Source organism: Zonotrichia leucophrys, chromosome 4 (genome assembly GCF_028769735.1).
Source record: "Zonotrichia leucophrys gambelii isolate GWCS_2022_RI chromosome 4, RI_Zleu_2.0, whole genome shotgun sequence".
Lineage (NCBI taxonomy): Eukaryota > Metazoa > Chordata > Aves > Passeriformes > Passerellidae > Zonotrichia > Zonotrichia leucophrys.
Genome location: NC_088173.1, coordinates 17,428,456 through 17,500,544, shown reverse-complemented (window position 1 = coordinate 17,500,544; position 72,089 = coordinate 17,428,456). Strand labels below are relative to the sequence as shown.

The window sequence follows — 72,089 nt, the reverse complement described above, 5'->3', positions numbered from 1 at the left end:
ACTATAAAAGGTCAGCAATACCCCACTCCTCTTTTTTCTTTCTTTGAGTTGTGGATTGGGCATAATTAGAAGATACTTTTAACAATATGTTAGCTGATCTCAGCTTAAGAACCAGAAGTTTCCTTTCCTTAGGGTCAGTTTCTTTGTGCTCCCAGAGAAAGGAGAGGATCATGGGCTGAACAAAGGCTGTTTATAGGTGACACTTCAAGTGAATTTACAAGCTTGTTTGAAGACTTCAATGAGTTCTTGTCTACAAGAGCTCCTTGTGTGGCTGGTCGTCCACTTGTCAGATATGTGTATTTTTAAGCTGATTGATGCAAATCTAAGAAAATATTGGTTTCATGGGGTTTTGCTACTCTTTGTCTCGATAACGTATGCAACATTTCCAGTATTTAATTTATTATTATATTCATCACTGGTACAGTAACTTTGATGAATAATTTTTTGCCTTGGTTAGAACCAGCATCCCTAGATGTTGTATATTTCCATAACCACAAGACCTGAGCAACCAGGGGGACTAAACAAAAATAGAAGTAGCGGGAAGGATATGTAAAAGATCTTCTTGCATTGTGTTTATGTAGAGAGGTACAAGAAAAAGTAGTTACACCACAAACACTTTAGACTTTATTTAAATATTTGGAAACAAAATGATATACCTATGTTTATTGCATCCTTTTACCTGTTTTTGTTAGGTAGGTAAAGTATGACTCTGTTATGTCACCTTCAGGTCCTCCCTAGAATTAACTGTTCTTGTAAAGAATAAAAAGTGTATGCACCATCTGATGGCAGGAAAACAATGATTTCAAATTTTAAACCAGATTTTCTAAAAATGCATTTTTAGTCATATTTTTAGGGGAAAGTCTGCAGATGTCAGGCAGTGTTCATGTGCAGATCTGTGAATATATTTCTATTTTGCTAAGAGTTTAATTTTGCTTCTTAATATTCCAAAGCTGTAGGCAAAAATATTAATAAAAAATATATATTTCTATGCAAAATAAATGGCATTGTAAACAGAACAGGCTGAGCTTTCAAAATCCAGATTTGGACTCAATTTTTGCAATAGTTGATAATTTATTTTCCTTTATCCCCTTCAGAGATTAATTTAGTGTGTGAAATTTTGGCACAATTGACACCTGAGCTTGTCACATCATTTTCCCTGACTAGGGTGTTTGGATTTGTGCTCTGATGAACTTGTTCTGTAAGAAATTATAAGAATGTTTCCTGGCAGGCTGAGTTTTTCCACAGAGCATTTATTTTCTTGGAGATAATTTGCTGTGTCTGTTAGGACTCATTTAAGAAAATCCTCCAGCATCAGAGTACCTAAAGAGCAGTTACTTTTCAGCTCTTTTCCTTTAGAATTTAATTCAAGCTGGATTTTAATTTTATTACCCTTTCCTTCCCTGTATGGCAATCCCCTGGGGAAATGCTGGCATCCAGGGATTAACAAACAGCACAACCCCAAGGTCCCACTGCTGCAAAGCGAAGGGAGATGCAGCAGAGGGGAGAGAGTGAGAGCTGGGGAGCAGAGGGGCTTGGAGGGACAGAAATCTCATCAGCCCCCTCTACATTTCTTTCCATGTCTTGTGGCACTACACATACAGATTACCCCCCTCCTCCTTGAAGCAGGGAGGAGGAAAAAGGAGCTAAATCAAGAGCACCAGTGGCCATCACCGAACAGAAAGCAGCACTGGTCCTGCCCCTGCAGCCCTGGTACTGCAGGGTATCAGTTTCAGTGCTCAGTTGAACCACTGTGATAATGGCAAGGAAGAGTTCACTGCAGGAGGTTTTGTTGTCCATACAGAAACAAATCTTAAAAATTATATACAAGAGCAACATTGAAGAGGAGCTAAAATTGAAAAATCTAGGCTTCTAACACCAAAAATCTAACGCCAAATTCATACACATATTTTTTGCAGTCTGGACTCTGCAGTCCTAATTCTGTTATAGTGTGCGTGAGCATTAAGATGTGACTTTTAGTTTTGCTAACTCACAAGTTTTGAAAATTACTAGTGTGACATTTTTAGTATAGTAGTGAGGTCCACATATACAAACAAGGAACTTTCCAGCACAGACACGCTTGTGCTGAATTTGAAACAATTCTGTCTTAATTTAAGATGCTTTTTGAAATGTAACTTCAGAACTAATTTGAAGGCTAATTTTCTTCTTAATTCCCCTGTAAGGATCACCAAGATTTTAGAACTTGAGAAAAAAAGTATGTGATACAATCAGAAGATAAGCCAATAGTAGTTTAAGCCCATTAATGCTATTCAAATTGAGAAAATAATAATTTCAGCCCTCTGACTTCTATAGTGATGGCAGAGTGAAAAATTTATTAAGCATAACTGAAATGATCACAAGATTTTCAATAATGCTGAAATCATAATTGAAAACATTTCTTTTACCATATGACATATTCAATAATGATCTTGGGAGAAAATATGAAAATAAGTAGGAGAAATTAACATAATACAGGGATAAATCACTTATTTCCTACTAATCCCACAGAAAATTGTACTGAAATCGTAGGGGGTTCAATGATCAGTATGAAATTTTGTTTGCTTCTTTTCGAGTCAACACTTTCTTAGCTGCAGTTGTCAGCTCTTGGAGAGCACAAAAACTGCGAGGAGGAGTAATTTAAGTAATTTATTCGAGGGGTTTCTATTGCCACCTAGTGGCTCCCGCGCCCTTCCCCTGCCCCGTGCGCTATCCCGGCTCCCAAAAACCTTCTGAGCTGTCAGGAGCAAATGCTTTCGTTAGCTGACAGGAGAGAGAGGCGCAGTTCTTTAAACTTCTTAGACATAACAAAAAGGAAAGCTTGAATTTAAATTTCCTCATTATATGGACAAAAAAAAAAAAAAAGAAGAAAAAAAACTTCTTTGAGTAACTAAGATATCCCCCAGCTGACATAAATTATGAACCATACAGTAACTCAGTAATGAACACTGCTTTGAAAAAGAGAAGTTTATACAAGTGTGCTTTTTGTTGTTGCTGTTGTTTGAAACAGATTATATAGATTTCATTTGATTCAGTCTTGACTGAGTTTTAGTCTCCTGAAGGTCTCACTGATTTCTGTTGAATTGATACATTTTTATCTCCGGAGCAAAACCTACTTATACTCTTCTATAAAGAAGTAGAACTCCATGTTGGTCCTGACAGGGAACATTGAGATAAACTGTAAGAAACATAAAGTCTTCAGTTTTCTTTACTTTTTGTTGATAATGGTAAATGCAAAAAATTTTATGGGCTTTCACCCCTGCATGCTGACATCTGAGAGTTAAAATAGAAATGAGTAAGAGTCTTAATACCTCATACTTATGCCACCATAAAATCTGTGGTTTCCCTGAAGCCAGTGGAGGTATTCATGTCTATGGAGGTAAGACTTGCTGTAAATTAAATGAGATTGAAACCCACAAACCTGAATAAAGTCCAGAAGCTTTTCATTGTACCTGGTCTCATGTGGATAGTACAGTACTGTAATGTAGATTATAATACATAACACCTGTATGTAAGAGCTCCTTGTATCAGAGTTTCACTTCTCCATGAAACAGTTTTTCAAAATATACTTCCTCTTGTATTAAAAACTTTCCTCCATAAAAATTTGCAATTTTTTAAAATTCCAGTATAGACTAAAAAATGTGATTTTATTTCTTGAAAGTTCTATTTTAATGACAAATAAAAATCGTGGGGATTAATTTTTTCCTTCACTGTTTCAACAGAAAGTGTGTTCTGAGTGATAACCACTCCTCCTTTTAAAATAAACCACACACTTTTGCCTTGGCAGACACTCAGCTCTAGAAGACTTATCTGCTTGTAAAGTTTTCCTTTGCATACGTGGTCACTCAGTTTAAACACATTTTAAAAGTATGGAGCAAACTACAGAATGGAAAAAAGTGTGAAGGCTTTGATATATATTCTATTTTTACTCCGTGAATACGCTGCTAACTCTCTCCTTTCTGGTGAATGATTCATCCCTCTGGACTTGGTATGTCTTTCAGTCACAAGAGCTGCCCATCTCAAACTTTGACTTCCTACAAATGGGGACTTTTGTGAATATTTTTAATGCACAAATTGGCTGGGAACAGGACTGCTAGGAGCCTGACATGAAACTTGGAGACACGCATTAATTTTCACACTCAGGCACAGCCTTCCTCTGTAACCTTGACTAGTTCACTCAGATTTTCAACACCTTTAAAGCATTTAAGAGGTACTTTTAATAAAATGCTCTTCTGCCTCAGCTGCCCACCTATAAAATAGCCTGCTCCACCGTGGCACCTGCATTCCCTGTCTTGTGCTTTTTTGTGGAGGGAATTTAGGAAGAGCAAAGCACTTACCTGGCTTTTGTCTCTGCAAATCCCTCTGAAAGACTGAAACTTCTTGGAGGTTCAGTCTGTCCTCCCACAAGAGGATCTACCTCAGTTAAGCCGAGGAGGCCCCGTGCTGGGTTTAGGCTTTGAGTCACTGCCACGTTTCAAGCAGTAAAATAGAACAGGAAACCAATGTGAGTGGTCATTCTTCAAACTGAGTATGGCTTATTCACACTGAAACTTCTAATTGCAGAATGAGCAATTGCAATGATTCTACCCTAAAAAACGAGCACAGCCGATGGAAGAGACAGTACACCTCAGGGAGAATTGCAGGGCTCTCTGCCAATCCTGCACCCATGCTTGCTAGGCAGCTGCAGGACAGGAGCTGAGCTGGTATCCCTGGGAACAGTAGCAACTCCAGCAATTCCTCAGGGAAAGTAGAGCCAGTAAGTCATCAGTGGGTTGCAATTCCAGGTTTCTTACTTAAATGCAATTGATCTATTTACCTAGATATATGTGTATTTACATAAACATTTAAATCAGGAAACGGTTGTTGAAATTCCTGGTTCACAGGGAAAATTTTCAGTGTTGTCTTGCATTATTTCTTCAAGTGTTTCAAATTTTATCACTTCAGTACAATTTAGTAAGAAAATACATTTAATATCAGATTTTTGCATATTGATCCCTTTTTTTAATTCACTCTAGAGGCATTTTTTTCTCCTGAATGTCCTGCTTATGCTAATGCAATAACCATCTTTGAAGTACACACTAAGTGGTTTGTTTATATCATATTTCAGTTATTTTTCTGAGTAAATTTAAACTCTGGCGTTTTTTGTTTGGTTGGTTGCCTGGTTTTTGGGGAGGGTTTCTGATTATTTTCTTTTTTAATGGGAAACATAGGTTCCAAAGGCTAGGGTATTTTTTCTCAATTAACACAAGAAAAATCCTTTTCCAAGCCTTTAAACTCATCTGTTGTGCTTCAATATGGTGAAAAGTAAAAATGCCTTAGTTTTAGGAGTGGTGGCAGCCAACTGAACAATTTCCCTGGTTAAAGACAGGAATCAATGGGAATGTGAAGTTGTTGCTACAGCTCAGTCATGTGTTACGTCTCCCAAGTGCTCTGTGCTGCCAGATTAAACTGTGTTTTACAGGCTTAGGCCCTTGTGCCAGGTAACTGGTATCCTGCTCCCACAGAGCAGTCCCAGTCCAGACAAATGTAAACTTTCCATGTGCAAGCATTGCAATGGCTCTGTTTAAGCCACAGAAGCCTAAGAAAGATTTCTGTGAGGACATAACCTAGAAAAGCTCGACAGCTCCCTGATGGGGTGAGAAGGTCACAGGGAAACTCTGGTCACTTGGATGCCTGAGATTGTAAATATCTTTCTGAAACGTTAGGATGTTTTGTGTGTCTGCAGCGAGTGAGCAAAAAGGAGAATGAGGCATGTGGGAAAAGATTGAACAGTCTGAGATACTGAGAAGTAAGTGCTTCTAGCTGCTCTCCAACAGGCTCAGTGATTGATGATGGGTTTTTGTGAGTCTCTGGGTTGCAGTGGGCATAGAGACTCAGCACCACAGCCCTCTGGGGTGAGCTCAGGCAAGTTCGGGGGTTGTGCCTCTCTGCACAGCAACATGATTGGGTCCTCTGCAGGTCCGCACCAGACACCCCTTCTGCAGTAACCATACCGTGCTGTGTGCGGCAAATATTTTCTTAATGGTTGAGGATATTCTAGAAAATGAGAAAAACTATTTTACTTAACAAAAATAGACATGATCATGGAATTTTTCTTCTCTTCCATTGTTTTAGAAGTTAAAATTAAAATTAATACTCCAGCAGCTTCTAAGATGCATGGGCTACCAAATGGCAGAGAGTAGTTTATCTCCTAGGTAGCTCTGGGGAGCACAGTCCTTCTGCAGTTCATTTGGGTTCTGCCTGTTATAGCCCCTGCTCAAAAGAGATATCAAGAGGAAGAGGAAGATCTGCTGCCTCAGCATTGTGAAATCTGCTCATTGTCCTCACTATGACCCAGGGAATGGACAAATGATTGTTATCAGACTTCAGGCCTCCACCACCACACCTTCTCTCAGTACTGATGTAAAAGGACACGTAGTCTCCAGCAAAGTGCATAATCTAAGTGAGGTAGGCAGGTGAGTAACTCCCTTCCTCCTTGGTGAGGCAAAGCATGTGTTTAAATCTTATGAAAGCCTGTTGGACTTAAACACATACTTAAAGTTTGGTGAAGCTGAAAGGCAGAGGTGGAGCTGAAATGCAGGAGTGGAAAATGAAACTGAAGAAATGCAAGTCTGCCTGCTGGTTTAACAAAAAGCTGGCTGTACACTCTGTGTGTGTGGATTCTAGCTGCAGTATTTTACTTACACAGATGTCCTGATACAGGTAGCTAATATCTGTAAGAGGATTGTCATAGATATTTGCAAGTAGATCAGGATTTAGTTAGATCCTTATTGCCTTCATTACCCAGGTGATTTGCCAAAGTTACATGCTAGGCACAAGACTGTGTATTTGCTTCTACAAATTTTGGGCCCCCTACAAGTACTTGACAGAGAGGGAGAAATGTTGGTCTATTCTGAAGATAGTTTGCATTTGGAATACATATTTTTAGGAAAATTTATCTGCAGGTAAATAAACTTTGCTAAGAAAAGCTCTCAAGCACTAAGTTTTAGAAGGAAAGCGAAATCCCACACTGAGAGATGTGTTATGGATTTTTTAAAAATTATATTTTCTTAGGTGAAAAAAGTATGTCTCACCAAAAATCCCCAAAACCAACACCACCACTGATTTTTCACTAGTTGATGATTCTGAAACCTGCTCTGGGAACAGCAAGTCAAGTTGCTGAAGTGGGGGGGGGAAGCACCATTGCTATCAGGCCCCCTGCGTTCTGTACTGCTTTGCTCTCTGATGACACACAGTTCATTTCCTGACCTCTGGAGAGATGACAGGGATAAAAAAAGAAAGGAAGAAAGCAACTCTTAATGCTAAGGAGCGAACATGGAGTTCAACTTGAAATATAGGGAAGAGAGTCTTTCAAAAGTTGTAGCTGTATTTAGCATCAGAGTTCATGAGATCCACATGTCCCATCTTCTTTTTCTACAAATCCCAGAGGGGAAAAAAACCATTTATTCTGATAGCTTGGAAGGAAAAAAAAATGTCTGTTCATCAATTTCCCCGTTTTTTAAGAGATAACCACTGACTCTACCCGTATGTTATCTTTATCCTGAGGCAGCAAATTTATCATAATTTATTCTGGTATATTCTAAATTTACCATGTTGATTACCACTGTATAAACAACGTCTGGCATTTGCCTCAGCCAAAGAATTGAGGCTGGCGCTGATTTGGAGTAGAGATCTGTGGAAGAGCTTCAATTTACTGAAGTGGCTGTAATATCAGTACAAACACCAGAGATAGATAGCTAAGGATATGGTGGTTTTAAAAGGAAAAAAAGTAAGGATTCTTCTCCTGTGTGATGCTAATGAGCCACTTACTGAAATGAATCTGTTTGGAGAGGGAAGTCTGAATGACACAAGGTTAGAAAACATTAGAAAGTGGTCTGCAGGAACAGCTGACTGGACTCCTCATGGAAAAGCTGCTCCTAATTCTTCTTAGGTATCAGGGGGTAAGTGTTGAGAAAATCTTTATGTAATTACTGCATACAAATATGAGCAACATGAAAGGATTCTCAGAAGATTGGACTGAAACCAGTCCTAATCTCTGGGGACTAAAAAAAGAACTTGAAGGAGGACCAAAAATAGGGGAGAGACTGTCTCAACTAGAGATAAGTTTCTATTTACAGTAAGAAAAAAAAGAATGATTTGATCAATTGGTCAAACTGCATATTTACTGAAAAATACCTGAAACCCCCCCATGCAAGCAAGAAGATGAAGCAAATTTTATGTCCTTTTCCTCATAGGATTACAATGTATTTCCTTCAAAATTCTTCAATCATAATTATAATTCCCACAGTAAATTCTGATATTAAAATCAATTTATGAACCAAACTTTTAAAAAACTTGATAAGCTCTTTCATAAAATAGCAAATTCAGGATTTAATTTCTACTTAAATCATTGAAATCACATTTTTCTGTTGACGTGTGCATCACACTTATTCTAGAACACTACTTTGGCATTAAGATTTTGGATGAACTGCACCTGACTTTAATGAGGCTGAAACAGCCTTATTTACCTCCTTGGCCAACTCTTTCTTGTGGTCTTCTTTTCTTCATGTGAGAAATACTTGGTCAAATGATATGTCTTCTTTTCTTACAAAAAAACAAAAAAGCCCCAAAACCGGAAAAAATAAAAACCCAAAACACAACAGCAATAGAGAAAACAACCAAAAATATCCACCCCAAAACAAATGAAAAAACCAACTGAAAACCCCACATGAACTTGTCATTTTGGAGTTCTATCTTGTGTGTTGGGTGATTAAAATGAAAAATTAGCTCCTGTTATGTGTGGAGTGCGCACTGTCATGATCTGTGTAAACATGAGAGCTTTTAGGCAAGAAGTGTGTGTATGAGCTTAGCAAATCCTTCTTTGGAAGCATCTTAGAAAGTCTGTCTCTAATATTCTGTGGTTTTGTTTGGAATTCTTTATCTTTGCTTAATACCGTTAAGAAAATTCAGACTTAAACAATGTTTCTGATTTTCTGAGTTAAGCTGGAGAGATAATTTCAAATTGTTTTCCTTCAACTTGGCACTTTCTACTTTTCCTGCTGTACTCTGGTCTTCTTCCCTTAAAGAGTTTGATTAAATTTAGTATCAAAATAGGATTCATTGCTAAGGAACAGCAAAGACAATGGCTGAGGTTATTTACAGCAACATTAATAAATGTACTTTCCTCTGTTTTCAAAGAGAGTACATCTCAATGGGAAAGGAGATTATAAATGTGACTTCTAACACAAGGGTGTGGTGTCAGAATTAGATCACAATTGCCTTAGATCACAATTGCCCTGAGTTTACATGTAACTTCAATCACTTCCTAAACTCATGACATTGGTTGCCTTGTGGATGAAACTGGATGGGACAAAATCTTGCAGGACTAAATATTAGAATGCATTTTTCATGCATTTTTCAGCACTCAGTTTTGTCATTTCAGCCTCCATTCGGCATCTTTGATTTATGCTACGCACACGGAAGCAACAGAGGTGTATCTTCTAAATAAGAACAGCAGGAAAATATGGGGATCATGTCTAAATAAAAATAAAATTCACCACAATTCTGAAGTGTCTTTTGTGCTAGTTATCACATGAGTAGCAAACTCAAAGGTTGAGTTTGCTATTCATGCACAAGCATGCACTGACCTTTCAGCATGTCACCAGGCCTGTAACATCACATGCTTGTAGGTGGGCACTCTCTTTCAACATTTTGCTTTTTTGGGATCTATAAACTATGGTGGTTTCCACACTGAATCCAAAGAAAGTTTCTATTTTTTATCTTTCCTCTTTAAAAGGTTTGCATTCTGATATGGAGCATCCTGCATGACACAACAGCAGTATGGAATCTGATTTTTAGGGATTTTTTCAGTACTGTAAACTGGGAAATGGGATTATTACAAGAATAGCTGAAATTGTACTTTTCCTTTTTTTTTTTACTCTGAATTATTTAGTGGTGTGCTAAAGGAAAGTCCTAAAACCCTACATTGCAGGCCAATTCAGCCTCTGACCTCTATGCCTATACAAGGTAGGAAAGAAAACAAGAATTTTAAGACTCCACATGAGCACTGGGTGACTCCTTGGCCCCTCTAGCACAGATTTAAACATTTGCAGCAGGGCAGAAGCCATTTGGGACAGCCAAAGGCAGCTGTGGGATATGTCAATCAGTCCGTGTAAGTTTCTAGGGCAGTTTTACCAAACTCTGTGCATGAACAGTATGATTGTGATTTTTGATCTGTGTATTTGAAACATGAATAAAAATGGGGGTACATCTCTGCAAAAATAGTTGCTTTATCCAGTCGAATAAAAATTAAATAATTTTTGCTTTAAGGTAACAACACCCAGCACCCAGCAAGTATTGCAATGTTTGTTATTCCACCATATACTGTGATTCTTTTTGCCCTTCTTTACTCCTGAATCTTCAGCTCAGTTTTCTGTAAAGTCAGCAGACGCTGGGTAGACTTCTTCTGTCAGTCCTTTTTTGTGTTCTGTTCTGAATGGCTTGTCCATGGTTATAATTCTAAGTACATTTTTATAGGAATTGATTTTATGGAGCATTTTGAAATGTCAAATTTCTCCTAATGCCATCATGATTTCCTGGGGCTTGAAGACAGCGACATTTGCTCCTGCTCGATACCTTTTGAATAACACTCTTCCTAAATACTGCATTAACCAAGGGAAAATACAATTCTACCTTCTAAATGGCTTGAAGGGCTTTTTGGCTGGAAGACAGAGATTGTGTCTATGCTAATGTATTCTTAAGAGTGCATTACTGTGAAATAAAATATTTTGTTGATAGTACAGAACAAACACAATTTACCAGGAAAAGAAAGCTGTGCTAGTCCATTCTGTGATACAGGAGTTCCTTCTGTGGTTTTAGCAGGTAAACCATGTTAGATCAGTTTGGAAAGCTGGGTTGGGATATTTTTCCTAGGGCGGATGGGAAGATTTAGAAGCTGAACAGAGAAGCTCTTTGAGAACAACTGAAGCCATAGCTCGATGAAAAATATTGAGGAGTGTTTGCCAGCCCATATGTTGAATGAAATATACTGCAGAACACGATGTTACACAAAGAACTCCTCAACACATTTTTTAACTTGGGAGCAAAATGGATGTTCAAAGAATGGCTTGCTTTCTTCACACAGTGTACAAGCCACCATCCTCTGATGCCGTGTAGTGAAAATGGTGGAGGTGCTAATACCAGCATTTTGGGGAAGAAATTGTTACTGGAGCCAAGGAGCATTGTCTCTGTTTGTAACTAGAATTATGAGATCAAGAGCTCAGGGAAATGTCACAGCTGTCTCCTAGGAGACTGCTTTACAAGATTCCAAAAAGGCATGGAGCTGATTTGGGCAACCAAACACTAATCTTGGTACTTTTAGTATGAATGGAATAGGGAGAAACCTGCAGATGCCATAAATAGAATTGGCAGTCAAACAGCCTACATTTCCTGTGAAAATTGCTCTTTATGTGAATGTTGGTTTCCCCACACCTGTTTTGCATTGATGACAGTTTTTTGGAAGTTTTTCTTTAAATTTGGTTGCTGAAGTTTAATCAGCTGAACTTCTCAACTGACTCAGCAGGGTGGGCCCAGGATCTTGAAGGTAAGAACTTGTTTTCCCAGAATAATATCACTGTGTCTGTTTAGTTTTATCCATATATTGGAAGCTGTTTCCACTATCATGAGTCTAACCAAAAAAAGAAAAGAGAAAAATTATCTAAGTCTGTTTATATTTTCAACATTTAATTTAAACAAGATATTATGATGTCCTTGAATCTAAAGGAAATTTTTGCTGCTTTGACACTGCAAAATGTGATGCTGTAAACTAACTGGATCTTTTCCAGCTCTACCTTGTGTGCCTGGGTTGGCCTAGAACCAGATTTTAATGTTACTATTGGGAGTACATTTTCAAAGTAATAAACAATTAAACAGTAGCAATGTGGTGGTAAGTAAATTTCTTTACTGTTAAACTTCAGTTGGCTCAGGTTTCTGTTTCCAGTGATTTTACAAGCAAACACTAAATTCCTTCTTTATTCTTTCCTTGGATGACTTACAACCAAAACAGAGCAGGAAAAGTTTAGTATCATAATTTTATAAAATAGAGTATATTTTATTAATTATTTAATTCTGTGATTCTCTGGCAATTACCCAGAACCAGACTTTTTCAATCAATGGTCTCTCTACTACTATTTTTATCATTGAATTATAGACCAAGGCTACATAGTATAAGTTATATTAGTTTGATTGCCATGGACTGCAAGAGTCATGAAGGAAATAATATATGTGAATGAGAAGAAAGCTTTGAGGGAATTTTTTAAGTACCATTCAGTACTGACTTTCATATTCTTGTAGATGTGGAATAGGAAAAAGTATGTGAAAACCTATCCCCATCCTATAGTTTTGTGCATTCTTAGAGACTTATTTTCAAATGTGTTAGACACATTCAACGCAGATTTTCTCTGTCCTGGAATTCAAATGGAATGTTCTATGCTTCCCAACATATAAAAATGTCTATAGTGGTGTTCTGTGTGGGTGCTCCATGGTGTCTGTGCTCAAAAAATATCTGAATGTCAGTCATGTGGTGTGCTAAGTTTAATGATAACTTAATATCCAGTCAGAATAATGGATGGACTTGTTAGTGGAGAGAACCCACCCTTTAGCTAAAATACTCAAAGGAAAAACATACTAGCAGAAAGACAGAAAAGAGCCAGAAAACCAAATTTCATTGAGAGGAAAAACCAAACTCAAAAGTTTCATCCTGCACTTTGGATGCATTGTTTATTATCAGTGGAAATACTAGATAGTAATGGAGGGGATGCTGGCAATCCTGGGAAGCAGTGACTTTGCTTTGGTTGCTAATTTCTTTGATCTCCACTGGTTCCAGCAGCATGGGCCCCCTGACACATGCAGTGTGCCAGGGGTGCTCCCAGACTTGTGGTGCATGGATTGCTGCCCTGAGCTGCACAATGGGCTGAGGCTGTCCTTCCACCTCACTGCAGGTCACAGACTTTGAGGTGTCCTCCCCTGGTTGCAGTGCTCATGTGACTCTTACCCAAGGTATTTTATTTCCTGCTCTGGCCCTTTCTTACACTTGATCCAGTGCCATGAAGTTTTAGCATGCTCCATCCTTGCACAGATGGAATAAAGAAATGCATGTCCTTGTAAGCTGAGATCAAGACTGTCCCACAGGTAAAAATGGTGTAAGATAATCCAGGAAGCCCTTTCCTTCCCCACTTCTAAGCAGGCTTTTTTTTGTGATGCTGCTTTCCCAGACATTTTTTCAAAGCATTTGACTGTAGTGTCACATTTTAAATCCTCATGCAGTTGATGTTCCTTCCACTGACTTTAAAGAGCTTTGGATCAGACCCTAAGTAAATAATGAGAATTTCTTCCACCTTAATTTATGTTTAATTTCTAAACTAAGCAGTTATGTCTTTCATCTTTATTCTTTATATTTTCTCATGACTCTGCTTGTTATTTTAAGGAAGCAGTAATATATACAGCATCTATATACACAGACTGCAATATATGTATACTGCCCAAAGTACAGTGGATTGTCTTGATGAAGGGATGAATACATAACTGTAAGAAGCCCTTTAGAGTTCATCCAGAATACATAGTTACTTATTACATTGTAGCCTGGATTCAGTCAAAGGTGTATTCAATAGTAATGTAAGATTATTCTTTTTAAGCAGAGCAAGCTATGATAAATGTTTTGAAAAAGATGCATATTCCAGGAGGATAAAAAGTGCTCTTAGTATTGAGCTTGCTGCTTAAGACTACAAAAATCAGGAAATGTTATTAGATGTTCAATAACAAAGAATAAAGGCAATTATCTCACGTACCAACCAATGGAAAGTGGTTCCCAACTGAACATTTTCTAGTGTTCAGTCGCCAAACTAAGCGCTTTCAATTCCATTCCTGTGCACGTGTGCATTTACGTGAGGGCTTTTCAGTACAAAATCACATCACACTAGAGATATTGGCTTCTCCCTTCCACTTTCCAAATTAACTGTTGTCTGTGAATGATATCATCATTGGCATGCTGGCTTTAAGCTGTTTTTGCTATGACATGAAATGCTTTGCATCATGCTGTACATTTTGTCACACGCCAGCTTTCATTTTCATTTCTGAGTAGAAGGATAAATATTGCCTTTGCAAAGAGCGGCAGCAGAGGAAAGAGAGAGATGGGAGATTGCTGTGGTTGTTATGCTTCAGCAAAGCATCCTGTGAGATGTGGTCAGCATGCACCCCACCACCCCAGAAGGATGGAAATTAACTCTTTCATTTGAAGTAACCTGAGCTGAGACAATGTTACCTTCACCTTACCTCGCTCATGTTACCTTTGAACTGCACAACTGATAGAAAGGCTTCTCCAGGGGGGAATTTGTATTCCAGGTGCCTCTCCTCACTGCTAGTGGAGAAGGCAATGGGTACCTCTGCGCCTGTGGTTAGTTGGTGTTTTGGCAAGGTGGGGTTTATTGAAATCCTATGATGTTGTGAGGAGCAACAAACATTTCAGGAAAAAAAAATTGTATCTAGACATCTCCAGTAAATGTGGCCAAGACATGTTTAGGGGACACGCAAGAAGTTTTGGGTGTTTTCACTTCTGTAGATGAGAGAAACAGCAAAGCATACAAATACTAGTATTCTAATTCAGATATTTACTTTATCTTCATCATTTCCTATTTTAACTAATATAAAAGACCTGTAGCCAGTTTTCCAGGGATATTGAGCCTTCAATACTACTGCTGAAACTGTTCAGTGCTGACATTGAGAACCTATGTACACAGTCAAACTTTTCACACTATGTATGTGAAGACTGTCTTTCAAATTTATGACTTCTGCTGATGAATTTTTTGTTTCTCTCTGAGAATTTAAAAATTCAGTCATTCCTTGGTTCTTAATAGCAAGGTAGCATGAAAATAAATCTGCCATGTACTCTGTTAAGCTAAGTGTGAGAGAGAAAGGTGGAAGTGGGTGTATATGCATGAAATTCATTGCTTTGTATTTAAAGCAAGGCTGGATAACATGCCTCTGTGTAATGTTTAAAGATACTGCATTTTTTTTATGTCCTCTGCATTTATTGTACCATGATTTCACCAAATAACACAGGAATCCTCTTGAAAATCTAATGCAGGATCATAGAATTAAAACTGGGTAAAAGTGAACTTGCACGAAGAGACAACTTATGTGGGTAGATCACATAATTTAGGCAGGATTATTTTGGCATTTCCAAAATTAAGACACCAGCCTTTATATTTTCTAAGTACCCTCTGAAACAAGAAAGTTACAAAAGGTTTTCCCATTTTGCTCAAAATGTTGGGAAGAGTTTGCTTTGCTCTTACCCATAATAGTTTGGAAGTTTAGACTCAGGAAAGTAAAGGTGATTTCAAGTAGAAGCTGATACACATGGTAAGAACCCAACCATTCCTTGGCATTCTTTGGTCATGATTAAACATTTTTCAGTTCTGTCACAGATTCTCTTCATCTAAATGCATGCAATCTTTATTAATGTTGAAATGCATAATACTATTGCAAACACTCTCAGAAAAATATGTATAAACCCTTGAAATATTTAACTATCCCTGTATTTTACTATGTCAAGAATTCAGAACAGGCTGTTTGGGTGTTTGAAATTCCCCTTTTGCACAGACAAGGTGCTGAATCTGAGATTTGATGTTAATAGGAAATAAACAACAAAGCCTGTGACAGGAAAGCAACTGAGTTTCTCTGAAAATCAACTCCAACCACACCCTAGTTCCTTTTGAGAGAGGGATTCTCCCAGTCCTTCCTTCTTCTGTGACCTAGGGAGAGAAAGCCTATAATAGAAGTTTATTAAGTTCTTTATTTGTATTCTTGTACTGCCTTTAAGTCTCAGTATTGATCATGAGGTAGAGGTGTTTCTTTGCCTAGAGACTGACAAAAAAAAGGATGCTGTGTGAAACTACAGCACTTAAGCCAATAAATATAGTATGAGCTTGGAAATGATGCAGTTTCTTTAAGGTTGCATGTTGGAGTGAGATGCCTAAGTTGTTCACAGTAGGAAATGTAGCAATTTATTTTGTTACTTTAGAAATACCGTATCTGTGTAAAGAAAAGATTGAATTACTCTGAAATGTGCATGAAGTGCTTTCCTGAGTGTGGTTTGGCACATGATATAGGAAGAAAGTATAACACTACTGTTCTTCTGTTCCTGTGTCCTAGTGAAGTAAATATAAAGCTTTTATAGGTACAAAGTACCTCAGGAGTTTACAAAATAATCAGAGTTTACAAAATCAAGCTTCAGGAAGTTAAACATATGCACTTACAAATATAGTTTAGAGAATTGTGGATAGTAGTATCTGTGTAAAATAGACTTTTTCACCTCTTTCAGTTTCATTTCCATGCACAGTGTACACAACCAAGCATAGTTGATAACTTGCAAGTTGCACACATAGTGGCCTGTTAAATTCAGCACATGCTGAATTTAAAATGAAAATGCTGGTATCATTTAACTTTTTCATAAACATGAGGTTTTTTGTGAAAGTAATTAATGAAAGGGAGATTACATTTCAGAATCTTAACTGGTGAAGAGATAAGAAAGAAGTTGCAAGATAAATATGTCAATATCATTCCTGAAGCAGAGTAAAAAAATCTCAACTCTAGCAATGTCAACAAAAACATGTTTCTCTTCAGATTTAATTTCCATGAGAAACTATGCTAAATTAAAACCTTCCAGTGCAGTGTCCTTCCATTTTTTGCATTTTTACTACCTAGAGATCAAACAGTTTGACACAGCAAAAATTCTAGTGAGTTAAGAAGAAATGCTGATTGGTTTGTTGGCTGGTGGCCGGGGGAATGTTATGACCAAGTAATTATGTGTTCTGGACAGATGTATTAACCAGGCTTCGGGCTGGAGCCACTGCATATTATTTTAGTCATAAGACTAGGGGAACTGAATCATTTTCAAAGAGCTGGCTGGCTGACACTGCCTTAGTGATGCCTGTTCCAATGATTCTTTGGCAACAACTTCCAACGCTGCACTTATGACACAGTAAACAAAAACTACATTAAAGGTTTGTTTTTTAATCATAGAGAAGTTGAACATTTCCACTGAGCTATTTTGCTATTTATCAAGAAGCACTGAAGGTTATTGTACTGCTTCCATCCTTGTTTCCCTTACCAAAGAAGGGGAGCTGTTTAGCAAAATTGTTTTAGATCTGGTGATAGTAAAAATACTACAGAATTCAAGGTTTTTATCAATTCATTGAGTTCTTATCTCTAAACCTGCTGTGTCATGTTTGTTTATTCACTCACTTTTTGAGGTAAGAATGGTTTTTATTTTTTTAAATTGGACTGACAAGTAAAATGAAGGGGGCTTTCATTGTCAGCCTCAAGTTAAGAGATGGTGAGATTTCTTCTGTTCTGGTAAGTAACAACATTGTTTTGCAAGATTCTGAAATATTATATTGAGAAGCAAAGAAATAATTTGGAAGGGAAAAGAAATTTGGATAAAATGAAGTCTTTGCTAAAAAAATTTAATTTTTGTGTACAAAACCAGCATAATGTGTGCATACATAAAATATTTAGAATCTTCTAAAAGTGAAACTTGAGCTGTTTCAGTAAGATTTGTCACCCAATAAGCACTAAGGGGCCTTTTAGGTTCTGAAGAAAAGTTGCTTTAATAATTTTTCAGCCACTTAATTTTTGCAACTACTTTGTACATGCACATTGCCAAGGTGTAGTTAATTTGCAAATGCACATTGTACAAGGGTTATTTTTTGGTGATGGAGGTGTTCTGTGTTTTTCATATTTCTAACCCAACTGGTTCTTTCCCTAGGACACAACATGGAACAAGAGCAGCCCTTCATAATGAAGGGGAAAAGAGTCTGTTGTTTTGATTTCCCTCTGCAGTGATGGATTATGAATGTAAACTGTTATGTAAGGTCATTTTGAACATTGCCCTGGAGGCAGTATGTCAAGGGAAGCATAGCAAACAAGTCAAAGATTCTCTTTCTTGGAATTGCAATGGATTTAAATGAGAAAGGCTCTTTGCTGCCCTCTGATTCTAAGGGCACACTCTGTGACTGGAAAAATATAGATCTGCACCTAGAGCCCTGGCAGCTGGTTACAGCAGGCTTGAGAGGAAGCTTTATTTTTAGGTCTGTTACTGGCTGGTTTGACTGTGGTAAATGGCAGACTCTGTGCTCCAGGTTCACCTTCTGTAAAGCACAGGTGATAAAGTGGTGGGGCTGACGACAGCTACTGTAGTGCTGAATGTCTGAGGCTTGTGGGCTTTTTTGGTTTGGAGGATGCTGTGAATAAATGAATAGCAAAAAACACAAGGGAAAGAGTGTGTTATGGTAAAATGTAAAAGTCATTCAAAACTCTCCTTTCAGAATTGTGCAGGGGTAAATTATCCTTGTCCCTGGTGATTCATGGTGTCTTTTGATGTGCATGTTGGAGTCCCTATAATTTGTACACCCCAGTCAATTATGAAGGACCAATTTGGCCTGCAAATTTGTCTTCCACCCAGCTCCTGTTGGCAAAAGAGAGGTTTGTCTGCAAACTTCCTTTCCATTTACCTCAGCTGCCAAAACTCCAGGGTCAGTTTGCTAAGACAGTGAACAAGGGAAAAGTGAGATCCTGTCAAGGTATTTGTTCTCTCTTTCACCAGGGTAGCACAGTGTTTCAGAAAGGCATAATGTTTTTTTCTGAAAGAGGAAAAGAAAGGGAAAGATACAGTAATTTGGTTCCTGTACAAGCACATATTTTATTGTTTCATTGTTTTAAAATATTTTTGATTAACTGTAAATTGTTGCTAGTGAAACATTGAGTATTGCCAATTTCTATGTATTTTTTGGCTTGATAGAAACTGAACAGAAGACAAAGATGCTTCTCTAACATGGACCTACTGAAGGGAGACTCAAGGGATGCCTTCTCTTTCATTGTCAGATCAGTAATGAACTTGGTCACTGCTCTGATTTGGATCTTTCAAGAAATTTTTTGTCCTGGGAAGCTTTGAAAGAGAGTAGATATTTTTTCCTTTTCAGAATCATGACACAGAATCAGAAAAGCAAGTGCTTAATTCTCTACATAAGTCTTCACACTCCTCATGTTTTTGTGTGTATCCATGCATGTGCATTTCCTGGGTGTGTGCATAAATGATTCTGATAATAACCTGAAAGCTATTCAGTGGAAGGCTAACAGAAAAAAATGAAAGGCTCAAGTGGCATCTATAAATTTGTTCCAAACTCCCAGGGTATCTGAGCCTGTCCAAGAGAAAGTCTGAAAATATCTTCAAGACCTGTTTTCTTCACAGGCCAAACCCAAAACACCCTAATCTGATGGGAGACCCTCCTTTTGCAATTGACTGGTTTGGAATGGGCCCAATGGATCCAACAAGTTAATATATTGAGAAGCTAAGGGATTGCATGTGCATAAATAAAATCCTGCTGTCAAAATTATGTTAATTTAAATCCCCAGAATGTATATGAGTGCTCAACAGTTATTTATTAATTCCTTATCCACCAGGATGAGCTTAAATTGTGAGCTGAGTCCCTGGCAGATTTATGCAAGTTTCTTCTTTTCCTTAGTTGGAAAAATTTGTTGTGGGAATTTTTTGTTGGTGGTGGTGTTTCTGTGGATTCTTTTTGTGTGTTTGGCTTTTTTGTTTGGCTGGTTTTGATTTTGTTTTTTTTAAGAGTGAAAATAAACCAAATCCTTCTGCTTTAACAATGATTTATTTTCTTGTAGTTACATCCGAGATGTTAACACTAAAATGTACAGCCCAGACCCTGGAGTCTCATGAGGCAAATATGTTAATGGCTTATAGATTAAAATAGCTATTATCTCATTTACTCTGGGAACAAGCTATGAGAGCTAAAAAATTCACAGTATAATGAATAAATATACTCTAAACAAGACCAAAAGTTGTTTTCTAAAGATGAAAAGTGGAAGATCACGAGACTTCAGGCTGGCACTTCTTAATAAATTGTGCTGACAATTTTGTCAGGCTGCTATAATCCTTAGACTACATTATACATACTCCTACAAATTTCTGTAAATGGAAATAAACAATGGTCCTCAGGGGGACTGGCTTAGCTTACAAAAAGCAAAGTAACTCACTGACAGTACAAATGAAGACCATCTTTTTTCCTTCGGTTAATTTCTTCAAAGTGTGTGTATACTACCAAATCTATGAAAAAATTGAAATGTAGTCTCCATTGGATATATGGGTATGCACAGAGAAATGGATGGATAAATGCCTTCAAGCATTAGGACCCGAAATTCATGCTTTTTAGTGATTTTGAATGGTAAATGATCAATTGGTATAATCTTAGGAGATGAGAACCAATAGTGAGCATTTACCAAGAAGTGACATATCATTGCTTCTTTGGTATTGGGAAGCCAAAGGAAGGCAGGAACTGCTACCTTGAAAAAAGCCAAATCTTGCTCATTTGCCAGTTGGTGACATGTTTCCTCCTTCAGTCACAGCACCTCTTGAATCCTGGTTAGCATATAAATGTAGTTTAAAAAATTTATTAATGCAACATTCCCCAGTGCCCTTAAAAGCCAAAGGATTTCCATCTTGCGCACAGCGTGGAGCTGATGCCAAGCGCCACCTCTGCTTTCCACACTGTGTTCCCCAGCTGTAGCACCCAGCTTAGCCCCGTGCTGGGCTGCTGCCCTGCTTTTCAGTGATCAGACTGAGTGTGGGATTTAGAGGCTGATTTGCTTGGCCCTGTTATCTTACAAGCTAGATGATTTTTTTATTTTTTTTTTTGTACTGGCAAGGCTCCTGATGTAGATATGTTATGGATAAAAAGGAAAGCAGAGTATGAATGAAGATATTTTCTTTTGGTTTTGAAACAAAGGAAAAAATGCAAATACTGGTGCTTACTGGGTTAGGGATGAGGATGTTTACAGGATAATTTGAGTGGGAACTAAAACAAAAAGAACATTTTCATCCTTTCTGATTAATAGGTGTTTGTACAGCACCATGAAGATGAGAGGCATGTTAAGTGTTATTAATTAATATTCTTTCAAGATATTTATAAGATAATTATAATATTTATGTGTTTATGACAACAAAAATGTTTCAATATCAAAGCGAATTATCCCAGAAAAAATGCCAAGCTTTTGATCTGCTTATACATCACATCACTGCAAACCTTTTCCTTTCAACCCAGAGTTACATTCAAACGCAGAAAGATATACAGCTGACGTTTCAAACTGAACGACACTACGATAAACTAGGGTTTCTCTGGAAGATAAAATACATCATAAATCGGTGTAACACTTACCTCATTTTAAATATTACTGTCTCCTTTTATCAGGTAACACTATATAACCTCCCTTTACCTCCTTTCTTCCCATATTTTATTTGGTATATTAATTCTGAACAATGATCACAAGCAGAATTTTTTTTTTAATTAAAATCAAATATATGGCCTTAGAGGCTTAGGTTATCTGATAAAAATATTTTAATTAAAAAGATACCAATTCTTTTAGCTCCCTGATGAATTGATAATAATTGAAATGTACAGTGTTAATTTTAATCTGCAGCCAGTTGTTTAAAAAATAGTTCCTACCCCTTTTCAAAGTCAAAAATAAATAAGTAAAAAGAAATTCCTTAAGGGGAAGAGGAACCTTGCCTGATGGGCTTTTTATTGCAGATTGTCAAAGAATCACTTCATATTGGACAGAGTTTATTACACTTACTTATAAAGTTATTTTATTTTATTTTATTTTTCTAAGGATAAAGAAACGCTTCTCTGACTAAAGTAACTGAGTTGTTTCTACTTTCAAGGCACTCTACCTCTAGAGGGATTTGATATCCCTTACAAATATACTTTCTCTATAAAATGTTGACTCTGTCATGATAATTGGGAAATGTATTTTGCTAAAGCGAGGCTTCACACCTGGGTCTAGCCCTGAGGAGTGCGCACAAAACAAGGAGAGATTCCAAATGGACAAAATTGTTTTTATGTTTGGAACGGTGGCTGTTGTGCAGCAGCCCTGTAATGCCCCATTAGAGAAATGTGGTTTAAGGAGAGGATAGCAAATAGCACTCTCACACTTCAAGAAAAATATCAAGATCATACAAAAAAAAAAAAAAAAGAAGGGAAATAGCCACTTCTTATACTTTTATTTATTTGTACTCTAAACCACTTATCAGAACAACTCATCTTTTCAGGTTTTTATGAGAATTTCTGGATCAAACTTCTACAAGAAAATTAGAAAAAAAAATTAGTACAAGCTTTTTAAGATGGACCAGAAGTTTAGGAATGGCTAGTTATTATTTTAAAGGAATATCCAGTGTAACATGAATTTGAAAGCTGATACTGAAGCAAAGTATAGATATTGAGTGACAGTTACCATATAAGATCTTCTATACAAGAAAAGTTGAAAATGCCAGGTACAGTGCATAAGTCACTAAGAAGTTTTATTTTTTCCTTTAGAGATTGTAGGACTTAATTAGATATTAATTCCAGGTGGGATGTTGCCTGGAATTCTTTCATTTATAATGATTGATTTTTAAGATCTAATCCATTTTTATAAATCATTGGATGAGTATGGCTTCATTCAAAAGAGTGATTTAATTCTGTTGTGACTGTTCTGACCTTAAATAATATTCAAACTTGGGATAGTAAGTAAAGAACTTTTTTAAATAAAAGAAAAGCATAATTTTTATCTTCACAGAAATTTGAAGTTTATTTTCTAAGTTTGACAGTGGTTATGCAAAATCAACTAACTACAATCAAAATCCACTACATTCAAATAAACAATTATGTTTTTGTTTGTGACTTTTAATATATTAATTTAGGTTGATCAAGATGTTAAAATAAAACAAAAATAATAAAATGTTTGGAAGCAGAGCCAATCTGTGTGTGCCATTTAACAACATATAAGAGTAAAAAATATTACTGCGCTACCCACAGAAAAAATAGCATCAACTATGCATGGGAGCAGACCAACTACACTGAAATCATGTGTGCAAATGTTAGGATTTGGAGGGCTACTCCCTGCCTTCAGTGTGCCCTCTGCCTAACCAAACACCTTAGCTAGCAGTTCTTGCAGTTTGCAAATGTGCAGGACACTTTCCACTAGCATTACTGGGAGCTGTTGGCCAGATGTCAATTGGGGGATAAATAAGATCATGAGAGTTCAGCCACAGCCATATACATCTAATGATTTTGTTCAGCAGCCTCAACTTCTAAAATTTCTTAATTTATTCATGGTTGATTACTGTCATTCTTTCCAAATATTCATGTTTCCAAAGATTATTCTTGTGAGTTCTGTAAATAGTGCCTAAAAATTTTCTTGCGTATCGCTTTGCACGTTTTGCTGTGATCCTGGAATAGAGAAAGTATCTGTGCATACTATTTCTTATTTTATATGGTATTTCAGTGAAAGTTTCATGAGTTTTTATAAGATTTGTAATTTTTTAATATTTCCTGAACACATAAATGTGTTTAGGGTATGAAAGAGGAGGGAACTTGAGCTGATAGACTGACAAAGTTAGAAACCAGAATTGTAGAAACAGGTAGGTAGCTGATTTTAATTCCTTGACATTAAACTAATAAATATTGGTGTCTGAAGTAGTGTTGCTGTTTTATCATCATTTAATGTTATAACTTGACATTTTTGCCTTTCTTATATCTATCTAATTACAATTATGTAACCATAATAACAGAATTAATGAGGCAATCAGAATAGATATTTTAAATCAAGACTAATCCTTGGTGAGCAGTAACCTTTCTTTAAGATAAAATGCATTTGTTATGGATTCTACAAAAAAGTATATTCATTTGGGTTTTTAGTCCCTTTTAGCTCTGCAGTAGGGAAAAATAAATTGGGATCAGCACAGAAATCTTATCTTCACTAGGTCAGTGGCATTGTTTAGAAACAGGTTAGTGGCAACCAGATATACAGTGCCTTTCATCTCATTTCTATAGTGTTTACTCCAGAAGACAACTTCAACAGACAATATCAAGAGGCTTGTGCTGCTTAAATGTTATGTCAGTCAGTCTGTGCTTTTCTTGAGTGTAGCTTAAAACAACGTATTTCTTCTCTCCTCTGTTTGGATTTTTTTTTCCCTTTTTGAAGAATCAAAATGGAAAATTTTATTATCGCTCTTCACAGAAGGGTAACATTTGTTTCTTTATTTTTGTATATGAATTCACTACAACAGATAACAGGATATTGCAGTCTTTGTGATGATTTAGAAGCAAGGGGGGTTCTTTCTTTTTCCTTTTTTTTACGTGCTGTTTCTTTACCTCCTTTGTTTTGGTTTTGCTCATGTTGGATTGACCTGCACATGTGCTGTAGGCAGTCTTCTGGCATGCATGCACACCCACACATGTGGTGGCTACACCAAGAGGATCCACCACAAGATCTGCGTGCACTCCTGCAATTAAAACTGCTCTCGTTTAAAGATAGGGTTTATTGACACGTGTCACTACAGACGAACAAAAGAAAGAAAAAAAACAACCTCAAATTCAGCGTTTCCTGAGAGAGGAATGCTCAAAAGCAATGCTAATATCTGGGGGAGAGTCTGTTTTTGTGACTGCTTTTCACTTCCCGTTTCTCTACAGGAGGAATCCTAGGACTGTGTGGGGTAGGCTTTCAGCTTTGGAAAACACACAGAGCCTGCAGAGCCTGCACCCCAAATACGTGCTCATTGCATATTTCAATGATAATCAATACGTGTTGTTAAGATCATTTTTGGTTTTCTGATAAAGAAGTAGAAATAATCATACAGATCACAGAAAAAGAGACATTTCTAAAAAACTGCATAATCACCAGTTCAAATGGCAGTTGAATAGCCTGCTGAAAGAGAGCATTGAACAGTTTATTCTAAATTTCTGAAAATAATTTTATTGTTTTGAAAAAGAAGCCTTCAAAAATTCAGAATTCTTTTGAGATAACATTTACAATTTTGATTATATGTAGAGCAAAAATGCAAACTCAGTGAGTTTTGTCTGAGTTCATATTTTGTTCAGAAATTAGTTGCACTAATAAAATAGGTTTTGTCTTAAGAAGGAATAAAGGAAAGTCTTTTATTACCACAAAATTTGATACCAAGTTTTGCATTTTGTAAACCGCTATAATTTTTTATAGAATTTTACTTTGTGATCAGAAAAAAAAATAATTCCCTTCTAGTTGTGCTTTACTGCTAAAGGTATGAAAATCTGTTGAAAAAAGGTAAATTTACTGTTAAATGTATTACAGAAGTGAAATGTTAAAACACTGCATTGGTATGTTGGAAGCATTTAATTTTGATAGGCATGATGTATAGCTAGGGAAGTAAATGTACTCAAATTATGCTGTCTTTGAAAGACTAGGTAATTTAAAAGCAGATTATCCAATGAGACCGAAGTAGTAGTTGTCAAATTTTCAGGAAGTAATTAAACAAGCAGAGGGTCTCTCTTTTTTACTGGCTGTTTCTGGGTTGCATAGAGATTATGAAGAGAGACAAGAAAAATGACAGAGCAGGCTAAACAGCACATCAAACTCCCCTTGAAGAAAGCTTTTTTTTCCCTCTTAGTGGCTTTCTGAATAAGCTAGGTAATGTTTTATGATACTTTTGTTGCAGGTATCTGGTAAAATGTGTCGTTTGGAAAAGCAAGAGACACCACAGGCAACTTCTTTTTTTTAATAACTCTTAATGAAATCTGTGTTACTCCAAAAGGCTTCTTGCCTATATATGGTTTTGTTTTGTTGTGGTTTTTAAGATTTTTGTTTAGATCTCAGTCCTTCTGGTTGACTGCCATCTGGCACTCTGCCTTTTCTTTCCAAAAGTAGGGCCACAATTTCTTGTCCAGCTGCTGCTGGTGCTGCCCAAGCTTTCACACAGCTCCACACTCACAGGGCACCTCAGTCCTTGTCTGGCACACACAGCCTCACTTTTCCTCTGCTTTTCCCGGTTTGCATGCTGCAACATGAAGCAGCTGCCCCAGGTTTGTCAGCGCCATAACATCAGGCAAAGAGCTGGGGTCTCAGTGTGGCTAAGAAATGTCAGTGCCTGCCCCTCAGAGCAGAAAGCAAGTGTCCAGAGTGGGGATGAAGTTAGATGACAGAACACAACCCTCTGGCCAGTGTAAACACGAAGGGCAGGGCTGTGCCTTTTTATTTTTCAAATTCCTATGCAACCATTTTAGGAATCAGTCCTCCAGTATCTAGGTAGTAAGAGCTGTATCAAATCAAGGGGTTTTCTGACTTCAGGGAGATAAGAACAATGAGTGTCCAGGATAAAGATGGCTTTCATGATAATTCTCAAATCCCTCTTTGTGTATTTCAGTAGTGCAGATGCAAGAAGAGAAATCACAATGGTACCAACTTAGAAGGTGAGGCAGCAGATCAGATTACCTTGAGAAATCAGCAGTAAAATCCACTCCTGACTTTTCAGGAAACCTCCTGCAGTGTCCCGTGCCCAGATTTGTCATTGCACACACAGAGAAGTAAGGGACCACCTGGGGCCATTGACAGGGACCTAAAGCAAATCTGAGTGGCTTCCCAGAAAAGTAGGAGGAAAATATAAGGATTTTGGGTAGCCAGACTGACACCACAATTACCTACAAGTAGCCGCTTCTCTCTTGACTTCTTCTTAGGCATAAAATTCCTGCTGTGAATGTTCTGCTGACCTTGCCCTTTTCAGTTGCCCAAAGAGCTAATTCTGACTCACAGCAGCCAGTGCTTCAGCCACTCTCTCACCTAGTGCAAGGACTAGTGTGGAAACTTTCCATATTGACAATAGGGCCTCAAAAGGCCTTCTTCACCTCTTCCCCTTCTTTTTCTTGCCATTTCATATGACAGAGTAATGCAAGATTTCTCCCTAAGACATGAGGATTTATATGTGTTTACCTTACCTATTCACTGCTTTAAACTGTGGGATGAAGACTACTGATTAATGTTGCTAACTACTGAAAAACTTCTGCTGTGCTCCCTGGAGAGGACTGGAAGTCACCAAAGGGATCTCTTGTAGGCTATAGCTGTCTGTGCATCAAATAGTCTGATAACAAAACTTATAAATTAATTAAAAATTAAATCCATGTTTTAATTTTAAAAGTGGGTATATGAGAAATTGAGTAAGAAGAATATTTTAATCTTTTTTAAACAGTCACCTTAAATATTTTTGCTTCCAGACCTCATGAGAGGGGGAACATCTGTTTTAATACTAAATTACCTTCTTTAATTATTATCTGTATTTCTACATGAAAACTTTATTTTCAAAAGACTATTTCTGGCAGCTGGAAAATTAAGATGATAGGAAATTATGACAGTAGATGAAGGTGATAGTTATTTTTTTGAAGGATTTCTTCAGACACTGTTGTAATAGCCTGAGTAAGCTGAGAGGCCACTGCTTTTCTGCTGCTGCACTGTCTGATTAGCAGTGTATGCAGGGCTCTAGATAGCACTGATGACACCAAACCCACTTGCAGCCAAGATATGCACCTGCAAATCAAAAATATTCCACACCAGTTGTGAAAGACACTTCCAACTGCACCCACAATGTACAAGGGAGGCATCAGAAAAAGCACTGATACTTGTTAGAAAGATGCATATGTGTACATTTAGTTTCAGAATCCTTTGCCAGACTGTTTTTTTCTTCTTTACTGAAACAGGTTGTACTGTCTTTGGAGTTACTAGCCTGATGTTTTATATGGAAATTATGCTGGAAGCAGCGTCCAGGGAGAGGCTGACTTGAGAAGAGGCTGAATTCTTGCAAACAAGTTTGGGACTGGTGGAGAAAGGCTCCCCTTGATACCAGGAAGAGGGGTACCTGAAAGGTCACGTTTGAGAAAAGAAATGTTTGAGAGTTGCTCTGCTCGTGGTAGTAACACTGAAAACTGCAAACTGCAGATCATCAGTATATTTTTATGTGGAGGTCATTAAGAGATAGGAAACTGGAGCTGTTAATCACAGTTGTTATTACTGTGGGTGAATGAGGGATTAACAGAAGGAGTAACATTGATTTGCATGTGTTTACACAAAAGCATGCGTCCAGAGCATCCTTTGGTATTATGCACTACCTCAATTTAAAGAGCTAAATTCAAAAAAGTGCACTGTGAATAAATTCACAGTTCTAAGGAAAGGGTTTGATCGTATTCATTATCCTCTACATTTTGGGAATCATTGGGCATTGATTATAAACGCAGGGAGAAAACTTGTGGTTGTAGGTGAGACACCAAAAAGTCTTGAGGTTTTTTTTTCAGTCAATTATCATATTCGGTTGACTTGACAAAGTTTCAGGTTTGTCCACAAATAATTAAATATAACTGGTTTTGGGGACCCTGTTTGATCCTTTGGCTTCTACGCAGAGAAGCCATTTAAAAAGAAAAACACCGAAAGTGCGATATCTTTTCACCAGGTCTGTTTGCACTTTTCCATTCCTCTGCCCGTCTGCCCCTGGCGTGTCCCTCTCCCGCTCCTCCCGAGCGGCACGGCGAAGTCTGGCTCGCTCCCCGCAGCGGGACGGCTCTCCGCGCCGCTCAGCCCTTCGCCCCAGTCCCTGCGCTTCTCCCGACACTTTTTTCCTCTCTCTGCCTTTGGATGGGGAGCCGGCCGGGCGCAGGGAAATCTCCCGCGGGCAGGACCAAGGGGAGCCGCTGAGCTCCCCCCGCTCTCCCCGTGCTCTGGCTTTCCTCTCCCTGAAGCCCTGTGTACACAAAGGGCTCGCTTCTGCCTTTCAATTAGGTAACCGAGATTTATTTACTTTTACTCCTTCTCCCGTCCCTACACGTATTTGGTGTCTGTAGCTCCTGTCAGCTTTGGGATTGGGCGTTCTTTTGATTTTTTTTCCTCCCCTCCTCCCTGTGAAGTTATTTTCTTGCGTTTCCCCGGAGGCAGATTTAAATCAATGTCCGTGTGAAGGAGGGCTCCATCCAGCCTGACTCCTGCACCCAGCGGACGGACACGTCTCGGCCCCCCCGCAGCTCCGACCCGTCCCCGGCTGGGCAGAGCGGGGGTGCCCGAGGAGCCCCCCGGGCTGGGGGCGGCCGGCGGAGCTCGGCCTCGGTACATACCCCGGGCGGGGGGAAAAGCCACCAACAAAAAAACCCAACAACAGAAAACACACCAAACCCATCGGGGCTGGAGAAGGGGTGTTCCTCCCTGTTCAAGGAGCTGAGGCGGGGTTGGGTGACACGAAGTGCTGGGGACAGCGCTTGGCACCGGCGGCTCCTGCGGGGCTCTCCCGGAGCGCCTTATATGGCGGGGGCGGGGGGCCCGGCTGCAGGCTGAGCCCTGCCCGGGCAGCGGGTGCGGGAACCCGCGGGGTGCAGGCTCCGTGTCCTTCTGGGGACACACGGAGCGGAGAGACGGGGATGTCCGAGGAGACCCCATCCCGCCAGAAGGGAGGACCATAGCAACCTTCCCGGCCACGAAAGGTAAATGAGATTTGGTCTCTGTCGGGGTTGTGTTGTCGTTGTTTGGAATTTTTTGTTTGTACGAGTGGTTGGTTTTGTTGTGAGAGTTTTTCTGTGCGTGTGTGTGTGTTTGTGATTAAAAAAAAAAAAAAAAAAAGTACATTTTTTCATTCTCTCTCTTTTTCCCCTCTTCTCGTGGTTTCCTGAACGGCACGGACCTGGCGTGGGGGGTCGGCCATTGGCATCCCGGGGAGCGTCGCCGGCTGTGTGTCCCCGCCGGCTGTGTGTCCCGCGGGGTCGCGCCCCGCCGGCAGGGGACAGCTCGGGGACGCGCAGAGCCGGGCGCTGCTCGCTCCCGCCCGCGGCTCCTCCGCCTCCCGCCCTCCTGCTCCGCCCGGCCCCGCGCTCCCTTTGCTGCCGCGTCCGCTCCCAGGCTCCATGCGTGACTTCGGGAAGAAGTGAAGGGGAGGAAAGCCCAGGAATTTTCTGTTCGGCATTGAAGGGGGGAAAAAGCAAAACCGCGGGTTCGGTCACCTGCCCTGAGCCCTGACCGGAGGAGAGCCCGGCCCTGCCGGGGCTGGGGAGCTTTTATTGCCCATAAATAGCGCCGGGGGAGCGGCCGGTAATGCGATCAGGAAGGGAGGCATTAGGCAGAGCGGCGCTCCGGCACCGGGCGCCCACAGGCGCGTCCCTAAAGACGCTTCGAGGCATTAAAGGTTTTATGGGTAGCTGAGAAGCGCCTCGCAGCCGCAGGTTGGGCATTAATGAGCGCTTCGGAGGGTAGGAATCACACTGCCGGGCTGGCGGCGAGACCCGGCGGGCAAAGGGCGCTGCGCCGTAGGAGCAAGTATTTACTAAAGGAGTTAGCGCCAAATGAATTCCGGATTTCAGCCTTCGATCTCACGGATAATTTTTTTAGTGACTATGAAAGCAGGCCAATAGCATTTATAGAGGAAAGAAAAATATTTGAAGTTACAAACTTCTCTAATAACTGAAAATTAGCTTTTGTCAACAAGCGGGATTTCTCCTCCTCGTTGATTCAAAGAAACGTCTATACTTAAATTTTATCCTAAAACATGTACTATTTTAAAAATAACAGCACCCCGCAGGGCAATTTTCCAGATGTAGAAGAACCTTTAAAACCAAACCGCGGCGTTGCCTGTGGGCAGACGTGTTTAATGCCGGTGAGAGCAGAGCATCCACAATATTTGTGTTAGGATTTTCGGGTATGCAAGGAGCACAGGAATGTTATTCTCTCCTGCAGATCCTGAAGTCCTTCCTACAAGATTTTCTTTTTGATCTGCTTGTTGTCAAGTAATTAGTAAAAGGAATTACCCACTCCGGCGCTGTGCCTTCAGGTACCAGAGGCATTAGGGCTGTAAACTTCGCATTTTCTGCATATCTCCGGCTCCCCTTCCTCCTCCATCAGCAGCGCTCCTTTCAGGAGGGTTAAATTTTAATCTCGTTCCTTGTAAGCTATGAAGGGATGGGTTATATCGCCGTCTCTGCCCATTTAAAGTTAATAGGCTGGTTGCAGTGCCTTTTTTGCCTCTCCGGGCCAGGGCAGAGGGGGTTTCGTGCCGGCAGTCCCTGTCCTGGCCCCGGCCAGCACCGAGGCACCGCCGGCAACATCGGATGGCCCGACCATCAGAGCAACTTCCACTGTCCTCGGGAAGATCTCCTTCTGTCTTTGAAAATATCTCACGCCAATTTCCCCAGGCGGACAACTGTATTTTAATATACTCTGGAATATTAATGTTACATTAGGGGGCGGGGGGAAGAGAAAAAGAGAAGAAGGCGAAGACACTTGTAATTATTTATCTTTAAATTTTTGCCTTTTCTCCGACAAGGATTTAATATCTAAATTTTATCCGTGCAAACGAAAACAGTAAATACTGAGGTATGGATTTATAAAGATACTTAAATGAACACAAAGTGTGATTGTGTGCATATGGGATATAAGCAGTTTTGTTAGAGCACTTTCATTGAAAAAGAAGAGAAGCTGAGGAAACGATTATCCCTTTATCAGATTAAAAGCCGTCTGTTGTTTTTAAATGTTTAAATCCTTTCATCACGAAGATGGCTGTATTCCAAATGATGAAATAGAGGAATTTCACTTGTAACAGGGAAAAAACCCAAACAAACAACAAAGCCAACAAAGAAATAAACTACTCCACCCCCAAAAGATTTTTTTCACCTTCCTACCTCCCAAATAATAACAAAACCCCAAAGCGTCCGAGAATTTTTTGTTTTTATTTTGATTTCATTATTCAGTGCTGGGATTTAACAACTACAGGTTGTAAAACCTACCTGAAAACAGTAGGGCCACGTCGCAACAAGGTCTGGCCAGCATTAACCTGGTGTTTGGAAAACACTTGACAGTTGCGAGGGATCCCCCCTTTCCTTCCGTTCCTTTAAAAGTTATCCCTTTCAAAAGGGAATCACAGCCCCTATCTCTGTTTCTCCAGATAGATTCGCTTCTCTCTCTCTCCCCCTCTTTCCCTTTGCATGAAGGGGTGAATTGAAAAATCATTTAATTATTTTCATTCTAATCGCCTTAATCCCCGTTATACTAGGAGCAAATGATGATAATGGGATCCACATGGAAAAGATTCCGGGATGGGGGGGTAGAGCAGGGATCCTCCCGGCCCTGGGCATGGCAGGTGGAGACGGGCGGGGCGGGGCTCTAATATAAATAAAACATTTTATAAGAAGAACTAAGCCTTCTTAACCAGCGGGCAACTTACTTGCCATCATTTTATTTTTGCTCCAGGTGACGCGGCTGTGAAGGGACCCGTTTGCCTCTCTGGGGGAACAGGGGACCCTCGTGAAACAGGAGACGAAAAAACAAAGCCCATCTCACTGCCCCCACGCCATCCCCCGCCTCCCGGGAGCCTGAGCAAGGAGAAGCTGATTAATTCTCCCGGGTCGCTCCGGCAATCCCTGGGGCCGCTCCGCTTTGCCGCCGTCCTGCAAACCCTGCTCGGCTGCAGCCCAGGAGGAGGAGGAGGAGGAGGAAGGGCAGCGCCCAGGCAGCATTAGTTACAAGCACCGCCGTGACAGTGCTCCTGTCTGAGGCTGCAGGAATAGAGCCAACAGCGAGATCACCGGGCGCTGACTTTTCTTGGGGCGTTTGCAGAAATGTACAAATACGGGGCCTGCCGGTTTCCATAAACAACTTTCAGGACACAGTCAATCAATCACGCTGGCAAGCAAACAGACCAGGAGCCTAGGATATATACAAGGCATAAATATATATGTATAAACCCTGTCAATTCTGGAGTAGTTACAATTTTTTTTTCTATAAGCCTAAGGGAAACCATATCTAGAAAGATTCTGACAAGTCAGGAAATCACAGTGGAAAAGTAGAAGGTATTGTTAGAAAGTTATGGTACATTGTGTGTTTTAATACCAGCAACAGAAATATTGGGAAACAGAAAGGAAAAAGTGTCTAAGCAAGTCAAAGATTTATAAAAACCATAAAACATTATGCTTACAGTCAGAGAGACAATTTCAAAAATATGTGGCCAAAAACATGAAACCTGACCACTTTAAAATAAAATGCAATAGATCTATTTGTAAAGGACATGAGTTTACCAGATTTTCTAGTCAGCAAAGTATTCTTTATGTTGCAGTCATTTCTAGTCTTAATTTGAAACATATTTTGTATCTAGGGATAGGTCCTTGCAAATGCACTGTGGTGTTTTATTCTGGTTTTATTTTTTTTTTTTAATGATCTTTTGATAATAAGAGCTCTGCACAGCATGGAGTTAGTGCTCTCTCTTTCTGACACTGAGTCTTTTTCTTGCAAAAGAACATGTGTGAATAAGGAACCCATAAAATGAAGAGAGCAACCAGTTTGAACATCCCAGTAATGCAGAAAGAATAGTTGCACATCAAGGTAGGAGAAAGATAATCAAGTTTCAGGACTTACAAGAGAAGGACATATTCTGTGCTGGTGTGAATTAGGAGTTCCACTGAAACAGAGGACGGGTTGGTACTGCAGAATTTGAGAGCTGGTCTCATGCTGCTATGATCCAAAACAGTGGCTCCTTCTTCTGCCTAGTGAGCATTGAGGAAAGCCTGGGCAATGATGCTCAGAGAGCAGCAGCTGTGCTCTAAGAGAAAGCATCCAGAGGAGCTTTTCCCAGCTGGTAAAACCTGCCAAACAAGCTTGTAAAATTGAGGACCAGAGTACTGATTTTGCTCAGGATAGACATTGTGACTGCATTGCCTCTATGGCACTATTGTCAGGACCAATTTTTTTTTTTTTGAAATTACTGCATTTGTTGTGTAATTTTTTGCATCAAGAATAAACTTGGTATTTGGTCATTTCACTGTGTGGTTGTTATCTGTCAAAACAAATCCTATAAGGAGCTAAGTCAAAAACTACTTGGGTCAGGAGAGTGGGTTTTGGTGATGACCTTCCAAGCTGACCTTGTTTTGGTGATATAAACAGTTGCAAAATTGTGTCACTGCCTTCTCAGAAAACTAATGTGTTTAAAGATGGGTACGGTCAGAAGAATAGGGATTGGGTTTACATCTAAGACCTTCCCCTTTAAAGACTTGTGTTTAAAATGGATGGGATCATGTACTTGTTTAAAGGCAGTTTCATTTTTATATAATAATTTATGCTTATCACCATATAAGAGAATGCTTCATCAATTTCAGCTTTATTCTTGTGGATACAGTGTATTATTTTTCATAGCAATATATTATGGAGGCTTTTCTCTGAATCGTGCCTTGATTTGTGTTGTGTAAGACTGACATAATGAGCGATAAATGTATTAACTGACAATCTCCAGTTAAAATAACATATAAAATATAAAAATTAAAGTAGTATCTGAAGACTCTGTAAATACTTAATGATTTTATTGTTATTTTAATGTTGTGGAAAAACTGTGAAAACTCACACACTTTTTTTACCCTCAAAGATTCAGTTTGTTTTGCTGGGGCTTTTTTTGTATTCTGGGTTAAATGATTGTTAAGACTAATATAAACAATCTTGTCTGGAAATGAAGCAAGTGAAAAGGGAAGAAAGAGAGATAGAAATGTCTATTATGTATATACTGAAAGTATCAACACCTCACCCCTTCCACACCATAACCTGGCTTCCTTCTGCCTTTGAGTATTCCTTCCAACTTTGTAATATGGCAAGGGACAAATGTCTTTCCAGAAGGTTGTGCAATGCTACTGATTCACCAAAGGCTGTTTGTGAGAAGCGCCTGCAACAGCAGACAGGTTACCTCATCAGCCTACTAACACACAAATTCTCCTGTGCTCCATTATGTGATACACCTACGTACTGAGGCCTGGCTACAAAGGGGGTGAAGCCAAATGGATGCTTTAATCACTGCTTGAGAAAATTATACTTATAATATAATATATATACTTGCATACTAAAACTGAGACACCTTTTCCTTTACACCAATATACTGCTGCACCTGTACAGGTGGGAATCTGCTACTTATTTTACAGATCTCCTTTGCATCATGATCATTGAATTTGACTAATTCTCTTTTCTCTGAGGTTAAATGCATTTTGGCACTACTTGTAGTAAGCATGAAGCCTCCAAAGTCTCAGCCTGCTTTTGGCCCCTCTTCTTTATTGAGAATACTTTATCCAAGAAGATGTGAGAACACTGCTTTCTTTCAGTTGGTGACACAGCGACATCTGTTACCTTACCCAGCGTGTGGACCATGGCTCTGTTAGGAGGTGAGTCATTAAAAATACTTCTAAACCTTTACTTCTTCCAATGTAATGACATCCTGAATCTCCTCCATTTAGTTACCAATTTGCTTTTGACAGAGGCAGGGCAACAACTTTACTAGGGTGTGACTTGTTAGGTGTGTGGTGAGGAAAATGCAGATAAGCTTCTCCAAGTATTATCTGGGTAAAACTCTTTAGTTCAAATTTGTGGTTAACAACTTCTAAAACAGACTAAAGATCATTAATTAGCATGAAATGAATTAGTGGATGGTTTTGGAATGGATTGAAGTTATTGACATAAAACTGTCCACTTTTCTATTGCTTTTGTATAATAGAACTGTCTGTGCTTAGAAAATACTGATGCTCACTGAGAGTACCTCCTAACTGCTAATTTCTCTTGTCTCTGTTATTTAACCACTCTGAAGATATTACAGAGGACAGTTTATGTTTTAAAAATAACAAGATTACATGCTGTCTACTAATTTGGGTGGAAGAGGTATAGATTGCAAAGAAAGACTTTTCCTGTTCGCTGTGGACAGCTGTGGAGGGGCGCAGATGTGTTGGGCAGGGCAGAAAAGCTGTTATGTTACTGCAGGAAAGAGGGAAGATGAGGTATGAATACGTCTGGGACCCGGTATCCTCTCACAGAGACAACCAACCTCACCTCTTCAAAACTTCTGTCTCGATCTACATTAAAACCAACTAAATTTCAGCTTTAATGAAGTCTTATCACAGAAAATTTCCTTTGCTATTTTTTGTTTAATTTGAATCTTTAGACTCAGGCTATACATCTTGATTTATGACTGACAATTTAACTTAATATTATTAAATATCACTAATTTAATTTTCAGTAGTCTTCAGAGTCTTTATGACTTTAAATAAAATCTATCTTACATAAGAAGCCAGAATAATGTCTGTGTTCCATTTAGATCTTCAAATTAGCCCTTTAATTGCTGTGATTTTCAGTATCTGTTATGCAGAACTACACATATTGTGAAGACTTAATACCAAGAAAAGGAGATAATATTTTACTTTTAAAAAGTTGAAAAAGAATTTAACAAAAGCTGATTTTACTTATCATGTGACTTCTGTATTTTATTACATATCTAAATCTTATTTACATGGAAAAAAATTCAAGGATTTCTTATTGTATTTTTGCAGTAATAGATGAATGTTGAGTATTTAATTTTTTTCTACTATTCCATGGGAAAAAAATCCCCAAAAAAGTCAGCTTTTGCTAGTACAAATCAGAAATGGTACTGTCAGACTTCAGACAGTGTGGAACAGTAATAAATACTTTTATTGATATAAATTCCTAAGTGGAATATAGAAACAAGAAGTTACATTTAATGTGAAAAAATACAGCATCTTGATTGTTACTAAGAAGCACGCTGAGAGATGCATTTCTTTAGCACTTGTAAAGAACTTCTGTGATTTCCTCATTTCTTTTGTCATTAATCAGCAGGTGATTAATGCTGCAAAAGGCAAGTAAACTCAAGAAGTTCTCCAGTTCTAAAAATATATTTCAGTTCAGTTGTGTTACATGAAATTATGGCAATTAGCCTGAATTCTGCATATGAAGGTAGGGAAACTGCAGTTGTGAAAATATTTTTTTAACATATAAAAACCAGCTAAGATAAAAGTAACGCAAAGAAAACATGTGCCATCATGCCCCTCAAAGGAGTAGGTCCTGCCTGGTGCAGCAGAGCAGTACAAACTCTTTTTCACCTCCATCTCTGTGATGTCTGCAGGAATTTTTGCCTGCTGAGTTAATGGATAGAACTGGTGTATAAAGTGGTCTGCAGGAGTGAATTCAAGGTCAGTTTTTTGATACAGCACTATGTGACTGCAGGAGGACTTGCACAGCACAGGCAGGCATGTTTTCTCAGAAGGGGAAGGCTGCTTTTGAAATTGAAATAATCTTTCTGAGTATTTCATGCGTAAGAAAACACAATGCTCAAACTGTAGACCAACAGAACGAACTTCCACAAGGAAAGCAAAGAAGACAAATTGTAAATAATTTTCAATATCAACCTTACATTTCAGAAGAATTACTCATTTGCTTATTTTATGGTCATACATGAGAAGCATTGCAAACTTGTCAGATTTTGGCTCTTGGCACACACACTGATGCATCTGTCTCAAGTCCGACAGAACACTCCTTGCCACTCAGCAGGCTACTGGCATGCATAGTGCTCAAAGGATGAGTTCCTCCTAACAGAATACAGTATTCAGATTGAATAGATGGTCTTTCTCCAGAAAAACTTCGCTAAATAAGCTTTGATACATATTTTTCCCTTTTAAAGTCTTTCTCTTCTGCATGGATTATAGGATTTTCCACAAGGTTAAAAAAACGGCTATGCTTGCTCTAAAAATTTAAGTTCACACTGGTATCCAGTGTCAAAAACAGGACTATTGAAATAACAAATGAGGTTCACTTCCTCAGAATGTGTAAATGCCCCAGCTTAGAGTTAAACTTTCAGCAGCTGAAAGACAATACCATCGACACGTACCTGGCACTAGTTACTGGGGTTTATTTTTTCCTGGAAAGCAGTTTTGGGCGACAGAGTGGCGTCCCGGCTTCCCAGGTTGTTGTGCTGACAAACTGCAGTGGTGGTAAAGGCAGGAGTCTGACAAAATCTCATTAATCATTTTAAATTAAATCCAACATTCCACTCCAACACTGCCAAGAAGAAAGCTAACTTTTACAAATGAATACACTCTCTGAAAATAACTGGTATTCTGACCATACTGCTTTCACAAAAACATGTTTGATTTCTGTTAGGTACACATAGACTATTCTTAAGCTTAAAAAATGCATTTTTTTTGATTGCTGAGAATCAGAAAAGTGGAAAAGTGCCTTTTGCTTGTTTTCTCTATTACGGTCTATGAGTGAACCACACAACTGAAAATTAAGAGCCTCCTTTTTCTTTCAATGAATTGAAGTTTTTTTTGCTTTTCTAATATTTTAAGTACAGAAAGTTTGTTTTTGCAAGTGAATTTCACATAGGAAATGGAAGTATTCCATTTAAATATTTTCTCTAAGCATATTTATACGAATAAGAAAGGAAAACTGCAAATTTGCTAACATTAATATTAGTAAAAAACACTGAGGTGAAAAAGAAGCAATGTGATCTCTTTTAGGTTTTTTATAGACACACTTCTGTAAATACTCCTATCTATTTGATTATGATTTAATTACACATGGCAAGTCTGAACTTTAAACATCTCATAAATAGTATTAGATTATCACATAAAATTTTATCTTACTAAAATCACTATTAAATGCAGATTATAAAAACTTGTATTTCTCTTTCAAGGCAAAATAAAACCATAACATGCTGATGTGAAACACAGGAATCTGTTCTTTGCCCACTTTAATAGTGCTTTTGAGATTAGAGTGGGAGATTTTGCAATGGCAGAGAACAAGTCATCGGCCTCAATGTTTATTAGTTTTAATACACCCATGAAATATTTTAAAAGGAAAAAAAATCCTAATTCAATAGAGGGCAAGTAAATCTGACTTTCCCAAATACTTATTATAATTCTGACATTTTAACATGATCAAGGAGGTATACCTCAATTTTGTTTAAGTGCTTAAAATAATACCTGTTTTCTAAAAACAGAGCTATAAACAGTATCAGATTGCACAATGACATCTTTACACAGAGAACAAAAGTATTACCACTTTGAAAAAGAGCAATTCCTCGTTGATAAACTTGTTTATGTTAAGAACATTAATAAACTGCAGAATACTGAAGAAATAATAACATTTATTTGCCCAGCTAGTCAGTTTATTTTCTTAAAGCTGTATTTTGAAACTGTTTACATTTTTTTCTTTTTCCAATGTGGGGAGTGAAAGGGAAAGGTTAAAGAGAAAAAATTGAATTTTTTTCCTGAATGCAAATTTCTCACTTACTTCAAAATCGACAAACACATCTCAAACTTGTATTTATTTGGGTTGATTTATGTTGCAGCAGCTTTGATTTATTTTAGAAAGCCAAAGCTGTATAAATGTGTTGTTTAGAGTTTGAATGGAAGGTATTTTAGACAGAAATAGAGTCTGAGAAAACAGATAATATCAGATGCTGTGTATAGGTAAGCTATGTGAATATCTAATATATGCCATATTCCTTGAATAAATGCAATCAGAGCCTCAGACTTTATAATCAAAGCAAACAGGAGCTGCATTTGTGTGACACTTTACATGGACACAGGGGTACACTCATTTTCCCAACACGAACAGAAAATTTTCCATCTGTCACATCTGTGTATACTGAAGTTACCAAACTTACAGAAATGGCCATTAAGGAAAATTCTAGTGTCTTTTAGGACAGAACAGTGAGTGTTTGCAGAGGGATGGGCTGCAGGCTCACTTCTTCCTTCAGTGCTGTGTACAGTGCATACAGTTAAGAGTTAAGGCAACACCACATGGCCGAAGTTTAAAGGACATGCAGTGGTGGAATCACAATAGCTTGGGAAACACTTCACAGTTATAAGCATGATCATGCTCACATAATTCAGCTTGAGATCCTCTGCCTAAATCTTCTGAAGGGCTTGATCAAGGAGCTATTTCCACATTGCATCATTTAGTGACACACGGATCAATGAAGTATCATTATTTTAAAATGTGCATGGAGACACCAAGTGCATTGAAGAAAACACTGCATAACACTTTGTTTTTTAAAGAGTTTTTGGAGGACAACCAAGACAATTTTTTTTCCACTTTTTAGGAGTACTGTTACACTTGATTTTTTTCTCTCCTTTTAAGACAGAAAATTGTTTAACTTCATGTAAAGTCTAGATTGCTAAAATGCAAAAAATTACTTCTCAGCCACTTTAGAGTTAGACTCAAACTGGTGAAAGAAAAATGACAGCAGAAATGTATTTAGTTACTTGGTGATTGACACTGAGGGAATTCACACTTGGCAAGTTGTGTTTGCTGTTTTCTGTTCCACTCTGAGTTAGTAACATAATGTAGAGCATGAATTGGGTGCTAATCCTCTAACACTGTTCAAAATCCTGTTGTGAAGATCAGATGCTGTTATCTGCATGTCATTAGGGTTTTGTTTTTTTTTTGCCCCAGCCTTGTCTTATGGAAACTTGAATTGTATCATTCTGTTTCTAATTTATCTTCTTGGCTTCTACACTGGCCTAGAAGTTTTCTAGACCTTGCTAATAGATGTACTCATCTATTCCAGAAAAAACATGTTCTGCCTGCCTGAAGGTTTTGTACTGTATCAGGGTAATGGGAAATTAGGAGAAATCCAGACTAACAATTCATACTTTCTTACTAGTGCAAAATCAAAACCAGTATCACTAATGTCAACCAATGCCACAACAGAATTAAACCTCGCTCTGCATTTGTGGTTTGAGAAGAAAATATTTTCTAACAAGAAAAGTTCCAATTTCAAAATTCACTGAACTCTTCTTTTAAAATGTGCAACCTTTGAGGAGTGTTTCTTAGGAAACTATATTCTGCTGTCTCCACTTCAAATCACTTTAAAGAGCCCAGAGACACTTGTCCTTTATAACTGGTCTTACAAATTACATTAAAAGCTTTCAATTTTTTTTCCTGTAGTATAGCAGCAGACATCTGTGCCTTATACAAAGCTCCCCACTGTACCATACACTCTTAATTTGTGTTTGAGATTAATTGACCACTGCAGAACGCATCCTTGGACTTTCTGCAATACATGACATAACACTGGGTGAGGAGTAGTTATCCTGAGCAAGGCAGGTGATGCTGTAAACCTGTCTGGAACACGGCCACAATACTGCTGGCTCCTGGCTTTGGCTGTGTATGCTACATAAATGCAGTGGCATTTACACTTGATAAAAGGTAGTGCAATAAAAAAGTACTATTTTTGCATGCATTTTGGTTTGTGGAGCAGAGCTATAAACACTTGAAATAGTAACAGCTACATCTTTTTCTTCCCATAATTTATGTAGCCCTTGTATGGACTGTCCTTCTCACATCTAAAACAAAGTTAACACTCCCTAGGTGCTAAACAGAAAGCAGCAGCATAGGCAAAGTGCATGGCTGTGAGGGGTCATTCCTGAATGAAATTCTTGGCTCTGCTATAAGCTTTCCATGTAAAAAACTCAGATTAGTTCTGTTTTACAGATTAAGAATACCTTCCCACATCACCTCATGGTATGGGGTAGAGAAAAAGAAGAAATATACTTGCTACCATGATGTATCCAGACACTACTGATAGCTGAATATTATGTAAACAAACATAATCAGGAACAGCTCTTCAACTACACGTTATATCAACTGCTCCTAGAGTTGTCTGAACAAAACCTAGGCAAATCCTTAGTCAACTTCTGCACAAGCACAGCAGTTCCACTGTTAATATCCTCCACACTTCAGAAAATGTCAAGACAAAACCCGACCAAGTAATTTTTGAAGTTCTTCCACAAATTTAGAGCTGTTTAATATCTAGCTACATGACTAACTTAGAAAGTAATTCAGTATCTGACTCTGAAACAGTTCTCCAATCCTGCAGAGTCACTGCTCTAATCTTGCACTGTCAGTTTTTAACAGCTTTAGCAACAAGTCATCTGGTATACATTTGCCAAGGCATTTCCATCATTGACACTTGTAGACTGAGGGAACCCACTGAAAGCAGCAACATATTACTCACTCCTACCACTTTCCCTGTTCAGATTTTCTTGTTTACTGTGCTGAACAGGTGATTGCAGTTGTCCTGTTTCCCAAAAACCAGTATCTGCAAAATAAGTTGTGTAAGTAAACGATGTAAACCTCTCTGTACACCGCATGATTTCCCCTGGATAACCCTTTATGGCATCAGGGTTCATCTAAAATAGAGCCTGTCATCTTTAAAATTGAGTGAATAGCAGATTGGCAACATGCTAATTCAAGTTAATAAATATAGTATAAAACATCAGCTTAAATATTTTACAAGTGTTCTATCCTCTCCTAGAATAAACTTTATTGTAGTATTCAGATCAATGTTCCTCTAACTTAGGTATCTGAGGTAGTTAGCATTGTAAAAAAATGCAAACGAAAAGTCAAACACTAATTTAAGAGATAAAAGGAGAAATTTTAGTTAAAATACTTTACAATAAAATAATTATGATTATAAATCTCTTTAGTTAAATATATACACATTACATGGTATTCTAAAAAGAATGAACTTATTAAAGTTTCAAGCAGATCTAATGCACAAATTCACCACTTTTTCAGCTTAGACTGTAATGTCAGTTTAACATTCATAAATGGCTGTGTCAGACTAATGGCATTGTTTTGTGCAAAACTAAAAAAAATTATGAAAGAAAGTCGTTCTGTTCCCACAGTTAATAGAAAAGGTAGTTTACACATACACACACTTACACACACAAACTTTGATTGCATACAGAGGTTAGAATGACCAGCACTAAAATAACCCCCATCTCTACAAAATAATTAATATCTTGAATTGATGTAGTTTCTGAAAATTACAAATTTTAAGTGCTAGCAAATTGTGCTTTTAGGCAGCCACGTGGCCAATAAGGTAGATGTTGTCATAAAGGTGCCCTACAAAATCTTCACTAATATTCTGTGCAGCTCGTCGTGTGTTTCGGATGAATTCTCTCTTTGACATTTTGTTCTTCACATGAGGGCTTGTTAGATCAATCGAAAGGAGAATCAAAGAGTAACACAGTACATAAACTGCATCTAGACAAGAGAGAATAAATAAAAAAAGTTTAAAAAAGAAACTGGGATCATTAAAAGTATTTTTCCCTGTCTAAGAACCTTATGATCTTTGTCATCTAGGTTCATAATTTTATACATATATACATACACATATACGTACAACTACTCAGAAGGGTATCCATAGAAATAAAATTTAATATGGCAACTTTCAAAGTAATAATGTCAGCACACTGCCAAATGAGAATTTACAAATCTCTTAATATTTCTACATAATCCAAAAGCCACTAAGGGCTTTATACATTTTCATTTAAACAGATTCCTGAAGTTTGTATAAACTAAAGCCAACATCCTGGAAAGCTTATCTTTTAAATATGTAAGCAGTTCCACTGCTAAAAACTGCCTCCTCCAACCAATTAGAAATACTTGTTAGCTTGTATGTGGCCCAATATTCCCTTTCATTTCTGTGAGACTATCCACAAGGTAAAATGTTAAGTGTGTAAAACTCTGCAAGAGGAACTTCAGAAAAGAAAAAAGCTCAAAGAACATACAAAAATGGAAGAAAGATACCATGGAAATAAACCAAACTAATCAGCTAAAAGAATCTCTATGTTTTTTGGTTTTTTTTTCAACTGAACAAAATTTTCAACAAAATTTTTCAATTTTGTACTTTCAGGCATACACGTTTAGGTGCCAACATTTAAGCTGTCAGAAACAGTAGCATCATCCAGAAGTATAAAGACTGATCCACTGCTCATTTTTGCTTACCAGGGCTAAGGCCAAGCTCTCTCATCAAATCAGGATTACAAGCACAGAATCTGTGAGAGAACTTTGTTATGAGAGTTTCAAGGTACTCCCCACGCTCCTCAGGAGCATGAATGTGTCTGAAGAACTCTCTCAGTGCATTTGGCAAGAACTGATTTCTGAAGTTGTGCAGCGTCACAAGGTCATCCAAAACATCTCTCCTGGAACAACAAAAACCCTATCATTAGAAAGGTTTCTATTAACTATTTAAATATGAAAATGTGTAGATGTTAAAAATAAAAATTAAAGCTTTAGAATTGTATGAGCTTTTGTTTTCGCTAAAAGGCAAAATTATCACTAACAGCACAAAGATAATATAAATACATGTTCTTTGCCTATTTGTGGCCAAACAGTATAAAAACATACACAAATCAGAACTCAAAGTTTGTATATATATTCAATCAAGGTCTACACAGAGGCTTTGATTCCTTTAATCTGTGACAAAACCATTAAAAAAGACAGGAAAGGGAATACATTGATGCATGCCACACATTTTGATGTCTAACTAGAAGCTGTTACAGGACTGTCTTGTTAAAACCAGGCTTCAGCTAGGCAAAATTTGCTCATGGAAGTCCACTAGAACGTGATGTTCTCAAGTGCTTTGCACTGAACACAAACACACATAAAAGATTCAGACCGCACCTATATTGTCAGATGTGAAAAAGACAGTAGAAAAAAATTTGGAAGCAAATTTGAAGTGAACCTAAGAACATTTTCCTATATTTAACCTGATTTTTACCCTGCCTGTGAGTTTCAACATTTAAAAAAGTAGTTTTTATTTTTAGTGTCTGATCATACTCTGTTTATGAAGGGAAGATAAATGGCAGTAGGAGTCACTAACATTAACTTGCAATCTCATCCATTAAATGGTTTGTATTTTTATTATTGTCTAAAAGATTTATAAATCTCAAGTTTTACTGCACAGGACTGCCAGTGGTGATAACATTACAGACTCTTTTTATTCCTTTAGTAGCACAGGCTGAAGAGGATGAGAAGCATCCTCTGTTCTTCCTGTTCAGGTGCAGTAACTATTCTCCTCAATGATACTGCCCTCCCCCAAGCTGATGGCATGAGAAAGCACTGTGGAGACAGAACACCAGGCAGGGACAGAGCTCCCTTCTGCAGCTCCTGATGTCTCCAAGAGGCTGCTCCCTTCCCTGTCAGGAGGTGTGTGCAACTTCCAATCAAGAAATCTCAGACAACCAAATAATGGTTAGATGATTCAATATTAGTTAAAAAGCCATCATCCCTTTGTAATGTGATAATTACTTTTTCTGAATAAGATCCATAAGAAAGGGAAAAAAACCCCATCAAGTCAAAAAAAGCAGCAAAATCTCTATGTAAGATTTTGTGAGGATGTGAGATTTATCATTTACAGGTGATAAGAGGATTCTTATTAAGTCCTACAGTCACATAAATACTTGAACAGAGCAACTGTTCAGATTTAGAAGAACCATTACCTAGCTGCATTGTTTTGCCTTTCTACATCACTGAAGTGGCATCTCTACATTCAAAATATTGTTAAATGGGGCTGAACATTGAAAATTAATAGAAAATGCCTTAAGAGAAATTTTAATTACCTTTCATCAAGGTAGATTCTCAGCTTCTTCCAATTCAGTGTTCTTGTGCAAAAGATAAACTTAGCTATTTCTTTCGGTGAATCATCTAGTATGCCTTTGGACATAAAGTAGTTGACACCCTGAGATAAAATACAAGTACATATAAATATGTTTAATCTTCATAATGTATTTAGGAACAAGTACTGTACTTCACAATGTAGGACTGTAATCCTACGAATTAACTGGTTTGTTTTTCAGAATGGTTCGTCCTCCTCTAAATCACATTTCAACATGCAGAATACACTCTAAAATTATAAATCAAATGCCAAGAGACAATTTAGTGTTATGGTTGAGATTTTACATACAGTCATAGTAGAAAATTTTAAATTATGAACCCCATAATGAGCATGATGGTTCTTTAATAATTTCTTTACAGTGTATACCAGTATTTTGCTTTTCGTACTATTGTAATAGTATTTAAAATGTTGTAGGGACCATAACTGTTAATTTCATAACTTTTGCAAATAAGAAAATCTTAGCCATAATGTGTTTAGTCTTCAAGGTCTTTCATTAAAACAGTAATGTTCTCACATGTATACAATGTACCACATTCAAATAGATGCATTAAATGCATTTGTTTAAATGTGTAATAATGCAAATAAACACAAGCACGCTGATTTCAAAGCATAGGTAAGTGTCAACATATATAAATATGCATACACATAAATAAGAACAATATGTCTAACATAAAAATAGTTTAAAAATACAGAAATGCATATAATTGATAGTCATGATTCCCAGAATTTTACACTTTTACCAAACACACACTTTTTATAGAATAAACATGGCAAATTTAAAGTATTTTAGTGATATTCTGGATTCTCTCTGGTCATTGAAATATCCCAAAGCATAAAACTATTTTCCTTACAACCTTAGAAATCAAAACCCAACTAATGGATTTAATAAATGTTCACACTTTCCAACAGCAACAATCTAAACCTGAGAACAACTAACCAAGTTCTCCCGATTCAATTTGGCAGGGGCTGGGAGCAGTTCTTAGCATTTGTTACAAAGAAGTGTTGCAATACTTAAGTACAATAGATCTTGACTACAGCATAAGGATGAAATGTAAAATGAGTAGGACAGTGCATTTCTGCATAGAATAATGTACTAAGGCCACAACCTAAATCACCTTCAAAATATGTCTGAAATATTTTTTCTTAAATTTTCTGATATCAAATATAACATTATTTTTAAAGTCTGCTTTTTAAGTTCACATTACAGCTACAAAGATGTAGGGGCAACCTATCATTCAGTGTATAAACTAAACTTCCCAGTGCTCTTGAATTTTGTGTGAAAAAGAAATAAAAGGTTGAGTGCAGGTTTGGAACATTTTGTGAAGTGTCTTAGCAAAGCAAAATCTTAGTTGCATAAAGCAGGAAAATAGTTACAATATATGTTTAAGAACATAAATTAAAAGCCAAAAAACACGTGTAGTATTAAGTAGCTATTTTTACCAGTCCACAGTTTTTGCTTATAATATTCATAGAAAAGAGCAGTTAATCTAGATACATTTATTTTGTTTAAATAATGGTTTATAAAAATAAATAAAAACAAAGGGTTTTAGATAGATAAACCAAAAAAATCTAGCAGTGTTATGCCCCAATTTTATGAAAAATCTATATTTAGGATGACAATGTAACATGTATTGCTCTATCATCTTGCATTTCAGTCCAAATTAGATCATATTTAAGTTTGTCCATAATATGGATGGACAACATATTAAGTACTTTCTTGAGTCACAGCTAAACAAGAAATTAAAAATGGGAGATAACAAGGATTTTGGCAATTTATGTAAGATGAGCCGCAGAATATCTCCTTTACATTTATCCCAAGTTAATGAGATTGATGTGTTTGCTTCAATAGGAAGTATTAGCTTAAGCTAGTACAAACTGAAGCCTGGTGGGGAAGTCTTGAATAGCATTCCTGCTGCAATTAATAAACACTTATGCAACACACCCAGAAAGCACCTAGCATGATATAGCAGAGGCAGGATGACAATAACACCCTCTTTAAGACAGCAGGTTTGTTTCTCTGTGACAATAAATGCTGCAGTTTCTTTCTCACTAACTTGCAGCTCAATGTGGGATCTCCATCCGACAAGCTACAAAGTCTTTGCCTTATTATTCTCTAACTCCTTTCTCCCCTACCACACATAATGCTTGACAATATCTTTCCCTGTGAATGCATTTTCATCAGCTCATTCACAGGTAAACAGGGTATAAATAAAATATAGTTCACCACATGCCATGGTTTTTAGTTGCTTTTTATTTCACCCTAAGCTATCAAAAATACTGTTTGCAACAGTAGAAGCCTGCTTTCTTTTTTAAGTTCTTAAATTTTGTTTCACAGCAAATGAAATTTATTTACAAGATTTACAGCATGTCATTGAATCTGTTTTTCATAACACTGTAAATACTACCTTGAAAACCTCTCAAGAACCCTTGCTTCAAATAAATCACTTTTGGTAGCTAAAACGGTCACTTGTGGCATATATACTAGCTGAAGTAGGTAGCCCTACACACTATTAAACCGATGCTAAGATTACTTATCAGTCAGCTGCTGATTCTCTTAGGAAACATTTGACTGAAGTCAGGTAGGCTACTCTGTGCCATGATCTATCAGCTCTGAAGAGGCCTTTTTAACACTCGGGAAACACTGCAGAATGAGCACATACACTATTTTTTAAAAATCTAATTCAGAGGACTGTAATATTCTTAGAATTAGAGAATTAGGAAGGATGCCTTAAACCTTGCCTCTGTGGCAAGCATGTTATCTCTGAATTTCAGACAGCTCTGGATAAAATATTAATGCATGGAAGTGTTGATTTAAATTATACACGCAAACAACAACTTTAAATATAGACAAACAGTAACAACAAAAGCCACTTGTTGTAGTTGAGTATGTGATTTTTTACATTTTTTTTTCCTTGCACAGAATGCTTGTTTTGCCAGCTATTCTATTACAGCACTGATACTCCTTGCTTGTTTTCTACCTGTTTCCAATAGTCTTTGGATTTGTTAATATCCATACAGGACCTCTAAAATGGAAAACTTTTCCTTTTAAGTGTTGATTCCATTTCTGCATTAACTACCTTCTTTGCTAAGAGTACTTTCAGAGCACTTCAGTACAGCAGTCAACATTAAAACTTTTGTAGTTGCCTTTGGCACCTCTGTTTAGATATGCATACAAAACAAACCAGACACAGCCTAAGTTAATGACACAGAAATTTTGGAATCAGTATCTAGTATAGTAGGGTCTCAACTTCTGCTGGTGATTCTAGGTAACACTAACATTATTAATAAATAATAATTAGACACATATGGTATCATTGTTACCATTTTTTTAGGGAAGTACACTATCTCAATAGATCTGATGGTGCATCTTCTGGAACAATGCAGAGCATTGATGAAATATTGTATAATACAAATTTTCATGACTGTTTTACTAAGTTAGGAATCAAGTCATTTGGTGGTCCACATCAAGACAAATGTGGACACAATATGTAAGATACATTTGAAACAGTGTCTCTTTCACTGTATGCCTTTAAAACACAGTCTCAGTGATCCAAACAGAATAGCAGAAATTGCAAATAGAATGCGGACATATTTTTCATATTACAGAGAATCCATAACTAATAATTTACAAGATTAAACCATTCTGATTTTAATGTAGAAATATCAAAAGGTTTCAGCTCAATGTTGCTTTCCAACTTTTTTTATAAATCACACAAACAAATTTCTTTCCTCTACAACATACACATACTTATACTATTCTTCTGACCGATAAACCAAGGCATCTCAGAAGTGGCTTGCTTAGTAGATCACTATGAAATAGGCTAAGTTTCAAAACTTTGCTTAGAAATACAGCACAGTAAACAATCCATCATCTACAGACTATCTATAATTAAAAGTCAGGTAAGATTTACACAAGTGACTAACACAAGTGGCTTTACACAAGGGGCTAACAATTTATAACCAGGAAAAGGTCAGAAAAACCTGGCCTCCCTGTCAAAAACTAAGGGCAGCTTGCAGAACGAGACAATCAGAATAGTGCAAAGACAGGTTTAGTATAAGCACTGTCTTACTGTACTTTATTATTATGCTATGCAAAGGAAATATTGACCTCACTAAAGTCAGGGAGTTTTGGTACAGTACAGATTCCACAAGGTCCATAAAGATAAATGCTATTAAATAGATCAGTTAGAACCATTAAGGATGAAAAAAAAATAGAACTTCTTTCCTGACCAGAAGATTCTTGTTTGTACCTTTAGTTTCAATTTTAGCTACAAAGCATTGATCCGTGTAATAAACTTGACTAAATATTTTGTAGGCAGTTAGAAACTAGATACAAAATAATGGGAAATAACTTCTGGTTGCTTACAAATTTTGAGTTATAAGCACACGAGATGAAATGAGCACTGCATGAGAAACATTTCACAAACATCATACACTCTTTCAAATAAAATATTACAGAAATCAGGTAGGCAGATTAAACAACATATTAATATTCAAGTGCTAATACTAACACTAAACTATCCCCTCTCTCCAAAGAAAGAACAAAAACCAGCTCCCAAAATCTTGTCTATGATGGTGGCGCCATATGAAAAAACCCAACAAAACCAACCAACCAACAAAAAAAACCCCAAAACCCAAACCAAAACAACAAAACCAAAACAAAACAAAAACCCCAACCCAAACATGCACTGGAGGTTTTTTTTTTTCAGATTACATGTCATGTGTTTAGGCACATCCTTTTAGCAGAATGTGAGCACCTGCTATGAATTATGCAAGCTCATGCACACAACCAACACGGTAAATTACAGCAGATACCACAACACCATGCACACAACAATGGCTAACCAGAGAATCCTACCACAAAGTGTGCAGATGCTCTTCCCTACCCCGTGAGCCACCGCTAGCTCTGGAGCTGTTGCTGTGGAGCCTGGTTACCCATTTTCATGACATGGGCGGTGTCCTTTGGAGAATCTTGCTCCTGTGGCTGTAAGTATTCCTATTTTTATAGTAATTTGATCAGGTCTGTTATCAAATGTAAAGCAGAGTTTGGCAGGAAATTCGGAGACACAATTTGTAATAGTGGAATGTCATATCATACGTTCCAGTCACAGTGTCCTTATAACAATAATAAGTCTGCCAATATCACAGTTGTAAACAGTTAAAGCAACAGTATTTGTGAATTCTCCTGAAACTCAGGCCCTGAATGACTCCTACCAGGCTATGGTGCTCCACAGGGAGAGAGGAACAGAGCCCTTAGGAGATACCCTGAGGTTCTCATCTCTCATTGAAGCAGAGTATTTGTACTTCTATTGTAAAATATAACCGCAAGAAGCAAGAGTAGCAAAATAAAGTTAATACCTATATGCTGTAAGTTAGCTCTAATTTGCAGATCTTATTGCCCTTAAAAATAATGAGTGCCTTTTCTGAAGGCTCCAAATGCTTTAAAGATACCAAGATTACTTTAAATAAGGTTGAAATATAATGGCACATTATAAACTGAGATAGTTAAATGAAAAAATTGTGTCAAAAAATTCAAATACAAAGAAAAATTTGGACAGACAATGCTACCAGCAATATACTTGATGTATTACTGAAAACATGTAAGTTGCCTAAATATTACATCTACTTAGAAAGCTTTCACATTTATTATTAAATTTGTGAAAATTCTGCAGAAAAACAATACTAATCACTCAAGTGGCCAGGCGCTGATGTCTCGATGCTGTTTATCAGAGTTCAAGGCAGAGCTCTACCAGAAAAATTACAAAATACTCTATTTGTGACTGATAAAAGTAATGGTATCTTAATCAAGGAGAATATGAGATAAAGCAAGAACTTAAGTGAAATTACATTATTGCAATGATTCAGAGAACTGCTTTATTTATTTTACCCCATCACACGTTCATACTTTCTGTATCATATCAGCTGAGTGAAATTTGGTCCTAGAAGTGTTTCTTTTCATATCTCAATCCTTTTTCTACTTGGGATTTATTCAATTACCACTTCCATGTATGTGTGTAACTATACGCAGGAAGCTGACAGCATTTTTGTTCAGTACTGTGTACACTCTTTTCCTAGGAAACATGAAGCAGGAGTCTTGTTTTATACACAAAAGACTCTCTCTGTCACTTGGGCATTAACTGTCTATCTCCCAGGCAAAAGCTGTCTACTCTCAAACTGTTTTCTTCTTTGAAAGGTGACAGACTGAAAGCAGAAACTGACTTGTCCAGTTAGCTACATGAAGTCATAAATGAAAATCTTTCAGTCTGACAAGGGATGGGTTTTTTTTGAAGACAAATTTATATTGTTCTAGAAGAAAAGATAGTGCACAATAAACACCTACAGAAACTAAATCAAACTGATCTTCAGGATAGTTCAGAAGTAGATCTTTTTCATACTACAAGATTTGCTCCTTGATAGTGGAAATAGGTGAAAATCCCCTACAAGAAAACGTGATTGCAATAGAAGTAATCAGACTTTATACCTCATCCTGCTTTGTCTAAAGTGAACCAAACTCAAGCTCTGCATTTTAACATTTTTATTTATGTAAGCTCAATGTTACACTCTTACAATTCACCACTGTCTCTTCAGTTAGGATATCTGCCTTGCTCCTAAGTTAATATGTGGTCATGAATTTCTGGCATCCACAGAAGTGTACAGGCCACTTAACAGGCAAGTCATGTAAATGATGTACACAGGTACAATACTCAAAAAAAAGACCAGGATACTGCTCATTAACCACCCCTACAGTAAAACAAACACTGATTAAAACTTTGTTTTTAGATGGATATAATTATAAAAAAGCAATCACAATTATTGTAACTGTTTATTACTGTCAGCAACAGTTCACTTACCTCATCAGGGTTGGCATTAAAGGTGAGACTGCCCTCATCTAGCTGCATATACAATTTTCTAAAAGAAAATCCTAGAGGCGGATTCTTATTGTATATAGAACAGTGACCCCAAGTGGATTTGCACAACCTATGAAAATAGAATTAATCTATTATAAAAATTCCTTACCAAATTTTATGGATTTTACAAAAGCAAAATGTAACCAACACTGCAAAGCTAATACTTGAGCTATAAGAAAAGTTAGAAGTAGGTTACTGTAACAGTTATTAAGTCATGTTTTGCCATGTTTTCCTAAAATCTTCAATTATATGATTAATGTTTTCTTGTCACAGAGGTTTTGGTGTATTTGAGTGCAACATCAAAACCTATCCCAGTAGGTGGCATCATTATGACAACCAGAGAGCAGAGACCTCTGGCACTCCTAGAACCTGAACACTGGAGGACAGTGACAAGTTGTTCTCCTGGGGTACTATGGCAGATTAAAACATTCTGCTTCTTTTCCTGTGCCCCAGTTGTGCAGTGAATTGGACACTGTATCTGCTTTTATTATGCTTTTAATTCAGCCCTTTCCCCATCTGTCCTTCTTCACCCAACTCTTCTTCCTCTTGTCCTAACTGGCCAGTCCTAACAACTAGATCCAGTCCCATTCCTCTCAATCTTCTATAACCTTTGAGCTTCTTTCTTTTTTATTCCACCCTGACTCCATATCAGTCTCATCAGTTTCTGTCCCTCATCTCAGTTCCTTTGATGATACCATCTGCAATTCCCCTTCTACACCAGATTCCTTATTGAACTGGTAGTTCTGCTTCAACACACCTGCCCAGTAACTAATTAGGAACAATGTTTAGGATCCAGCAGGTAGTCACTGGAGATAGAGCAAAGATTCTGTTTTCAGTTCTGGAACCTGGGTCTTATTTGGACTGAGTTTGGAACTGCGACCACAGTACTTGCCAAAGCTTAAACACACCCTTATATGTGTGGAATAGTGAAGATTTTTACAGAGATTATGCAAATTGAGATTTTTATCTATTGCTAAATCAGGATGCACTTTCATTACCAAAAGAAATGCGGTATAAATGTGAATATTATTTGGAAAGATTGCACAAAAACGGTTGAACTGCTTCCCAGAATGAACTTCAAGGAAAATATGTATTTCTACCCCACATGTTAAGAATATATACTGCATGTAATTAAGAAGCTCTACTACAAGCTTTGGTCTAGGGGATTTATTTCTATTTAGGTTGAGTTTGAGACCAAGAACTGAGCAGTACAATGCATACTGACAAACTTAGAAGCTTACTGGTATCCTTCACTAGAATTCCTGCTCCTGTCAATAGAACAGTCCCCAACAGCAGAACAATTGTGACTAAGAAGTTATGCTGCATTATCCTTTGCTAGGTTCAAAAGCATGATAGGAAGGGAAACTGCTTAATTCAAATACAGCTGGGCAAGGAAACAGACAAGGGGAGGAGGAGATGTAGAGCATAATGAAAGGTAAATAAACAACCTGAACAGCAACCCAACTGCTACAGTAGTAATATTGTCTGTTAAGGGAGAAGAAAATGTTGTGAAAGAAGCTACAAGTTCTGCTGACCATCTACTCTAAAGATTAGTATGATTTCATGAGTGTTTCCTAGTGTTGTAAAACATAAAATACAGAACAATATGTTAATTACATTTTAATATTACACTATTTTATCTTAAAAATGTTCCTTTATTTATTTCCCAGACATACAAATTCTGCATATGTTCTACATAAATGTGTTTCAAGTGTTAGGCTGCAGAAATTTCACTTGAGAAAAAAACCAAACTTTTCTTTCCTCCCTCCACAGCCATCTTCCAAAAAAGATACCTAATTTGTGTCAAGTGTAGCAGATGAGTTCTCACTTCTCTTCCTTTGGAAGTTTGGCTGAATATGCTTGCTTGCTTAAGCTAGACAACTGTTCAAAGTTCAGAGAAGTAATGATACAAACACCTGAGATGTGCTTTGAGATAATACAAAAGTGAAGACAAGTCCCTGTGATGCTATCTCAAACACCAGGTGTTTAATAATACACATGTACACTTGTGCCAAGCATGCTTATGTATGCAGCAATGTCCAGTAATACCTCATGCTAATTAAAAATCCAGAATAACACATTTTTAAATTATATATGTTTCCTCTTTATAAATCTCATTTAACTTAGGAAACCTTTGCTAGGTTAGAAAGACGTACTGAAGCAAATTTAAAGTCTAATACTTTTTACTATGCCCAGGTGATATTTCTTTTTCCATGCTTACCCTTGCCAGAGGAGCTCATCATTAGCAAGATCCTGCCAGACACATGATGCTAGACAGAGATCAGTTGCATTCAGGTATGACAAAATGGTAAAACTGAGCTCTGGTGGCAACATTTCCAGGTTAATGAATCCTTCTTGCTCTTTCGATTTTCTTGTCTTCAGCAGGTGGTAGATGTCAATGCCTCCTTGAGCTTGTTTGCGGTGGCTCGTATTGGAAACATTGTTGTTAGCAGGTATCCTCCTACCAGGCTCTCTGCTAAGATAGCCTGGTCCACTGTATCCTTGCTGCTGCAATTGCTGGTTTCTAGCAATTCTCCAGAGTCCCTGACCCATCTGCGAGCCTGCTGGACAAAAAATCCAAATTAGATATTGACAGCTATTTGTAAACATTTGTAAGACAGGCTGAGCACAAAAGTAAAATTTTAGGACTGATCTGAATAGATAGAGAGTTCTGGCAAAGTTATGGTGACCAGGTAATCAGTCTTCATAGGGCAATTGAAAAAATACTGAAAACCTATTAAAAAAACCTAGAATTTTTTCAAAAGTTTCCGTGATCGAAGAGCTACAAAATTAACAATAAGCTTCTTCAAAGAGTACCAAATATTATCTTTATTTTATAGTTAAGAAACCTTAGGCCTCAAAACATTTGGACTTCTTCAGACTTTCTTCAAACTTTCATAAAAAGACCTTATTTAGAGTCAATGAAGGACTCTTTAGAGTCAATGATTGGATAACACAGTGACTGACACTGAAACAAAGTTTAATGACTTCAGTGATAATGCAGTAAGGATTTTGAGTCCTCCGAAACAAGAGAAAAAGGATCTTTCCAAGCTTCCATACCTAGTAGCACAACATAAAGCCTTAATTATAAGATACTCACATACTTATACAGAGAATATCACTGCAGAAATAGTATAAAAAGCCTTTTTGTAATGTAAAAAAAATAAATTAAAACCATATTTGCTTTTAAGGACAAACTGAAGAAATTTCACAGAAGAAACAAAATGAGACAGAATTTAAACCAGTCTAGGAAAATCACAAGCTCTGCTATTTGTGTAGCTATTCAGCAGCTTATATGCCATTTGTCAGAACACATATAATTTTCCCAATCACGTAATTACTTTCAGCTCTGTAATAATCCAGGATGAATGCTTTCATAATAAAAGATGAGCAAACCCATTGTTATGAAGCCTTTTAAGTAACGACGTCAAAGACTATATTTTAAAATTATTTTGAACCTATATTTTCAATCTTCAGACTCAATATACCACTCAAATGCATGTTTTCAAACGTCTAATAATGGAATTTTAATTGAAAACTCTTGATAGCTTGGCTGGAGTAGCTACCACAGTAAAAATAACATCGAGCTTGTCTGTAAATCGCTGATCTCTCTAGCTCTGTCTGCTATCTCTCAAAGTCTGATTTAAATTCTAATTGTTGCTTCCTCATGTTACTTTGCTACTTACTGCATAATCAATTCTTTTGCAGTGTTGACAAGCATAATAGGATGCTAAGCGTAATCTAAATTAACGCTGCATTAGTACTGGATTCTATTTTATTAAATAAAAAACAACATGCACTCTAGATATAAACACTCTCCACTTTATAGTAACTGAGCCCTACAGCTGCTGATTTGGAGGCACGATTATTCCAACAGGAAAACGTTCCTTCCTTCGACGTAAGCCTATCGAAACCGAAGCTTCGTTCATAGCAGCTGCATTGCAACCGAGGCCTGCTGGTCCCCTCCGGAACGTGAAAACCCTTCAATCCCGACTGCGGGCTACCAGGCTGGCGGGCGGAGGCACAGCCCATCCCGCAGGCCCAGAGCCGCCCCGGGGAGCCGAGGCCCGAAGCCGCCCAAGGCCGCACCGCGCCCCGAGAAGCTCCGCAGCCGAGCCGCCGCCCGCGCGGCTCGTCCCCCGGCAGAGCGGCACAGGGACCCGGCCCGGCCCGGCCGCCCCGCTCCAGGGGCACCGGCGATCGCTGCCGGCGGGTGCCGCCCCCCGGCCCCATTGGGCCGCTCCCGGAGCCCCGGCCGCCGATTGGCCGCGCCGCCCGTCCGTCCGCGCCGCGGAGGGACCCCCGCGGGGCCTACCTGTGCCAGCTCCGCTGCAACCGCCGCCGCGACGAGCCCGGCCCGCCTGCGTGCGAGGGCCGCGCCGGGCGGGAGGGGCTGCGCGGGCCTGGCGGCGGGGACGGGCGGACAGGCCCAGGGAAGGAGCCTCGGCAGGGAGGCCGAGCCCGCCGCCGCCGCCCCGACTCCTGCCCGGGCAGCTCTGACGTCCGCTGTTGTTGCTGGAAGTGACGTCCGCGGGGAGGGACGCGCGGCGAGCGGAAGTGCCCGTCGGCTTCGGCGGCGGCAGATTCGGTCTGCGCCCGCCGCACAGCCGGGGAACGGCGGAGCTCCGCCGCGCAGCCAGGGAGCGGCCGCGGGGCCTGGAGCGCTGCCAGAGAGCGGCCGCGGGGCTCCCGCCGCGCGGGTGAGCGTCAGCGGGGCTCTCCCTCTCCTTGGAGACGGCGAGTTCTGGGGAGGGCCCGGTCTCCGCTCTTGTAGGAGCGAGGAAAGGCGGGTGGAGAGCCGGTCCCAGTGTGGCGAGTTTGCCGCAGCGCGCTGGTTCCGGGACCGCGGCCCGCCTTGCCGTGTCCTGTCTGGGACACAGTGTTTTTTCCGCTGTTTTTCCGCTGGTGCCCAGGGCAACCAGCCGGGGACGCGCGGTGCCGTGTGCCGCTCGCTGGTGTGCGAGTGGCCTCTGCGCCGAGGGTGTCGCAGCTGGCACGGCGGCGAAGTCCCGTGTTTGTCGGTGATGTGTCTGCAGCTCTGCGTAACGGTGTGATTTACCCCAGCTCCCCCCCCTGTGCTACAGGAGAGTCTAGATTCAGTTGGAAGAAATCAACAGCCTAGTTGTCAGGCATTTCAGAGCGTTTACAGTGTTATCATACTTGGTAACTTGCATGGGGTAGTTTTTTTAGTTTTTGTTTGTTTTCGTCTTTTTGTTTAGTTTTTACATTGATCCTTTGAATATCTATCATACACATTTTTGACAGTTGTTCTTTGAGCCACTTCCTCAAAGCTTTATATTATGGTAACTTGAAACTTTGTTATACTCGATTTCATTCTTGATAGCCGGCGCTCTGTAAATTCTACAGATTTCCACAGACAAAAGCTATGTATCTCATTTTACAGGGTTTACCTTCCCAAGATTTGCTGCTGACTTGACTGTTACTTTTATGAGCTCTTAGGCTATTTTGTAGTGACAGTAGTTACCAGTTTTTACATCCAGAGATCTGGTGTAAAAAGAAAGGATTTTTGATGCTTTTGGGAAACAGCCTATATATGATTAGACAAAATCCTGTCAGAGTGTCTTCTGTGAGTATTTGCATTGCAGATTAGAGCTTCGGTTTTATGTCATATTCTTTGAGATTTGTCTTAATAGCTATTTAAATTTGCAAAACCATAGAATGGATCACGTTGTAACATAATGCAGGAAGAATAGCTGCCTCAATTTCCAAATAATTGGTTAAATTATTCCCATTTGACTTTGAAAAGTAAGTATTGTGTACTTCTGTTTAGTGCAACTAATAACCCAAAACCTAATGATTAAATTAAAGAAACCTGATGATTAAGTAGGAAGAAAGTCCTTTTAACAAGGGCAGAAGACATGGGAAGAGCTTACTCTTGAAGATTGCTGATCAAACACCACAGAAGCACAAGAAGAAAAACATCCACAACAAACCCAGCCCACAGTAAATGTAACTGTTTCTTGAGACCATTGCTTCATTTATAGGCTGTGTGACCGTGCCTCTTCACTGCTTGCATTGGTAGGCTTCAAAATACTTGTTTTGTAGCAAGACAAGAAATTTAGTGAAAACAGTGGCAGGTAATTATCTCCTAGGTTCTAGCAGAAAGTTGAATTTAGGTGATTATTTGCATTTTGTAATTTTTGTGTACATAATTTTTTTTTTAACAGATGCACTTTTTAATGTTTATTTAATAACCTGAAAGAAGAATAGCATTTGGAATAATGGCAACAGGAGACCTAAATGGAAGTTTAAGAAAAATAGAACAAGGACTTCGCTTGTTAAATTATCCAAGAGATGTGGATTATACAGTGTAAGTGGCAGTGTGAAAACTTATCATGTATTACATGATGGCAGCAAGATGTGTAAACAAGATATGCATAAGGATTAGCATTGCACCCAGTGATAAGCAGAACATAACTGGGAACTTGGGGTGTGGTCTGTGTGAACTGGGATATAAAAGTACACAGTTTTGCTCTTCTGAGCAATCCTTAGAACAATCCTGGGCTGTATTACTGTCGTGCTCCTCTTCTGCTGTTCTTGTCTTTGTTTTGGTTAATGTCGCCTTTCGGATTTCTTCAGAAGCGCTTCCAAAACTTCCTTCAGGAAATTTCATCCTGTAAAGATTAGAAACAAAAAAGTGGTCTGAATGTTGAGCTGGAAATGCTGGTGGGCTTTAGACTTGACAATGTTTAAATTATATGTAGATCACAAGAACATTTTTTTGAGCATTTTACATGGCCAAATGAGAGATGCCCAGGCAATGAAACCTTAGAATGAAAGATATTTAGATAGAACCTGCTATGTATTTATTGTTTTCAAGTTAAATGTTGGAATTCATGTAATGAAAAACTTTTTTTACCTTCTGCTGTGTAAAATACTTTTGTCTCTTTATAGGTTAGTAAAAGGGGATCCAGCTGCATTTTTACCTATCATCAGCTATTGTTTTACATCTTTTTCAACTTGCATAGCAGAGCTTTTGGTAAAGTGTGATGTGGAACTGACAGCCAAGAGCGACTTGCGTTTTATTGAAGCTGTTTATAAGGTATCCCTTCATGTTCTCTGCTAAATAAACTTCACAGAAATTAAACAGTTACTATGAGCTTTACTAGAAAGTGAAAGTTTTTGGAAATGAACAGGAATTTTAGTTCCTATTAGGATTTAAGATGGGTATTAAGTCACTGTGTGCAAGTTTTTAGATTTTAATGAAAATAAGAATGGGTGGTGGTAGCCAAATCTCAGTTTTGAGACATTTGCAGAAACAGTAATATTGTTAGTTGTTAGTTTTGAAGAACACAGAAATTTTTATTGGACAAAAAGATTTATAGAAGTGAGCTTGGCAAAAATCTTAACCGCCAAAAAAATCACAAGGAACTCAAAAAATTGTAAGCACAGTTTAGAAATACAGTTATTTTGAAACACTATGCCATTTTAATACATAAAGTTGAATATTAACCTTTTATAAACCAGAATAAAATTCTTAACTGATTGAAAGTAACTTTGAACTATCCTTAAAATGTATAAAAGCATGTTTTTATGAAAGGTGGATTGATGAATTAAGAAAAAGTGACTTATTCAGATGAGGTTTCCATCTGAGAGGAAAGGCTTCTTTAGGAGCCTTATGTAGCCTTCTGATGTATTTGCTGAGGTTAATGTAACATTTTATTGTGAATTCACTTTAAAAGCTCTTAGTTTTATTTTTTTTAGTATTAATTGTATAGTCGGTTATTTCTTGAATCTTAAGACTGTGAGTTGAAGTTTACAAGAGTGGTGTGAATGAAAGAGGAGATATGTTGAAGGCCTAGTTAAAAGGAACAGCTATGTATTTATTGATTTATATAAAAATAATCAAATGAGTAAAGGCTTAACTGCTGAAGTGCAGAATGAAAGACAAGATTGTAGTAAAATAAGAATATGGGCATACCATTTCTATGGTAAATTGTGAGGTGATTTTGAAAGTGAAGTAAACTCTTATTTTGTTGCAGTTTCTTCGGGATCAATTTCAGTATAAACCAATTTTAACAAAAGAGCAGTTTCTTCAAGTTGGCTTTGCAGAAAGAAAAATGCAAATTGTTTGTGACATTATCAACTGTGTGGTGAAGAAACATAAGGAGCTGAGTAACTCTAGTAAGGTACTGATCAAATGGTTGCCTTTTTTATAAGTTTCTTTTGATGTGTTTGATGCTGCAGATAAACTGGTCTTCAGCTTATCTTTGAAGATGCAGCATTGCTCATGGACCAAATAATGGAAAGTTAGTGTGAAGTTTCATTGTAAGATGCTTGAATGCTTTCATTCAAGACATGAAGCTGGCAATACTTTGTAGTATAAAAAAATTGGAATGAAGATAAATCTAATTGTTATTTTTACAGTAAGTGGTATATTTTCTTTTACACTTCTTGATACAGTGAACATGTGAATTAATAAACTTCTCAGATAAGTTTAAAGGCAAAACAAAATCTTTTCATGTTGAATTTCTGTAACAATTCAAAAATAATTCTTCTGTTTGTTTCTCAAATCTGATTATTTTCATCAACGATACTTGTAATGGCATTATTTTTTATCAGTGTGTGTGGTGTATCGGTCTCTGCTTTAATGAAAGGAATTTCCAATCTTTATATTTCACAGGATTTTGTTTCCTTTGAGTTTTTAACAAGTCTTTAGGACTTCTGCATGCTTAATTTCTCAGTTTTGAAGACATAACTACATTTTTTTTGTATTTGTTTTACTTTTAACTCAGGTGCAAGTTGTCTTTTCTATTTATAACCATCTATTGATGCAACCTAGCATAGGTATGAATGAATATAAAAGTATGGCATTTACTTCTGGATCTGTGTTCTCTATAACTTTGAGCCTTATTTAATTTTTTTTTTTTAGACATTATTGTACTACAGAGGTTTAAATGTGTTTGTGTGTGTGTGCAGCATGAAATACTCCTGTCAGTCAGAGATGGTGTTAGAAAGTGGGGTGTGGAATCCTGAAAATTTTCTCTTGTTATTTTCTTCTGTTCACTTTGGAGGTTAAATCCCAAACGAAAAAAAAAATCAGACCTCTTAAATCTGAAGTATGGTCAAATTGTGGTAAAGGTCTTGCTGATCCAAGTCGCAGTGCTCTGAATCCCAAACAGGTATGAAAATAATTTTTATGTTTTATCTCCTTTGTAGTAAGTTAGGCTCTTGCTGAAATTGTTTGCTTTTGTTTTGATTTTAATGCTTAATCAAACCAGTTTTGATGTGGGCTGGTGTTTGTTTGTTTGTTTTTCTCCAGAGTGTGGTTGGCTGAAATAATAGCTGAAATACAGAGGGTGTTGTCTCTCTTACCTAGTAGTTGATCTCAAAGTCTTGCTGGTAATGACCTAGTGCTGTTGTTTGTACTATATTTGAATTATATCAAGTGTAAGGGAGAGCAATGGGAAAAGATACAATGGCACAAAGAAGCTGTATGGTGTTCGAAGAATGAAGTGTGCTTGGCCTAGCATGTGTTTAAAACACAGCTTTCAAAACACTGTTTGGTGTTTTATCTGAATCTGTTCAGGAAGTTTTCATAATGTAGCATTCCTTTTGGCTTTGGTTTTACAAAGGTAAAATGATTATGCGTTAAGTAAAAATGTCTATACGTTATTCCACTCTTGACATGTGAAGGAGGCAGCTTTCCTGATATTATCTGCTAAAAGGGTACAAAATAAAATTTTAAAAAACTTCTAGGACTATGATTGCATGTTAATAGGTGGTTGTTTCTGCTTATAAGGAAAATACTGCTTTTATCAAGGAAAACTTTGTGAATAAAGTATTTGGAATGGCTTCTCTGTCTCTTCTAGTTGTTTAATAGTGGCACTGAATGGGATAGATAAGTGTGTTTTAAGAATTCCCTAGAAGAGAGTTTCAGCTTAACTAAAACATTGAGGAGTCTCTACATGTTAAGATGCTGCACAGAACTAGTAATTGTACATTCTTAATCATTAAGCGTTTCATTTTGTGATATCATAAGATTTAACCCACCTGAAGAAATTGCAAAATTTCTCTTTGTTTCCTCTAAGGGAAGCCTTCAAAGGAAATGAATGTATATCTCATAGGGCTATTTTGCTGACAGTTGTAAAAAAAAAAGAAGAATTCTGATCTTCCTAGTTAAACCTTTTTTGTTCTTAATGTTTTAGCCATGGTTTTGATGTTGAAACTGTCTATACATATGGATTTTGCTGTAGGTAATAACATATTTTCCAGTCCACACTTAGAAATCTAACCACCTTTAAATTAAAGGAGGACATTTATGTCTTCATTACTGTTTATGGAAAGGAAACAAGGTACACAGTATATATGGCAAAGTGCATGCATATTTGTTTTACAGTTCCTTCAAGTCTGTATGATTTTTTAAAAAGTAAACTGCCTGCTCTTGCTTTCTGTATTTTGTAACCAGTTGGGATAAGATAGTTAGATTTAAATAAGTATTGAAATAATAGGTCTTATGTGTCACTACTTGGCTAATGAATTGAAATATTATTGTTATGAATAACACCAGCAGTTAATTGTTTGTTTGTTTGTTTGTTTATTTTTTAGCATACTCAAAAGAAGCCTCTAGTTGAACGACACTCAGGAAATGAAGTTAGTGGTGATCTTTGTCCACTACCCCTTCCAGCACAGGGAGGGACTGAGGAAGAATTGTGCCCAGATTATGATATTGTGGAAGTTAACTGTGAACAAGTAAGGACTTCTCTTTTAAGATGTCTTTCTATTACAGGATTTGTCTAAAGGTATAATGGTTTTTACATTATAGCTATACTTCAGGAGCATGCAGCGGATACTTAATAAATGTATTGAAAAAGTTGGAAAAAGGAAAAATCAGTTAAATTGTACTGTCTCTTTCAAGACATAGTTCTGTCAACAGCTTCTTTTAGAAGCTGTGTTCCCTGAGTAGGCATATTGTGGTAATTCTGGAAGAAAAATAATTTTCTAATGTGGCAGGATGTGGTTACTGAACTTGAAGATTGCACTGAATTTGTTTCATCAAGTGATGAATTGTTTCTGTTTTGAAATTAGAGGATATGTTCTTATCGGTATTTTCAGGTCATAGAAGAAAATTCACAAATTGAGTTTTTAAAGAGTCAGCTTGCAGATTTCCAAGAAAAGCTTCGTAAGCTAGATTGGATGGAAGATAAGCTACAAGTTTTAGAAGAGAAACTGCAAGGAAAGGTGATCGTAGATGAGAAGGACTGGAATAACTTACTGAATCGAGTTTTGCTTCTTGAAACAGAACTGTTGTTACAATCCAGAAAGGTGTGTTAATTTCTCTCTTAATTCTATAACAAAAATCGCCCAAACATAATCTTGTTGGTCTGTTTCTGCCCTCCCTGCCTTCTGATGTGTTTTTGTCACTGGTTTTAAAAGTACAATCTGAATGCAAGTGCTCTTTACGAAGTTGATGGGGTTTTTTTTCTTAACTGTTAAATTCTATTCTCTGAGACTTTATGAAGCAAAGCTCACCATCTATTCTCATTAGTAATGATTCAGTGTCATTTTATTTACTACTAAAGTTATAGAAGAAAGTTTTTGAACATGGAGTCTTCATTCTCTACAACAGATAGTGACAAAAATGGATGGCATGCACAGTGGAAAACACAGGGTTAATCAAAAAGTTATTTCTTATTTTAGTCCTATGTGTAATTTATGGGTCCTTGAAATTTCTAGTCTAATCACTGGGATTTTTTCTCCTATTCTCACTCTCTTACCCCACTTCCTATTTTTTGTCCGTGATGTTCATTGCATTTTTGAATGTGTGAAAGCACTGCAGTTGTGATGTGGCTACATTTGGCATAGCAAATAAAGCCTCTTATTGCATTAAGACTGGGTTATTTTTCATGCTGTTGAAAGGTCCTTGTGTGCACAATATGTACTGTGATATATGTACACTGTACACATGTAAATATTTTGAGTTGCAGTGAACCATAGCATCACTTTGAAATTAATCATGTGATCCAAAAATTTTCCCTAATGTATCTCGTGTATCCTTCAGACACTGTCAGATGCTTTCCAGAAGTTGAAAATCCTTGTGGAAAATAGTTGATTGGTGTTGCATTTTTCTTTGCAGCTGTAAAACTGTTGAATTTATTCACATCCAAGAGCTCTGTGCATTTTGCTGACCCCACTAATTTGAAAATGTTGCTAGTACTTGTATACCAGACATGTTTTACTGTATGCCTTGCAAGTGTGGTGGTTATGCAAAGTCTTGAAATAGACAGGTGTTCAAACTGGTCATTAGGTTATTTCTAAAAGCTGTAGCTCAGTTAGTAAGGATAGATATTCTCAATCACTTTAAAAAAAAATTAGGTCCTTAGTAGTGATTTTACCATCTGAAATCAGAGTCTTATGGATCAGTAGACATGTGTCCAACTAATACCACCAATGATAATGGTTTTTTTTTTCTGGCAGCCACAGACAGTTTTTCTCCTGTTTCAAATGTATTCTTTTCAAGAAATTACTGTAGCACATGGGAAAGCTCATGTTTCAGACTGGACTTGTTGTTTTGTTTTTGGAAATTTGGTTTATTACTGCTTCACTAACATGTTTATTGCAGTTGTTCATATGATTGGAATAGTTCTTGGAAAATACTCTCAAAAATATCACTGAGAAGTTTCCAGTGATAATTATATTTAGGTACTGCATATTACTGAAAGAATTCACCTGCAGAAACAAGTTCAGTTATAGTTTCTGTATGGCATTCTATATACAAATATATAAGACTATATGTATGTATACATAGTCATCAAAGCAACTATTTTGCAATAAACATTTGAAAACTGCTAAGAAATAATCCTTTGGGCCACAGAATTACTGCTTTTTTGTTTAATAAAATTGCATCCATGTTGTGCTTCACACATACAGAAACAATTCAGAATTACTCCTCTCTTACTCTTACACTTTACAGGGAATTTTTGGCATCTAGCCAACATAGCAGGAACACTCTAAGGTCTGTCTTTCACTGTTGCCAAAGTAGCAGCAGCTGTGCATTTAAGTTCTGGGAAAGTCTGAAAGCTACCAAATCCATTTCAATGAAAGGAATTGAACAGATGTAGTGTCTGCAGATCTTATTTTTGTGTTTTTTAAGAGATGGACATTATTACAGTTTTTCCCAGCATTTTCCCATACAATACCTACTATTTCTCCTTCATTAATTTTTTTAGGTGTAGTATTCAACTGTTAGCTGATGCAATTACTCCAGTATATAAAGTGACATATTTTAAAGGCTGAGGTATCAAATCATAATGATTACTCATTGGTAAAAAAAAATCTAGATGTTGTTTGAATGTTTTATTTTCTTACTTTGAAATTAGAAAGTTGAACACAAAAATACTATTGTTTCCTTGCTTATGAACAGCCTTTTAAAGTTACATCAAGTTAAGCTGAGAATGTTTCTTGAAAGAGCCCTCTCTCATTTAGGAGCCTGAGAAACCAGCTAAAAATAGCCTTCTGGGTTCTAAGCATTTAGGTGCAATTAATTTCAGTTAGTCTATAGGCTATTTTTTTAGGACTGAGGACTCTCTATTTGAGTATCAACAGGCAGTAGAAGAAGGCACACTTACTTTAAGCTAATGGCAACCAATGTTGAGATGAAATTATTAGTACAGGCCAGGACCATTCTGATTGTTCATTCTACTCATAAGTAAGTTTTATGCACTATATTTTGACCTGGTTTTGACCTCATCATGAACAGCAATATTGATGTTTTAAAAAATACCTGTTAAATAGACTATAATTTTTTAATGAAGTGCATTTATGGACATGTTGAATTTTTTTAGTCCTGTGAAGATATTTGTGCAGTGCCAACATGGTGTAGCAAGCAAATACACACATACCTGATACTTAAATATGGTTTGTTCAGTCAGAAGATGATTTAAACAGGGTGTATGGCTAAAATACAGTAAACTTGTATTTCAGAGAGACTTTCTTAAAGACTTCAGCAATATAAATCAAAAAAGAACTTCTAGTAGCATTCCAGTTTCCCTTGGTGAGTATTAATGACTTTCCTTTTAATTAATGTAAATATGCTAAACCTTTCTTGCTGACCTTGACTAAAATAGTTAAGTAGGTAACTGCAATTTAGTGACCTCTGAATTTAAACCCATCCTGCAAATAAGAAGTTAACCTCCTCGTCATTTCATGTTTCTAACTTATTCTTAATATGATTTAGTTGCTATAGCATGGTAAGTAATAGTTTAAAATAGCTACTAAAAATATCAAAGATGAAAATTAAGGTTCTGTTACTAAAGCTGTGAATAGCAATACTGTCATTTGGACTTTAAAGCAGTTATCATCCTGTTCCAAAAATGCGCTGTTCTCAAGCACAAATGGAGTTATTTTTGCTGCCACCAATATCTTTTAGGTTGCTGTTTTCTTCTTTAATGGGGCTTAGACAAATAATGATTCATAATCTTTGTTGGTTTTCAACTCACTACTAAATGTTTTCTATATTTCTATGCTCTGAAGCAGTTAGCAGCTGTCCAACTGGCGTTTTTGATAAACTTCCTTTTTTTGAAGAGAAAGTCAAAATCTTTTTCTTCCGTTTCCAACTTTCCGTTTAATTTTGATAACCTACAAGAAGTAAACAAAGCAGATTTGAGTGGGAAAGAAGTTAAAAGCACTGCTCAGGCCATGAGTAATTCATCTGTCTTCCTCAATGGTAGCTCTTTGGCCTTTAGCTCTATTAGCTCCCTCTGTTCTCTTCCTTGATTTGGCCTGTTTCCCTTGTGGCAGCTGTTATTCCTGCCACCAGTGGTAAGGAGGATATTCTATTTTCCATTCTCAGATATTAGGCTTTTTTGTCCAGTGTTGGGCTTTCGAATTGTAATTAAAAAGGAGTCTCAGTAATCCAGTTTCCATGGAAATTAGGAAGGCAGTTCTTGGTTATGTCAAGGCTTGTTTTTATCATGGAGTCTCAGAAACGGGACCTTCATTTTACAGGACTCAGAAAGCTTGCAACATATTTACTTCCTGTGATAAGTTTAGTGGTGTGTTACTGACACTTGAGGACTTTGTAGTAAGTAAACAGGCAGATGGTTTTTTGAAAGAGAATTTTCAGACTCCCCAAATTCTGAATTTGTTGTTTCTGCTTTTCTAAAATTCAGGAAATTTTAGGCATGAAAGTTATTAGGACAGTCTTAACTGTTTTATCTGAGAGTATAGTACTTGGGATCCTTTCCAGCTCTTTTTGCTTGTAGTACTCTTCAGAAATCACAGCTGTACCAAGTAAAAAATTTTTAATTTTAGGTATTTAAAAACAGTTTATTATGAATTTTAGATACAAAATAGTGTAGCTATGTTTGTTCCAAAGGTATGATGTGTAGATGGTGACTTTACTAAAAATGGATATGGGAACATGTGTTTTTTCAAGATACTAAATTCTCTTCCCTGACAATAGTAATCTAAAATTACAAAGACTATCACAACTTCCAAATGAAAAAAAAAAAAAGAAAAAAGAGACAAAAATTCTGCTACTTATAAGTCAGGTTACTTTGCACAAATTAAGGACATGTTTGAGCAGGTAGTTTACAATAAAAATAAACTATATGAAATTACTGTTAAAGTTTTGGCAATGTAATCAGATGTTCATAAGCTTTGATTTTATTCTAATTAGGAGAAAATAATCTTCTTAATAATCTTTAGAATTTTCTTTTTGTATATTATATATATTACACATAGTGTCATATTGCACTTGTTTAAAAAAATGGGAAACCCATTTTGGACTCCCATAGTAGCTTTTTCCTTCCACTCTTTATACAATGCATTCTCTTCTGTTATTGCCTACTGTAAATCACATTATTTGATAGCTGACCTTGCAAAAGAGAGCAAGAAGGCAAAGGTGACATAAAACTGAGTATTTCTCTGTAGATACAGAGAGGAATGAGGAGATGCCAGGGAGTCATCTTCAGTCGTCTGGATGCGGTTCACTGTTATCCACAGACCAGTCTCCCAAAGACGTGACCATTAATTCTCATGATCTGACAGACATTTCAAAGGTAAGTAAAGCTGGTGAATGCTCAGTTGATTTCCTTTGAGGTCAAGAGAACAAGTAAGCATTGGTTTTAGTTGTATATACTGATAGAAAAACAAGGAAACTGTGCAAAACTACCACTAGTTCTGTCTCATAAAAATACTTTTCATATGTAAGCACTGCTTAAAGTCACATTTTCTCTGAATTTAAATTGAAAGTCCATCTGAAGAATGTAAGCTTTGAAGAGTTCACTAACTATGTTGCTTTTAAATTGTAGGAGACAATAAGACAAAGAATGGAAAAGATAAGTAAAATGTAAGTAATAGGAAAGGGCAGCAGGAATTTATTTCCCGGGAGGGAGTTGTACTGGACTAAGGCGCACAGAGAATGTACATATGTGTTCCAAACCTCAAAGGTCTGTACATCAGGTGTGGCATTTCCTTATGGCTCTACTGGATAATAAATCCACTTACAGTTTTGTATTTGTGGGATGAGTAACTGTTTTGCTTTCTAAAAAGCAAGAGAATGCACTCTTAATAGTATTAACTAGGGAATAAAGAGTGTTTAGAATTTGGTTAATAAGAAATAGGAATATTATTTATTTCCTGATTTAAATTCCCTGGTACTTGCAATTTTTCTTCCTGAAAAGTACCTATTATCTTAACTGGTTTTTATTATTTAGGGAAATGTAAAACTAATTTCAGCTTAAGCATTATAATAACTGTTTTAAGATGTATTTGATAATTATTCTGAGATCTAGAATAAAATTTTTTGGTATGTTTTTATTATACTTGAAGAGAAATGTGTTGCTTTTCATGTTTCTCTAGCAAGAGATTTCTATAAGTGTGTGGCCTATAAAAAACTCTAGCCTTTTCTGTAATTTTAATTTTATTGTGTGGGTTACTTCTGTTTTGTGTACTTGAGGTTTATTGATAAATGGTTGGCGTTTAAGACAGAAATGAATTGTTGGGGAAAAGGACGCGATGAGAGAAAATGTATGGGGTCATGCTGCTTATTAGTACTTTGGATAATTGGGAAGTTAAAAGCAAGTCAGTTATTTTTGTACCCTATTTTATTAAGTGTATGTAAACAAAATTTATTTTCAGAATGGAAGAAACCTTCAAATTGTTCAAAACACCAAGCCCACCTCTGGGAATACCTGCAAGCACAAGTCTTCAGACCTTGTCTCTGCAGCCTTGTGGATACCAGAAATAATCTGTATGTTTGTACAGCGTTAAAGTTTTAATATATCAAATTTGTAATGATCACTAGTGCTTTTATTGCTTTGAATAAATATTTTACTCATGCATCTGTGTATTGATTTCCCTCCCCACGACCACAATTTTTGATTTTAAAGACTATTCAAATAGCTTCTTCCCCCCTCCTTGCACTTTTGTAAATTGAAGTCATTACAGCAGTGTATTCTTGTGTTGACATTTGTTAGCAGTGTGCTAAGTAATATGTTTTTTAAAGTGTGTGGGCTTGAGGACTGTGGTTTACATCCTGTTGGAAATATTCCAGCTGGAACTTGCATATTACACCCAAGAGGCATTCTTACATACCATCCTACCATCTGTACTCTTGAATAAGTCTTAATAAAAAACTTACATACACAGTTTCAAATATGTACCTTTTTTGCTGTTTTTTTTTAAATTTTATTTTTAAATGTAAGTTTTCATGCTAAGCTGGAGAGCACCAACACTTAATGGCTTCCATTAACACTGACAAAGTGGGGGTCAGTTTGATCCTAAACACAAAAATGTGCAAGTAAGTCCACAGACTTTGACTGCAAGAGATGTGTTGAGTGTTTTAGTGCTCTTACCCAACACATTTTAAGACCAGCAGCACAGATGGAGACCAGTCTGTATACAAAGAAACACATTTTCATTATTTGAAGCCATATTAAGATTTCTGTTTAGAGACATAAGTAGATGTAAGACTTGCATAAACATATGATCAAACCAAAGATGTGTGAGGCTTGATTAGATTTATTTAATTGTTTATTGCTTTTTGTAAACTGGTAGCCTATCATATCGAGGCTCCTTTGTGTTTTAATACTTCAGTTTAAAAGATTTTTGGAGTTTAATATTACAGACCAGTCGTAATATTTGGGGGGCAGAGTTTGCAGATGAAGGCAAAAGCAGCTATTTAACATGCTGTAAAAAGTGATATCTATGGTTTAAAAATAATTACGATTTTTTTCTATAACCATATGGAATATAAATGGACTTTATTTTACACAGAAACACAAGAGTTTATGGCAATCTGTGATGTTATATTAACTAATTCTGGATTTTTTAGACTTTTGTGACTTCTGTGATTTTTCAGTTGTTTAAAAATAAAAGAACCTATAAAGATTGGATCGTAGGAATGTGTTTTGCTCCTTAATTGAAAATAGGCCTTGCAAATCACTGTTCATTATTCTAACAATGAAATGAAATGTTTCCTTCTAAATGTTAGAACCATTTATGTCTTAAAATAGGACTACAGCACCATCTTGTGGAAATCTTTATTCAGTCATCAAAGAAGTAAAAATTAGTATTTCTGTCTTCTTTAAGCTGCTATGATCAAATATTTTGAATTATGTCTCTCTAATTTTTCCTCTTTGCCTTGAAGTCAGAGATGCTTTTATGTTAAGTAGGATATTTATTCTCTGTGATATTTGTTAAAGCATGTGGCAGGACAGAGAGGAATGACAGCTGTTTACTGATGCCATGGCAAAAATGAGAAGTCAGTATACTTGATTCAAGTTACAGAGACTTATCATTGAATGCATCTGGGGAATGCAGCATTAGGAAAAGTTCTTTCTCTCTGTGTGCAATTCAATGTAATTTCTATGTAGTACTATAAAATTGAAAACCCCAAGTTGTTAAATTATTTACTTCTTCCAGCAACATATACAGTACTGAAAAACTAAAACCAAGGGTATGGACAAGCTGAAGTTTGAGCAGTGCATTATTGTCTTGCAAAGGTTAATTTTTCTGGAGAAACAGGAAAGTAAGATGATCAAAGTATATTAGAAGCTACTAACTGTGGAAATTATTTAGTTACTTTGTAGTACAGATGCTTAAAATTCTTTACTAATCACTAGTGAACAGGGCTTGAAACAGCCTTTTTCTATCAACTACTTGTTTTGACAAGTTAGGCATCATTGCAAACAGTTGCAGTTGTAATATAGTCTACTTTAAAATAATTTATTTGCTAAATATTTACAGTTATCTTTTCAAACACTTTATGCCACATATACTTTCTCTTTAGTGGTTTTTTTTTAGGATCTTTTTAAACTTTGTGTGGTGAAAATAATTTATAATCCTCAGATAGCAAATTATGGTTCCTCAGGAAAAGTATTACATCTGCAAAAATGGTTTAATGATAGTGTTTTGCTTCTGTGATGTGTAGGCAGATTTCTGGTATGTGATATATGAGATATGTGTTGTGGTCTTTGTGGGATACTGGGGATGATGCATTCTTGTCACCTGTACCAGGTGAGCAGTCAATACAAGGATAGTGATTAAAACACTTTTAACTTGAGTGACCCAAATGGGGAAAAGAAGTTGTTCCAAAACTGTGATATTCCTTCTCTGGAGCATCCTATGGTTTATTTAATGAGGGATAGTAAAGTTAGTGTCTGTGTTTAGGCAATGTGACCTTATCTGATAGAAAAATGCTGTATCAGTCATTGCAAAACGCATTCTCTAGACAATCTAGAGCAGATGCTTGATTTGGAGGTGGTCAAGCTTTTTATTCTCTAGGAGCAAACTGCTCTAGTTAGAGGTTCAGAATTAGCAGTAGTGTGGAGCCCTGATGTTCTAATGCAGCATTGGGTGTTGGTTTTCCTCTCCCCTTTCCCTATGCAGTCATTTTAAAGAAAACTTATACTCTAAAGCAAAATCACGTGATGATAGACTCAAAATCAACAGAAATATAATTTTTCCAATGTTAGGTTTATAATGATAAATTTTTAACATAAGCAATGTCAAAGAATATTATGCCCCAGGGTATTTTAATCAAAGGTGAAATTCTATTTCTAAAACATTCTGCTAGGTCT

The 72,089-nt window shown here is 37.3% G+C and overlaps 2 protein-coding genes across 7 annotated transcripts; one reads left to right on the top strand and one right to left on the bottom strand.

The window, feature by feature from the left end:
• Nucleotides 1-38,162: 38,162 nt before the first annotated feature.
• FBXO8 (F-box protein 8) lies at nt 38,163-56,524 on the bottom strand. 5 transcript variants are annotated; one of them, XM_064710645.1, is made up of 6 exons: nt 56,360-56,524; nt 54,266-54,608; nt 51,988-52,114; nt 45,081-45,199; nt 43,465-43,661; nt 38,163-42,720 (listed from the first exon to the last, which is right to left on the bottom strand). In XM_064710645.1, exons 2-6 carry the CDS (start codon nt 54,595-54,597, stop codon nt 42,533-42,535), a joined length of 963 nt encoding a protein of 320 aa, XP_064566715.1. In that variant the 5' UTR covers nt 54,598-54,608; nt 56,360-56,524; the 3' UTR covers nt 38,163-42,532. The 5 variants fall into 5 exon arrangements, with proteins under 5 accessions (XP_064566715.1, XP_064566716.1, XP_064566717.1 ...); XM_064710646.1 differs by having other exon boundaries at nt 54,266-54,605; nt 56,360-56,523; XM_064710647.1 differs by lacking the exon at nt 56,360-56,524 and adding an exon at nt 55,888-56,166 and having other exon boundaries at nt 54,266-54,605.
• A 35-nt stretch (nt 56,525-56,559) lies between these two features.
• On the top strand, nt 56,560-70,408 carry CEP44 (centrosomal protein 44). 2 transcript variants are annotated; one of them, XM_064710642.1, is made up of 11 exons: nt 56,560-56,744; nt 58,233-58,375; nt 58,960-59,107; nt 60,048-60,194; nt 61,080-61,187; nt 62,614-62,757; nt 63,121-63,330; nt 65,989-66,058; nt 67,939-68,066; nt 68,319-68,356; nt 69,148-70,408. In XM_064710642.1, exons 2-11 carry the CDS (start codon nt 58,287-58,289, stop codon nt 69,254-69,256), a joined length of 1,191 nt encoding a protein of 396 aa, XP_064566712.1. In that variant the 5' UTR covers nt 56,560-56,744; nt 58,233-58,286; the 3' UTR covers nt 69,257-70,408. The 2 variants fall into 2 exon arrangements, with proteins under 2 accessions (XP_064566712.1, XP_064566714.1); XM_064710644.1 differs by lacking the exon at nt 56,560-56,744 and adding an exon at nt 58,042-58,142.
• The last annotated feature ends 1,681 nt before the right edge of the window (nt 70,409-72,089 follow it).

Coding starts and splice junctions, on each gene's coding strand:
- FBXO8 (XM_064710645.1), bottom strand. CDS start 54,597: ATGGGTCAGGGACTCTGGAGAATTGCTAGAAACCAGCAATTGCAGCAG. Junction 52,115..54,265: donor GATGAGCTCCTCTGGCAAGG/GTAAGCATGGAA, acceptor CTATTTTCATAG/GTTGTGCAAATCCACTTGGG. Junction 43,662..45,080: donor AGAATCTACCTTGATGAAAG/GTAATTAAAATT, acceptor TTGTTGTTCCAG/GAGAGATGTTTTGGATGACC.
- CEP44 (XM_064710642.1), top strand. CDS start 58,287: ATGGCAACAGGAGACCTAAATGGAAGTTTAAGAAAAATAGAACAAGGA. Junction 58,376..58,959: donor AGAGATGTGGATTATACAGT/GTAAGTGGCAGT, acceptor GTCTCTTTATAG/GTTAGTAAAAGGGGATCCAG. Junction 61,188..62,613: donor GTGCTCTGAATCCCAAACAG/GTATGAAAATAA, acceptor TTTATTTTTTAG/CATACTCAAAAGAAGCCTCT.